General features: G+C 37.8%; 1 protein-coding gene across 1 annotated transcript; it reads right to left on the reverse strand.

The window, feature by feature from the left end:
• Nucleotides 1-45,831: 45,831 nt before the first annotated feature.
• On the reverse strand, nucleotides 45,832-46,266 carry LOC126144186 (uncharacterized). The gene has a single exon (XM_049915476.1). The coding sequence runs from the start codon at nucleotides 46,264-46,266 to the stop codon at nucleotides 45,832-45,834; it is 435 nt and encodes a 144-aa protein (XP_049771433.1).
• Nucleotides 46,267-72,089: the final 25,823 nt, after the last annotated feature.

Here is a 72,089-nt window from a genome sequence, read left to right on the forward strand (position 1 = left end):
CTTACCTTTTGTTTCCTTAGCAGGTTGACAAGAGATATGTGGTAGCGGCGACATATTAGAGAAGAAAATCGCTAGTGCTGTGCCCATAGCACTCTTCCCACCGAATGTATCTACGTAGAGAGGATGACTGCGTGAATAATTAGTTTTTTGGTAAGTAACAGGTCGATGTTTAAATTATTTTCATTATGCTTTAAGAATACAGATCAAATTACACATTCTGGCGACTTTGGAGTGCGCTAATGTTTACCTTTCGTTTCCTTAACAGGTTGACAAGAGATATAGGGGAGCGGCGACATACTAGAGAAGAAAATCGCTAGTGCTGCGCACATATCATTCTTTACACCGAATGTCTCTAGGTACAGTGGATGACTGCGTGAATTATTGGGTTATTGGGAAGTAACTGCTGGATGTTAAAATTTTTTTCATATGCTTTAAGAATACAGATAAATTTACACATTCTGGTGACTTTGGAGTGCGCTAATGTTTACCTTTTGTTTCCTTAGCAGGTTGACAAGAGATGTGGGGAACGGCGACATATTAGATAAGAAAATCGCTAGTGCTGTGCACATAGCATTCTTCCCACCGAATGTATCTACGTAGAGAGGATGACTGCGTTAATAATTAGTTTTTTGGTAAGTTACAGCTCGATGTTTAAATTTTTTTCATTATGCTTTAAGAACACAGATAAAATTACACATTCTGGCTACTTTGGAGTGCGCTAATGATTACCTTTCGTTTCCGTAACACGTTGACAAGAGATGCGTTGGAGCGGCGACACTTTCTAGAAGAAAATCGCTAGTGCTGAGCGAATACGAAGTACGAATGTATCTACGTAGAGAAGATGACTGCGTGAAAAATTAGTTTTTTGGTAAGTAACAGCTCGATGTTAAAAGATTTTTTCATTATGCTTTAAGAATACAGATAAAATTACTCATTCTGGTAACTTTGGAGTGTTCTAATGTTTACCTTTCGTTTCCTTGACAGGTTGACAAGAGATGTGGGGGAGCGGCGACATATTAGAGAAAAAATCGCTAGTGCTGGGCACATAGCATTCTTGACACCGAATGTATCTATGTACAGTGGACGACTGTGTGAATTATTAGGTTTTTGGGAAGTAACTGCTTCATGTTAAAATTTTTTTCATTATGCTTTAAGAAAACAGGTAAAGTTACAAATTCTGGTGAGTTTGGAGTGCGCTAATGTTTACGTTTTGTTTCCTTAGCAGGTTGACAAGCGACGTGTGGTAGCGGCGACATATTAGAGAAGAAAATCGCTAGTGCTGTGCACATAGCATTCTTCACACCGAATGTATCTATGTACAGTGGATGACTGCGTGAATTATTAGGTTTTTGGGAAGTAATTGCTTGATCTTAAAATTTTTTTCATTTTGCTTTAAGAATACAGATAAAATTACACATTCTGGTGACTTTGGAATGCTCTAATATTTACCTTTCGTTTCCTTGACAGGTTGTCAAGAGATGTGGGGGAGCGGCGACATATTAGAGAAGAAAATCGCTAGTGCTGTGCACATAGCATTCTTCACTCCGAATGTATCTACGTACAGTGCATGACTGCGTGAATTATTAGGTTTTTGGGAAGTAACTGCTTCATGTTAAAATTTTTTTCAGTATGCTTTAAGAATACAGGTAACATTACACATTCTGGAGACTTTGGAGTGCGCTAATATTTACCTTTTGTTTCCTTAGAGGTTGACAAGAGATGTGGGGAAGCGGCGACATTTTCTAGAAGAAAATCGCTAGTGCTGTGCTAATAGCATTCTTCCCACCGAATGTATCTACGTAGAGAGGATGACTGAGTGAATAATTAGTTTTTTGGTAAGTAACAGGTCGATGTTTAAATTTTTTTCATTATGCCTTAAGAATGCAGATCAAATTACACATTCTGGTGACTTTGGAGTGCGCTAATGTTTACCTTTCGTTTCCTTAACAGGTTGACAAGAGATGTGGGGGAGCGGCGACATATTAGAGAAGAAAATCGCTAGTCCTGTGCACATAGCATTCTTCCCACCGAATGTATCTTCGTACAGTGGATGACTATGTGAATTATTAAGGTTTTGTCAAGAAACTGCTTGATGTTAAAATTTTTTTCATTATGCTTTAAGAATACAGATAAAATTACACATTCTGGTGACTTTGGTGTGCGCTAATGTTTACCTTTCGTTTCCGTAACAGGTTGACAAGAGATGTGTGGTAGCGGCGACATTTTCTAGAAGAAAATCACTAGTGCTGTGCACATAGCATTCTTCCCACCGAATGTATCTACGTAGAGGAGATGACTGCGTGAATAATTAGTTTTTTGGTAAGTAACAGCTCCATGTTTAAATTCTTTTCATTAAGCTTTAAGAATACAAATAAAATTACACATTCTGGTAACTTTGGAGTGCTCTAATGTTTACCTTTCATTTCCTTAACAGGTTGACAAGAGATGTGGGGGATCGGCGACATATTAGAGAAGAAAATCGCTAGTGCTCTGCACATAGAATTCTTCACACCGAATGTATCTACGTACAGTGGATGACTGTGTGAATTATTAGGGTTTTGGGAAGTAACTGCTTGATGTTAAAATTTTTTTCATTAAGCTTTAAGAATTCAGATAAATTACACATTCTGGTGACTTTGGAGTGCGCTAATGTTTACCTTTCGTTTCCTTAGCAGGTTGACAAGAGATGAGTTGTAGCGGCAAAATTTTCTAGAAGAAAATCGCTAGTGCTGTGCACAAGGCATTTTCTCACCGAATGTATCTACGTAGAGAGGATGACTGCGTGAATAATTAGTTTTTTGGTAAGTAACAGCTCGATGTTTAAATTTTTTTCATTATCCTTTAAGAATACAGATAAAATTACACATTCTGGTGACTTTGGAGTGCGATAATGCTTACTTTTTGTTTCCTTAGCAGGTTGACACGAGATGTGTGGTAGCGGCGACATTTTCTAGAAGAAAATCGCTAAAGCTGTGCACATAGCATTCTTCCCACCGAATGAATCTACGTAGAGAGGATGACTGCGTGAATAATTATTTTTTGGTAAGTAACAGGTCGATGTTTAAATTTTTTTTATTATGCATTAAGAATACAGATCAAATTACACATTCTGGTGACTTTGGAGTGCGATAATGCTTACTTTTTGTTTCCTTAGCAGGTTGACACGAGATGTGTGGTAGCGGCGACATTTTCTAGAAGAAAATCGCTAAAGCTGTGCACATAGCATTCTTCCCACCGAATGTATCTACGTAGAGAGGATGACTGCGTGAATAATTATTTTTTGGTAAGTAACAGGTCGATGTTTAAATTTTTTTATTATGCATTAAGAATACAGATCAAATTACACATTCTGGTGACTTTGGAGTGCGCTAATGTTTACCTTTCGATTTCCTTAACAGGTTGACAAGAGATGTGGGGGAGCGGCGACATATTAGAGAAGAAAATCGCTAGTGCTGTGCACATAGCATTCTTCACACCGAATGTCTCTACGTACAGTGGATGACTGCGTGAATTAGTAGGTTATTTGGAAGTAAATGCTTGATGTTAAAATTTATTTCATTATGCTTTAAGAATACAGATAAATTTACACATTCTTGTGGCTTTGGAGTGCGCTAATGTTTACCATTGGTTCCTTAACAGGTTGACAAGAAATGTGGGGGAGCGGCGACATATTAGAGAAGAAAATCGCTAGTGCTGTGCACATAGCATTCTTCCCACCGAATGTATCTACGTAGAGAGGATGACTGCGTGAATAATTAGTTTTTTGGTAAGTTACAGCTCGATGTTTAAAATTTTTCATTATGGTTTAAGAACACAGATAAAATTACACATTTTGGTGAGTTTGGAGTGCGACAATGTTTACCTTTCGTTTCCTTAACAGGTTGACAAGAGATGTGGGGCAGCGGCGACATATTAGACAAGAAAATCGCTAGTGCTGTGCACATAGCATTCTTTACACCGAATGTATCTACGTACAGTGGATGACTGCGTGAATTATTAGGGTTTTCGGAAGTAACTGCTTGATGCTAAAATTTTTTTCATTATGCTTTAAGAATACAGATATATCTACACATTCTGGCGACTTTGGAGTGCGCTAATGTTTACCTTTCGTTTCCGTAACAGGTCGACAAGAGATTTGTGGTAGCGGCGACATTTTCTAGAAGAAAATCGCTAGTGCTGTGCACATAGCGTTCTTCCCACTGAATGTATCTACGTAGAGAGGATGACTGCGTGAAAAATTAGTTTTTTGGTAAGTAACAGCTCGATGTTTAAATTTTTTTCATTATGCTTTAAGAAGACAGATGAAATTACACATTCTGGTGACTTTGGAGTGCGATAATGTTTACCTTTTGTTTCCTTAGCAGGTTGACACGAGGTGTGTGGTAGCGGCGACATTTTCTAGAAGAAAATCGCTATAGCTGTGCACATAGCATTCTTCCCACCGAATGTATCTACATAGAGAGGATGACTGCGTGAATAATTAGTACTTTGGTAAGTAACAGGTCGATGTTTAAATTTTTTCATTATGCTTTAAGATTACAGATCAAATTACACATTCTGGTGACTTTGGAGTGCGCTGATGTTTACCTTTCGTTTCCTTAACAGGTTGACAGGAGATGTGGGGGAGCGGCGACATATTAGAGAAGAAAATCGCTAGTGCTGTGCACATAGCATTCTTCACACCGAATGTCTCTACGGAGAGTGGATTACTGCGTGAATTATTAGGTTTTTGGGATGTAACTGCTTGATGTTAAAATTTTTTTCATTATGCTTTAAGAATACAGATAAATTTACACATTCTGGTGACTTTGGAGTGCGCTAATGTTTACCTTCCGTTTCCTTAACAGGTTGACAAGAGATGTGGGGAAGCGGCGACATATTAGAGAAGAAAATCGCTAGTGCTGTGCACATAGCATTCTTCACACCGAATGTCTCTACGTACAGTGGATGACTCCGTGATTTATTAGGTTTTTGGAAAGTAACTGCTAGATGTAAAAATTTTTTTCATTATGCTAAAAGAATACAGATAAATTTACACATTCTGGTGACTTTGGAGTGCGCTAATGGTTACCTTTTGTTTACTTAGCAGGTTGACAAGAGATGTGTGGTAGCGGCGACATATTAGAGAAGAAAATCGCTGGTGCTGTGCACATAGCATTCTTCCCACAGAATGTATCTACGTAGAGAGGATGACTGCGTGAATAATTAGTTTTTTGGTAAGTAACAGGTCGAATTTTAAATTTTTTTCATTATACTTTAAGAACCCAGATAAAATTACACGTTTATGGTGACTTTGGAGTGCGATAATGTTTACCTTTCGTTTCCTTAACAGGTTGACAAGAGATGTGGGGGAGCGGCGAAATTTTAGAGAAGAATAACGCTAGTGCTGTGCACATAGCATTCTTCACACCGAATGTATCTACGTATGTGGATGACTGCTTCAATTATTAGGGTTTTGGGAAGTAACTGCTTGATGTTAAAATTTTTTTCATTATGCTTTAAGAATACAGAAGAAATTACACATTCTGGGGACTTTTGAGTGTGCTAATGTTTACCTTTGGTTTCCGTAACAAGTTGACAAGAGATGTGGGGGAGCGAAGACATATTACAGAAGTAAATCGCAAGTGCTGTGCACATAGCATTCTTCACACCGAATGTATCTACGTACAGTGGATGACTGCGTAAATTATTAGGTTTTTGGTAAGTAACTGCTTGATGTTAAAATTTTTTTCATTATGCTTTAAGAATACAGCTAAAATTACACATTATGGCGACTTTGGAGTGCGCTAATATTTACCTTTCGTTTCCGTAACAGGTTGACAATAGCTGTGTGGTAGCCGCGACATTTTCTAGAAGAAAATCGCTAGTGCTGTGCACATAGCATTCTTCCCACCGAATGTATCTACGTAGAGAGGATGACTGCGTGAATAATTAGTTTTTTTTTAAGTAACAGGTCGATGTTTAAATTTTTTTCATTATGCTTTAAGAATACAGATCAAATTACACATTCTGGTGACTTTGGAGTGCGCTAATGTTTACCTTTCGTTTCCTTAACGGGTTGACAAGAGATGTGGGGGAGCGGCGACATATTAGAGAAGAAAACCGCTAGTGCTGTGCACATAGCATTCTTCACACCGAATGTCTCTACGTAGAGAGGATGACTGCGTGAATAATTAGTTCTTTGGTAAGTAACAGATCGATGTTTGAATTTTTTCCATTATCCTTTAAGAATACAGATCAAATTTCAAATTCTGGTGACTTTGGAGTGCGCTAATGTTTACTTTCCGTTTCCTTAACAGGTTGACAAGAGATGTGGGGGAGCGGCGACATATTAGAGAAAAAATCGTTAGTTCTGTGCACATAGCACTCTTTAAACCGCATGTCTCAACGTACAGTGGATGACTGCGTGAATTATTAGGTTTTTGGGAAGTAATTGCTTGATGTTAAAATTTTTTACATTATGCTTTAAGAATACAGATTAATTTACACATTCTGGTGACTCTGGAGTGCGCTAATGTTTACCTTTTGTTTCCTTTGCGGGTTGACAGGAGATGTGTGGTAGCTGCGACATATTAGAAAAGAAAATCGCTGGTGCTGTGCGCATAGCATTCTTCAAACCAAATATATCAACGTACAGTGGATGACTGCGTGAATTATTAATTTTGGGAAGTAATGCTTGATATTCAAATTTTTTTCATTATGCTTTAAGAATACAGATAAAATTACACATTCTGGTCACTTTGGAGTGCTCTAATGTTTACCTTTTGTTTCCTTAGCAGGTTGACAAGAGATGTGTGGTAGCGGCGACATTTTCTAGATGAAAATCGTTAGTGCTGTGCGCATAGCATTATTCCCACCGAATGTATCTACGTAGAGAGGATGACTGCGTGAATAATTAGTTTTTTGGTAAGTAACAGCTCGATGTTTAATTTTTTTCATTATCCTTTAAGAATACAGATAAAATTACACATTCTGGTGACTTTGGAGTGCGCTAATGCTTACCTTTTGTTTCCTTAGCAGGTTGACAACAGATGTGTGGTAGCGGCGACATTTTCTAGAAGAAAATCGCTAGTGCTGTGCACATAGCATTCTTCCCACCGAATGTATCTACGTAGGGAGGATGACTGCGTGAATAATTAGTTTTTTTTTAAGTAACAGGTCGATGTTTAAATTTTTTTCATTATGCTTTAAGAATACAGATCAAATTACACATTCTGGTGACTTTGGAGTGTGCTCATGTTTACCTTTCGTTTCCTTAACGGGTTGACAAGAGATGTGGGGGAGCGGCGACATATTAGAGAAGAAAATCGCTAGTGCTGTGCACATAGCATTCTTCACACCGAATATCTCTACGTACATTGGATGACTGCGTGAATTAATAGGTTATTTGGAAGTAACTGCTTGATGTTAAAATTGTTTTCATTATGCTTTAAGAATACAGAAAAAATTACACATTCTGGCGACTTGGGAGTGCGCTAATGTTTACCTTTCGTTTCCTTAGCAGGTTGACAAGAAATGTGGGGGAGCGGCGACATTTTCTAGAAGAAAATCGCTAGTGCTGTGCACATAGCGTTCTTCCCACCGAATGTATCTACGTAGAGAGGATGACTGCGTGAAAAATTAGTTTTTTGGTAAGTAACAACTCGCTGTTAAAATTTTTTTGATTATGCTATAAGAACACAGATAAAATTATACATTCTGGTGACTTTGGAGTGCGCTAATGTTTACCTTTCGTTTCCTTAACAGGTTGACAAGAGATGTGTGGTAGCGGCGACATTTTCTAGAAGAAAATCGCTAGTGCTGTGCACATAGCATACTTCACACCGAATGTATGTACGTAGAGAGGATGACTGCGTGAATAATTAGTTTTTTGGTAGGTAACAGCTCGATGTTTAAATTTTTTCATTATGCTGTAAGAACATAGATAAAATTACACATTCTGGTGAGTTTGGAGTGCGATAAAGTTAACATTTCGTTTCCTTAACAAGTTGAAAAGAGATGTGGGGGAGCGGCGGCATATTAGAAAAGAAAATCGCTAGTGCTGTGCACATAGCATTCTTCACACCGAATGTATCTACGTACAGTGGATGACCGCGTGAATTATTAGGGTTTTGGGAAGTAACTGCTTGATGTTAAAATTTTTTTCATTATGCTTTAAGAATACAGATAAAATTAGACATTCTGGCGACTTTGGAGTGCGCTAATGTTTACCTTTCGTTTCTGTAACAGTATGACAAGTGATGTGTGGTAGCGGCGACATTTTCTAGAAGAAAATCGCTAGTGCCGTGCACATAGCGTTCTTCCCACCGAATGTATCTACGTAGAGAGGATGACTGCGTGAATAATTAGTTTTTTGGTAAGTAACAACTCGATGTTTAAATTTTTTTCATTATGCTTTAAGAACACAGATAATATTACACATTCTGGTGACTTTGGAGTGCGATAATGTTTACCTTTCGATTCCTTAACAGGTTGACAAGAGATGTGGCGGAGTGGCGACATATTAGAGAAGAAAATCGCTAGTGCTGTGCACATAGCATTCTTCACATGGAATGTATCTACGTACAGTGGATGACTGCGTGAATTATTAGGGTTTTGGAAAGTAACTGCTTGATGTTAAAATTTTTTTCATTATGCTTTAAGAATACAGAAAAAATTACACATTCTGGCGACTTGGGAGTGCGCTAATGTTTACCTTTCGTTTCCGTAACAGGTTGACAAGAGATGTGTGGTAGCGGCGACATTTTCTAGAAGAAAATCGCTAGTGCCGTGCACATATCATTCTTCCCCTCCAAAAGTATCTACGTAGAGAGGATGACTGCGTGAATAATTAGTTTTTTGGTAAGTAACAGCTTGATGTATAAATTTTTTTCATTATGCTTTAAGAACACAGATAAAATTACACGTTCTGGGGACTTTGGAGTGCGATAATGTTTACCTTTCGTTTCCTTAACAGGTTGACAAGAGATGTGGGGAGCGGCGACATATTAGAGATGAAAATCGCTAGTGCTGTGCACGTAGCATTCTTCACAGCGAATGTATCTACGTACAGTGGATGTCTGCGTGAATTATTAGGGTTTTGGGAAATAACTGCTTGATGTTAAAATTTTTTTCATTATGCTTTAAGAATACAGAAAAAATTACACATTCTGGCGACCTTGGAGTGCGCTAATGTTTACCTTTTGTTTCCGTAACAGGTTGACAAGAGATGTGGGGGAGCGGCGACATATTAGAGAAGTAAATCGTAAGTGCTGTGCTCGTAGCATTCTTCACACTGAATGTATCTACGTACAGTGGATGACTGCGTAAATTATTAGGTTTTTGGGAAGTAACTGCTTGATGTTAAAATTTTTTTCATTATGTTTTAAGAATACAGATAAATTTACACATTCTGGTGACTTTGGAGTACGCTAATGTTTACCTTTTTTTTCCTTAGCATTTTGACAAAAGATGTGGGGGAGCAGCGACATATTAGAGAAGGAACTCGCTAGTGCTGTGCACATAGCATTCTTCACACCGAATGTATCTACGTACAGTGGATGACTGCGTGAATTATTAGGGTTTTGGGAAGTTACTGCTTGATGTTAAAATTTTTTTCACTATGCTTTAAGAATACATAAGAAATTACACATTCTGGCGACTTTGGCGTGCGCTAATGTTTAGCTTTCTTTTCCTCAACAGGTTGACAAGAGATGTGGGGGAGTGGCGAGATATTAGAGAAGATAATCGCTAGTGCTGTGCACATAGCATACTTCACACCGAATGTATCTATGTAGAGAGGATGACTACGTGAAAAATTAGTTTTTTGGTAAGTAACAGCTCGATGTTTAAATTTTTTTACTGATGGTTTAAGATTATAGATAAAATTAGACATTCTGGCGATTTTGGGGTGCGCTAATGTTTACCTTTCGTTTCCTTAACAGGTTGACAAGAGATGTGGGGAAACGGCGACATATTAGAGAAGAAAATCGCTAGTGCTGTGCACATAGCGTTCTTCACACCGAATGTATCTACGTGGAGAGGATGACTGCGTGAATAATTAGTTTTTTGGTAAGTAACAGCTCGATGTTTAAATTTTTTCATTATGCTTTAAGAATACAGATAAAATTATACATTCTGGTGACTTTGGAGTGCGCTAATGTTTACCTTTTGTTTCCTTAGCAGGTTGACAAGCGATGTGTGGTAGCGGCGACATATTAGAGAAGAAAATCACTAGTGCTGTGCACATAGCATTCTTCACACCGAATGTATCTACGTATAGTGGATGACTGCGTGAATTATTAGGTTATTGGGAAGTAACTGTTTAATGTTAATATTTTTTTCATTATGCTTTAAGTATACAGATAAAATTACACATTCTGGAGACTTTGGAGTGCGTTAATGTTTACCTTTAGTTTCCTTAACAGGTTGACAAGAGACATGGGGGAGCGGCGACATATTAGAGATGAAAATCGCTAGTGCTGTGCACATAGCATTCTTCACACCGAATGTATCTACGTAGAGAGGATGACTACGTGAAAAATTAGTTTTTTGGTAAGTAACAGCTCGATGTTTAAATTTTTTTACTGATGGTTTAAGAATATAGATAAAATTAGACATTCTGGCGATTTTGGAGTGCGCTAATGTTTACCTTTCGTTTCCGTAACAGGTTGACAAGAGATGTGTGGTAGCGGCGACATTTTCTAGAAGAAAATCGCTAGTGCCGTGCACATAGCATTCTTCCCACTGAATGTATCTACGTAGAGAGGATGACTGCGTGAATAATTAGTTTTTTGCTAAGTAGCAACTCGATGTTTAAATTTTTTCATTATGCTTTAAGAACACAGATAATATTACACATTCTGGTGACTTTGGAGTGCGATAATGTTTACCTTTCGTTTCTTTAACAGGTTGACAAGAGATGTGGGGGAGCGGCGAGATATTAGAGAAGAAAATCGCTAGTGCTGTGCACTTAGCATTCTTCACATCGAATGTATCTACGTACATTGGATGACTGCGTGAATTATTAGGGTTTTGGAAAGTAACTGCTTGATGTTAAAATTTTTTTCATTATGCTTTAAGAATACAGAAAAAATTACACATTCTCGCGACTTTGGAGTGCGCTAATGTTTACCTTTCGATTCCGTAACAAGTTGACAAGAGATGTGGGGGTGCGGCGACATATTAGAGAAATAAATCGCAAGTGCTGTGTTCATAGCATTCTTCACACCGAATGTATCTACGTTCAGTGGATGACTTCGTAAATTATTAGGTTTTTGGGAAGTAACTGTTTGATGTTAAAATTTTTTTCATTATGCTTTAAGAATACAGATAAATTTACACAATCTGGTGACTTTGGAGTGCGCTAATGTTTACCTTTTGTTTCCTTAGCATTTTGACAAAAGGTGTGGGAGAGCGGCGACATATTAGAGAAGAAAATCGCTAGTGCTGTGCACATAGCAATCTTACCACCGAATGTACCTTCGTAGAGAGGATGACTGCGTGAATAATTAGTTTTTTGGTAAGTAACAGCTCGATGTTTAAAATTTTTTCATTATGCTTTAAGAGTACTGATAAAACTACACATTCTGGTAACTTTGGAGTGCGCTAATGTTTACCTTTCGTTTCCTTAACAGGTTGACAAGAGATGTGGAGAGCGGCGACAAATTAGAGAAGAAAATCGGTAGTGCTGTGCACATAGCATTCTTCACACCGAATGTATCTACGTGGAGAGGATGAACGCGTGAATAATTAGTTTTTTAGTAAGTAACAGCTCGATGTTTAAATTTTTTTCATTATGCTTTAAGAATACAGATAAAATTACACATTCTGGTAACTTTGGAGTGCGCTAATGTTTACCTTTCGTTTCCTTAACAGGTTGACAAGAGATGTGGGGGAGCGGCGACATATTAGAGAAGAAAATCGCTAGTGCCGTGCAAATAGCATTCTTCCCACCGAATGTATCTACGTAGAGAGGATGACTGCGTGAAAAATTAGTTTTTTGGTAAGTAACAGCTGGATGTTTAAATTTTTTTCATTATGCTTTAAGAACACAGATACAATTACACATTCTGGTGACTTTGGAGTGCGAAAATGTTTACCTTTCGTTTCCTTAACTGGTTGACAAGAGACGTGGGGGAGCGGATATATTAGAGATGAAAATCGCTAGTGCTGTGCACATAGCACTCTTCACACCGAATGTATCTACGTACAGTGGATGACTGCGTGAATTATTAGGGTTTTGGGAAGTAACTGCTTGATGTTAAAATTTTTTTCATTATGCTTTAAGAATACAGAAAAAATTACACATTCTGGCGACTTTGGAGTGCGCTAATGTTTACCTTTCGTTTCCTCAACAGGTTGACAAGAGATGTGGGGGAGCGGCGACATATTAGAGAAGATAATCGCTAGTGTTGTGCACATAGCATACTTCACACCGAATGTATCTACGTAGAGAGGATGACTGCGTGAAAAATTAGTTTTTTGGTAAGTAACAGCTCGTTGTTTAAATTTTTTTCCTGATGGTTTAAGAATGCAGATAAAATTAGACATTCTGGCAATTTTGGAGTGCGCTAATGTTTACCTTTCGTTTCCGTAACAGGTTGACAAGAGATGTGTGGTAGCGGCGACATTTTCTAGAGGAAAATCGCTAGTGCCGTGCACATAGCATTCTACCCACCGAATGTATCTACGTAGAGAGGATGACTGCGTGAATAATTAGTTTTTTGGTAAGTAACAGCTCGATGTTTAAATTTTTTTCATTATGCTTTAAGAATACAGATAAAATTACACATTCTGCTAACTTTGGAGTGCGCTAATGTTTACCTATCGTTTCCTTATCAGGTTGACAAGAGATGTGGGGGAGCGGCGACATATTAGAGAAGAAAATCGCTAGTGCTGTGCACATAGCATTCTTCACACCGAATGTGTCTACGTACAGTGGATGACTGCGTGAATTATTAGGGTTTTGGGAAGTAACTGCTTGATGTTAAAATTTTTTTCATTATGCTTTAAGAATACAGGTAAAATTACACATTCTGGTGACTTTGGAGTGCGCTAATGTTTACATTTTGTTTCCTTAGCAGGTTGAGAAGCGATGTGTGGTAGCGGCGACATATTAGAGAAGAAATTCACTAGTGCTGTGCACATAGCATTCTTCATATCGAATGTATCTACGTATAGTGGAAGACTGCGTGAATTATTAGATTATTGGGAAGTAACTGCTTGATGTTAAAACTTTTTTCATTATGCTTTAAGAATACAGATGAATTTACATATTCTGGTGACATTGGAGTACGCTAACGTTTACCTTTTGTTTCCTTAGCAGGTTGACAAGAGATGTGGGAGAGCGGCGATATATTAGAAATGAAAATCGCTAGTGCTGTGCACATAGCATTCTTCACACCGAATGTATCTACGTACAGTGGATGACTGCGTGAATTATTAGGGTTTTGGGAAGTAACTGCTTGATGTTAAAATTTTTTTCATTATGCTTTAAGAATTCAGAAAAAATTACACATTCTGGCGACTTTGGAGTGCGCTAATGTTTACCTTTCGTTTCCTCAACAGGTTGACAAGAGATGTGGGGGAGCGGCGACATATTAGGGAAGATAATCGCTAGTGCTGTGCACATAGCATACTTCACACCGAATGTATCTACGTAGAGAAGATGACTGCGTGAAAAATTATTTTTTTGGTAACTAACAGCTCGATTTTTAAATTTTTTTCCTGATGGTTTAAGAATACAGATAAAATTAGACATTCTGGCAATTTTGGAGTGCGCTAATGTTTACCTTTCGTTTCTGTAACAGGTTGACAAGAGATGTGTGGTAGCGGCGACATTTTCTAGAAGAAAATCGCTAGTGCCGTGCACATAGCATTCTTCCCACAGAATGTATCTACGTAGAGAGGATGACTGCGTGAATAATTAGTTTTTTGGTAAGTAACAGCTCGATGTTTAAATTTTTTTCATTATGATTTAAGAATACAGATGAAATTACACATTCTGGTAACTTTGGAGTGCGCTAATGTTTACCTTTCGTTTCCTTAACAGGTTGACAAGAGATGTGGGGGAGCGGCGTCATATTAGAGAAGAAAATCGCTAGTGCTCTGCACATAGCATTCTTCACACCGAATGTATCTACGTACAGTGGATGACTGCGTGAATTATTAGGGTTTTTGGACGTAACTGCTTGATGTTAAAATTTTTTTCATTATGCTTTAAGAATACAGATATAATTACACATTCTGGTGACTTTGGAGTGCGCTAATTTTTACCTTTTGTTTCCTTAGCAGGTTGACAAGAGATGTGGGAGAGCGGAGACATATTAGAGAAGAAAATCGCTAGTGCTGTGCACATAGCATTCTTCACCCCGAATGTATCTACGTAGAGAGGATGACTGCGTGAATAATTAGTTTTTTGGTAAGTAACAGCTCGATGTTTAAATTTTTTTATTATGCTTTAAGAATACAGATGAAATTACACATTCTGGTAACTTTGGAGTGCGCTAATGTTTACCTTTCGTTTCCTTAACAGGTTGACAAGAGATGTGGGGGAGCGGCGTCATATTAGAGAAGAAAATCGCTAGTGCTCTGCACATAGCATTCTTCACACCGAATGTATCTACGTACAGTGGATGACTGCGTGAATTATTAGGGTTTTTGGACGTAACTGCTTGATGTTAAAATTTTTTTCATTATGCTTTAAGAATACAGATATAATTACACATTCTGGTGACTTTGGAGTGCGCTAATTTTTACCTTTTGTTTCCTTAGCAGGTTGACAAGAGATGTGGGAGAGCGGAGACATATTAGAGAAGAAAATCGCTAGTGCTGTGCACATAGCATTCTTCACCCCGAATGTATCTACGTAGAGAGGATGACTGCGTGAATAATTAGTTTTTTGGTAAGTAACAGCTCGATGTTTAAATTTTTTTATTATGCTTTAAGAATACAGATCAAATTACACATTCTGGTGACTTTGGAGTGCGCTAATTTTTACCTTTTGTTTCCTTAGCAGGTTGACAAGAGATGTGGGAGAGCGGAGACATATTAGAGAAGAAAATCGCTAGTGCTGTGCACATAGCATTCTTCCCACCAAATGTCTCTACGTACAGTGGATGACCGCGTGAATTATTAGGTTTTTGGGAAGTAACTGCTTGATGTTAAAATCTTTTTCATTATGCTTTAAGAATACAAATAAAATTACACATTCTGGCGACTTTGCAGTGCGCTTATGTTTACCTTTTGTTTCCGTAACAGGTTGACAAGAGCTGTGTTGTAGCGGCGACATTTTCTAAAAGGAAATCGCTAGTGCCGTGCACATAGCATTCTTCCCACCGAATGTATCTACGTAGAGAGAATGACTGCGAGAATAATTAGTTTTTTGGTAAGTAACAGCTCGATGTTTAAATTTTTTTCATTATGCTTTAAGAATACAGATCAAATTACACATTCTGGTGACTTTGGAGAGCGCTAATGTTTACCTTTCGTTTCCGTAACAGGTTGACAAGAGATGTGTGGTAGCGGCGACATATTAGAGAAGAAAATCGCTAGTGCTGTGCACATAGCATTCTTCCCACCGAATGTTTCACGTACAGTGGATGACCGCGTGAATTATTAATGTTTTGGGAAGTAACTGCTTGATGTTAAAATTTTTTTCATTATGCTTTAAGAATACAGATAAATTTACATATTCTGGTGACTTTGGAGTGCGTTAATGTTTACCTTTAGTTTCCTTAGCTGGTTGACAGGAGATGTGTGGTAGCGGCGACATATTAGAGAAGAAAATCGCTAGTGCCGTGCACATAGCATTCTTCCCACCGAATGTATCTAGGTAGAGAGGATGACTGCGAGAATAATTAGTTTTTTGGTAAGTAACAGCTCGATGTTTAAATTTTTTTCATTATGCTTTAAGAATACAGGTAAATTTACACATTCTGGTGACTTTGGAGAGCGCTAATGTTTACCTTTCGTTTCCGTAACAGGTTGACAAGAGATGTGTGGTAGCGGCGACATTTTCTAGAAGAAAATCGCTAGTGCTGTGCACATAGCATTCTTCTCACCGAATGTTTCTACGTACAGTGGATGACCGCGTGAATTATTAGGGTTTTGGGAAGTAACTGCTTGATGTTAAAATTTTTTTCATTATGCTTTAAGAATACAAATAAAATTACACATTATGGCGATTTTGGAGTGCGCTTATGTTTACCTTTTGTTTCCGTAACAGGTTGACAAGAGCTGTGTTGTAGCGGCGACATTTTCTATAAGAAAATCGCTAGTGCCGTGCACATAGCATTCTTCCCACCGAATGTATCTACGAAGAGAGGATGACTGCGAGAATAATTAGTTTTTTGGTAAGTAACAGCTCGATGTTTAAATTTTTTTCATTATGCTTTAAGAATACAGATCAAATTACGCATTCTGGTGACTTTGGAGAGCGCTAATGTTTACCTTTCGTTTCCGTAACAGGTTGACAAGAGATGTGTGGTAGCGGCGACATTTTCTAGAAGAAAATCGCTGGTGCTGTGCACATAGCATTCTTCCCACCAAATGTCTCTACGTACAGTGGATGACCGCTTGAATTATTAGGTTTTTGGGAAGTAACTGCTTGATGTTAAAATTTTTTTCATTATGCTTTAAGAATACAAATAAAATTACACATTCTGGTGACTTTGGAGTGCGCTAATGTTTACCTTTCGTTTCCGTAACAGGTTGACAAGAGATGTGTGGTAGCGGCGACATTTTCTAGAAGAAAATCGCTAGTGCTGTGCACATAGCATTCTTCCCACCGAATGTATCTACGTAGAGAGGATGACTGCGAGAATAATTAGTTTTTTGGTAAGTAACAGCTCGATGTTTAAATTTTTTTCATTATGCTTTAAGAATACAGATCAAATTACACATTCTGTTGACTTTGGAGAGCGCTAATGTTTACCTTTCGTTTCCGTAACAGGTTGACAAGAGATGTGTGGTAGCGGCGACATTTTCTAGAAGAAAATCGCTAGTGCTGTGCACATAGCATTCGTCTCACCGAATGTTCTACGTAGAGAGGATGACAGCGTGAATAATGTGTTTTTTGATAAGTAACAGCTCGATGTTTAAATCTTTTTCAATATCCATTAAGAATGCAGATAAAATTACATATTCTGGTGACTTTGGAGTGCGCTAATGCTTACCTTTTGTTTCCTTAGCAGGTTGACAAGAGATGTGGGGGAGCGCCGCCATATTAGAGAATAAAATCGCTAGTGCTGTGCACATAGCATTCTTCCCACCGAATGTCTCTACGTACAGTGGATGACTGCGTGAATTATAAGGTTTTTGGGAAGTAACTGCTTGATGTTAAAATTTTTTTCATTATGCTTTAAGAATACAGATAAATTTACACATTCTGGTGACTTTGGAGTGCGCTAATGTTTACCTTTTGTTTCCTTAGCATTTTGACAAAAGGTGTGGGAGAGCGGCGACATATTAGAGAAGAAAATCGCTAGTGCTGTGCACATAGCAATCTTACCACCGAATGTATCTTCGTAGAGAGGATGACTGCGTGAATAATTAGTTTTTTGGTAAGTAACAGCTCGATGTTTAAAATTTTTTCATTATGCTTTAAGAGTACTGATAAAACCACACATTCTGGTAACTTTGGAGTGCGCTAATGTTTACCTTTCGTTTCCTTAACAGGTTGACAAGAGATGTGGCGAGCGGCGACATATTAGAGAAGAAAATCGGTAGTGCTGTGCACATAGCATTCTTCACACCGAATGTATCTACGTGGAGAGGATGTATACGTGAATAATTAGTTTTTTAGTAAGTAACAGCTCGATGTTTAAATTTTTTTCATTATGCTTTAAGAATACAGATAAAATTACACATTCTGGTAACTTTGGAGTGCGCTAATGTTTACCTTTCGTTTCCTTAACAGGTTGACAAGAGATGTGGGGGAGCGGCGACATATTAGAGAAGAAAATCGCTAGTGCCGTGCAAATAGCATTCTTCCCACCGAATGTATCTACGTAGAGAGGATGACTGCGTGAAAAATTAGTTTTTTGGTAAGTAACAGCTCGATGTTTAAATTTTTTTCATTATGCTTTAAGAACACAGATACAATTACACATTCTGGTGACTTTGGAGTGCGAAAATGTTTACCTTTCGTTTCCTTAACTGGTTGACAAGAGACGTGGGGGAGCGGATATATTAGAGATGAAAATCGCTAGTGCTGTGCACATAGCACTCTTCACACCGAATGTATCTACGTACAGTGGATGACTGCGTGAAGTATTAGGGTTTTGGGAAGTAACTGCTTGATGTTAAAATTTTTTTCATTATGCTTTAAGAATACAGAAAAAATTACACATTCTGGCGACTTTGGAGTGCGCTAATGTTTACCTTTCGTTTCCTCAACAGGTTGACAAGAGATGTGGGGGAGCGGCGACATATTAGAGAAGATAATCGCTAGTGTTGTGCACATAGCATACTTCACTCCGAATGTATCTACGTAGAGAGGATGACTGCGTGAAAAATTAGTTTTTTGGTAAGTAACAGCTCGTTGTTTAAATTTTTTTCCTGATGGTTTAAGAATGCAGATAAAATTAGACATTCTGGCAATTTTGGAGTGCGCTAATGTTTACCTTTCGTTTCCGTAACAGGTTGACAAGAGATGTGTGGTAGCGGCGACATTTTCTAGAAGAAAATCGCTAGTGCCGTGCACATAGCATTCTACCCACCGAATGTATCTACGTAGAAGGGATGACTGCGTGAATAATTAGTTTTTTGGTAAGTAACAGCTCGATGTTTAAATTTTTTTCATTATGCTTTAAGAATACAGATAAAATTACACATTCTGCTAACTTTGGAGTGCGCTAATGTTTACCTATCGTTTCCTTATCAGGTTGACAAGAGATGTGGGGGAGCGGCGACATATTAGAGAAGAAAATCGCTAGTGCTGTGCACATAGCATTCTTCCCACCGAATTTCTCTACGTACATTTGATGACTGCGTGAATTATTAGGTTTTTGGGAAGTAACTGCTTGATGTTAAAATTTTTTTCATTATGCTTTAAGAATACAGATAAATTTACACATTCTGGTGACTTTGGTGTACGTTAATGTTTACCTTTAGTTTCCTTAGCAGGTTGACTGGAGATGTGTGGTAGCGGCGACATATTAGAGTGAAAATCGCTAGTGCTGTGCACATAGCATTCTTCTCACCGAATGTTCTACGTAGAGAGGATGACTGCGTGAATAATGAGTTTTATGATAAGTAACAGCTCGATGTTTAAATTTTTTTCAATATCCTTTAAGAATGCAGATAAAATTGCACATTCTGGTGACTTTGGAGAGCGCTAATGTTTACCTTTCGTTTCCTTAACAGGTAGACAAGAGTTGTGGGGGAGCGGCGACATATTAGAGAAGAAAATCGCTTGTACCTTGCACATAGCATTCTTCACACCGAATGTATCTACGTACAGTGGATGACTGCGTGAATTATTAGGGTTTTGGGAAGTAACTGCTTGATGTTAAAATTTTTTTCAATAAGCTTTAAGAATACAGAAAAAATTACACATTCTGGCGACTTTGGAGTGTGCTAATGTTTACCTTTTGTTTCCTTAGCAGGTTGACAAGAGATGTGTGGTAGCGGCGACATATTAGAGAAGAAAATCGCTAGTGCTGTGCACATAGCATTCATCCCACCGAATGTATCTCCTTAGAGAGGATGACTGCGTGAATAATTAGTTTTTTGGTAAGTAACAGCTCGATGTTTACCTTTTTTTTTCATTACGCTTTAAGAACACAGATAAAATTATACATTCTGGTGACTTTGGAGTGCGTTAATGCTTACCTTTTGTTTCCTTAGCTGGTTGACAAGAGATGTGTGGTAGCGGACACATTTTCTAGAAGAAAATCGCTAGGGCTGTGCACATAGCATTCTTCCCACCGAATGTACCTACGTAGAGAGGATGATTGCGTGAATGATTAGTTTTTTGGTAAGTAACAGGTCGATGTTTACATTTTTTTCATTATGCTTTAGGAATACAGATCAAATAACACATTCTGGTGTCTTTGGAGTGCGCTAATGTTTACCTTTCGTTTCCTTCACAGTTTGACAAGAGATGTGTGGGAGCGGCGAAATATTAGAGAAGAAAATCGCTAGTGCTGTGCACAGAGCATTCTTCACACCGAATGTCTCTACGTACAGTGGATGACTGCGTGAATTATTAGGTTATTGGGAAGTAACTGCTTGATGTTAAAATTTTTTTATTTATGCTTTAAGAAACAGATATTTTACACATTCTGGTGACTTTGGAGTGCGCTAATGTTTACCTTTTGTTTCCTTAGCAGGTTGACAAGAGATGTGGGGGAGCGGCGACATATTAGAGACGATAATCGCTAGTGCTGTGCACATAGCATTCTTCCCACCGAATGTTCTACGTAGAGAGGATGACTGCGTGAATTATTAGTTTTTTGGTAAGTAACAGCCCGATGTTTAAATTTTTTTCATTATGCTTTAAGAACACAGATAAAATTACACATTCTGGTGAATTTGGAGTACGATAATGTTTACCTTTCGTTTCCTTAACGGGTTGACAAGAGATGTGGGGCAGCGGCGACATTTTCTAGAAGATAATCGCTAGTGCTGTGCACATAGCATTCTTCACACCGAATGAATCTACGTACAGTGGATGACTGCGTGAATTATTAGGGTTTTGGGAAGTAACTGCTAGATGTTAATATTTTTTTCATGATGCTTTAAGAATACAGATAAAATTACACATTCTGGCGACTTTGGAGTGCGCTAATGTTTACCTTTCGTTTCCATAACAGGTTGACAAGAGATGTGGGGGAGCGGCGACATTTTCTAGAAGAAAATCGCTTGTGCTGTGCACATAGCATACTTCACACCGTATGTATCTACGTAGAGAGGATGACTGCGTGAAAAAATAGTTTTTTGGTAAGTAACAGCTCGATGTTAAACTTTTTTCATTATCCTTAAAGAATACAGATAAAATTACACAGTCTGGTGACTTTGGAGTGCGTTAACGCTTACCTTTTGTTTCCTTAGCAGGTTGACAAGAGATGTGTGGTAGCGGCGACATTTTGTAGAAGAAAATCGCTAGTGCTGTGCACATAGCATTCTTCACACCGAATGTATCTACGTACAGTGGATGACTGCGTGAATTATTAGGGTTTTGGGAAGTAACTGCTTGATGTTAAAATTTTTTTCATTATGCTTTAAGAATACAGAAAAAATTACACATTCTGGCAACTTTGGAGTGCGCTAATGTTTACCTTTCGTTTCCGTAACAGGTTGACAAGAGATGTGTGGTAGCGGCGACATTTTCTAGAAGAAAATCGCTAGTGCTGTGCACATAGCATTCTTCCCACCGAATGTTTCTACGTACAGTGGATGACCGCGTGAATTATTAGGGTTTTGGGAAGTAACTGCTTGATGTTAAAATTTTTTTCATTATGCTTTAAGAATACAAATAAAATTACACATTATGGCGACTTTGGTGAGCGCTTATGTTTACCTTTTGTTTCCGTAACAGTTTGACAAGAGCTGTGTTGTAGCGGCGACATTTTCTAGAAGAAAATCGCTAGTGCCGTGCACATAGCATTCTTCCCACCGAATGTATCTACGTAGAGAGGAAGACTGCGAGAATAATTAGTTTTTTGGTAAGTAAGAGCTCGATGTTTAAATTTTTTTCATTATGCTTTAAGAATACAGATCAAATTACACATTCTGGTGACTTTGGAGAGCGCTAATGTTTACCTTTCGTTTCCGTAACAGGTTGACAAGAGATGTATGGTAGCGGCGACATTTTCTAGAAGAAAATCGCTAGTGCTGTGCACATAGCATTCGTCTCACCGAATGTTCTACGTAGAGAGGATGACAGCGTGAATAATGAGTTTTTTGGTAAGTAACAGCTCGATGTTTAAATCTTTTTCAATATCCTTTAAGAATGCAGATAAAATTACATAATCTGGTGACTTTGGAGTGCGCTAATGCTTACCTTTTGTTTCCTTAGCAGGTTGACAAGAGATGTGGGGGAGCGCCGCCATATTAGAGAAGAAAATCGCTAGTGCTGTGCACATAGCATTCTTCCCACCGAATGTTTCTACGTACAGTGGATGACCGCGTGAATTATTAGGGTTTTGGGAAGTAACTGCTTAATGTTAAAATTTTTTTCATAATGCTTTAAGAATACGAATAAAATTACACATTATGGCGACTTTGGAGTGCGCTTATGTTTACCTTTCCTTTCCGTAACAGGTTGACAAGAGCTGTGTTGTAGCGGCGACATTTTCTAGAAGAAAATCGCTAGTGCTGTGCACATAGCATTCTTCCCACCGAATGTCTCTACGTACAGTGGATGACTGCGTGAATTATTAGGTTTTTGGGAAGTAACTGCTTGATGTTAAAATTTTTTTCATTATGCTTTAAGAATACAGATAAATTTATACATTCTGGTGACTTTGGAGTGCGTTAATGTTTACCTTTCGTTTCCTTAACAGGTAGACAAGAGTTGTGGGGGAGCGGCGAAATATTAGAGAAGAAAATCGCTTGTACCTTGCACATAGCATTCTTCACACCGAATGTATCTACGTACAGTGGATGACTGCGTGAATTATTAGAGTTTTGGGAAGTAACTGCTTGATGTTAAAATTTTTTTCAATATGCTTTAAGAATACAGAAAAAATTACACATTCTGGCGACTTTGGAGTGTGCTAATATTTACCTTTTGTTTCCTTAGCAGGTTGACAAGAGATGTGTGGTAGCGGCGACATATTAGAAAAGAAAATCGCTAGTGCTGTGCACATAGCATTCTTCCCACCGATTGTATCTACGTAGAGAGGATGACTGCGTGCATAATTAGTTTTTTGGTAAGTAACAGCTCGATGTTTAAATTTTTTTCATTATCCTTTAAGAATACAGATAGAATTACACATTCTGGTGACTTGAGAGTGCGTTGATGCTTACCTTTTGTTTCCTTAGCAGGTTGACAAGAGATGTGTGGTAGCGGACACATTTTCTAGAAGAAAATCGCTAGGGCTGTGCACATAGCATTCTTCCCACCGAATGTATCTACGTAGAGAGGATGATTGCGTGAATGATTAGTTTTTTGGTAAGTAACAGGTCGATGTTTACATTTTTTTCATTATGCTTTAAGAATACAGATCAAATAACACATTCTGGTGTCTTTGGAGTGCGCTAATGTTTACATTTCGTTTCCTTCACAGTTTGACAAGAGATGTGTGGGAGCGGCGAAATGTTAGAGAAGAAAATCGCTAGTGCTGTGCACATAGCATTCTTCACAACGAATGTCTCTACGTACAGTGGATGACTGCGTGAATTATTAGGTTATTGGGAAGTAACTGCTTGATGTTAAAATTTTTTTATTTATGCTTTAAGAAACAGATAATTTACACATTTTGGTGACTTTGGAGTGCGCTAATGTTTACCTTTTGTTTCCTTAGCAGGTTGACATGAGATGTGGGGGAGCGGCGACATATTAGAGACGAAAATCGGTAGTGCTGTGCACATAGCATTCTTCCCACCGAATGTATCTACCTAGAGAGGATGAATGCGTGAATAATTATTTTTTTGGTAAGTAACAGCTCGATGTTTATATTTTTTTCATTATGCTTTAAGAACACAGATAAAATTACACATTCTGGTGAATTTGGAGTGCGATAATGTTTACCTTTCGTTTCCTTAACAGGTTGACAAGAGATGTAGGGAAGCGGCGACATTTTCTAGAAGATAATCGCTAGTGCTGTGCACATAGCATTCTTCACACCGAATGAATCTACGTACAGTGGATGACTGCGTGAATTATTAGGGTTTTGGGAAGTAACTGCTTGATGTTAACATTTTTTTCATGATGCTTTAAGAATACAGATAAAATTACACATTCTGGCGACTTTGGAGTGCGCTAATGTTTACCTTTCGTTTCCATAACAGGTTGACAAGAGATGTGGGGGAGCGGCGACATTTTCTCGAAGAAAATCGCTTGTGCTGTGCACATAGCATACTTCACACCGTATGTATCTACGTAGAGAGGATGACTGCGTGAAAAATTAGTTTTTTGGTAAGTAACAGCTCGATGTTTAAACTTTTTTCAATATCCTTAAAGAATACAGATAAAATTACACAGTCTGGTGACTTTGGAGTGCGTTAATGCTTACCTTTTGTTTCCTTAGCAGGTTGACAAGAGATGTGTGGTAGCGGTGACATTTTCTAGAAGAAAATCGCTAGTGCTGTGCACATAGCATTCTTCACACCGAATGTATCTACGTACAGTGGATCAGCGCGTGAATTATTAGGATTTTGGGAAGTAACTACTTGATGTTAAAATTTTTTTCATTATGCTTTAAGAATACAGATCAAATTACACATACGAGTGACTCTGGAGTGCGCTAATGTTTACCTTTAGTCTTCTTAGCAGGTTGACAGGAGATGTGTGGTAGCGGCGACATTTTCTTGATGAAAATCGCTAGTGCTGTGCACATAGCATTCTTCCCACCGAATGTATCTACGTAGAGAGGATGACTGCGTCAATAATTAGTCTTTTGGTAAGTAACAGTTCGATGTTTACCTTTTTTTTTCATTATGCTTTAAGAACACAGATAAAATTACACATTCTGGTGACTTTTGAGTGCGATAATGTTTACCTTTCGTTTCCTTAACAGGTTGACACGACATGTGGGGAGGCGGCGACATATTAGAGAAGAAAATCGCTAGTGCTGTGCACATAGCATTTTTCACACCGAATGTATCTACGTACAGTGGATGACTGCGTGAATTATTAGGGTTTTGGGAAGTAACTGCTTGATGTTAAAATTTTTTTCATTATGCTTTAAGAATACAGAAAAAATTACACATTCTGGCGACTTTGGAGTGCGCTAATGTTTACCTTTCGTTTCCTTAACAGGTTGACAAGAGATGTGGGGGAGCGGCGACATATTAGAGAAGTAAATCGCAAGTGCTGTGCACATAGCATTCTTCACACCGAATGTAGCTACGTACAGTGGATGACTGCGTAAATTATTAAGTTTTTGGGAAGTAACTGCTTGATGTTAAAATTTTTTTCATTATGCTTTAAGTTTACAGATGAAATTACACATTCTAGAGACTTTGGAGTGCGCTAATGTTTACCTTTCGTTTCCGTAACAGGTTGACAAGAGATGTGTAGTAGCGGCGAAATTTTCTAGAAGAAAATCGCTAGTGCTGTGCACATAGCATTCTTCCCACCGAATGTATCTACGTGGAGAGGATGACTGCGTGAATAATTAGTTTTTTGGTAAGTAACAGCTCGGTATTTAAATTTTTTTCATTATCCTTTAAGCATACAGATAAAATTACTCATTCTGGTGACTTTGGAGTGCGTTAATGTTTACCTTTTGCTTCCTTAGCAGGTTGACAAGAGATGTGTGGTAGCGGCAACATTTTCTAGAAGAAAATCGCTAGTGCTGTGCACATAGCATTTTTCCCACCGAATGTATCTACGTGGAGAGGATGACTGCGTGAATAATTAGTTTTTTGGTAAGTAACAGCTCGATGTTTAAATTTTTTCATTATGCTTTAAGAACACAGATAAAATTACACATTCTGGTGACTTTGGAGTGCGCTAATGTTTATCTTTCGTTTCCTTAACAGGTTGACAAGAGATGTGGTGGAGCGGCGACTTATTAGAGAAGAAAATCGCTAGTGCTGTGCACTTAGCATTCTTCCCACCGAATGTATCTACGTGGAGAGGATGACTGCCTGAATAATTAGTTTTTTGGTAAGTAACAGGTCGATGTTTAGATTTTTTTCATTATGCTTTAAGAACACAGATAAAATTACACATTCTGGTGACTTTGGAGTGCGATAATGTTTACCTTTCGATTCCTTAACAGGTTGACAAGAGATGTGGTGGAGCGGCGACATATTAGAGAAGAAAATCGCTAGTGCTGTGCACTTAGCATTCTTCCCACCGAATGTATCTACGTAGAGAGGATGTCTGCGGGAAAAATTAGTTATTTGGTAAGTAACTGCTCGATGTTTAAATTTTTTTTATTATACCTTGAGAATACAAATAAAATTACACATTCTGGTGACTTTGGAGTGCGCTAATGTTTACCTTTCGTTTCCTTGACAGGTTGACAAGAGATGTGGGGGAGCGGCGACATATTAGAGAAGTAAATCGCTTGTGCTGTGCACATAGCATTCTTCACACCGAATGTATCTACGTACAGTGGATGACTACGTGAATTATTAGGTTTTTGGGAAGTAACTGCTTGATGTTAAAATTTTTATCATTATGTTTTAAGAATACAGATAAAATTACTCATTCTGGTGGGTTTGGAGTGCGCTAATGTTTACCTTTCGTTTCCGTAACAGGCTGACAAGAGATGTGGGGGAGCGGCGACATATTAGAGAAGAAAATCGCTAGTGCTGTGCACATAGCATTCTTCACCCCGAATGTATCTACGTGGAGAGGATGACTGCGTGATTAATTATTTTTTTGTTAAGGAACAGCTCGATATTTAAATTTTTTTCATTTTCCTTTAGGCATACAGATAAAATTACACATTCTGGTGACTTTGGAGTGCGTTAATGTTTACCTTTGGCTTCCTTTGCAGGTTGACAAGAGATGTGTGGTATCGGCGACATTTTCTAGAAGAAAATCGCTAGTGCTGTGCACATAGCATTCGTCCTGCCGAATGTATCTACTTAGAGAGGATGACTGCGTGAATAATTAGTTTTTTGGTAAGTAACAGCTCGAAGTTTAAATTTTTTTCATGATGCTTTAAAAATACAGATAAAATTACACATTCTGACGACTTTGGAGTACGCTAATGTTTACCTTTCGTTTCCGTAACAGGTTGACAAGAGATGTGGGGGAGCGGCGACATATTAGAGAAGAAAATCGCTAGTGCTGTGCACATAGCATTCTTCACACCGAATGTCTCTACGTGGAGAGAATGACTGCATGAATAATTAGTTTTTTGGTAAGTAACAGGTCGATGTTTAAATTTTTTTCATTATGTTTTAAGAATACAGATAAAATTACACATTCTGGTGACTTTGGAGTGCGCTATTGTATACCTTTTATTTCCTTAGAAGGTTGACAAGAGATGTGTGGTAGCGGCGACATGTTCAAGAAGAAAATCGCTAGTGCTTTGCACATAGCATTCTTCCCACCGAATGTATCTACGTAGAGAGGATGACTGCGTGAATAATTAGTTTTTTGGTAAGCAACAGGTCGATGTTTAAATTTTTTTCATTATGCTTTAAGAATACAGATCAAATTACGCATTCTGGTGACTTTGGAGTGCGAAAATGTTTACCTTTCGTTTCCTTAACAGGTTGACAAGAGATGTGGGGGAGCGGCGACATATTAGACAAGAAAATCGCTAGAGCTGTGCACATAGCATACTTCACACCGAATGTCTCTACGTACAGTGGATGACTGCGTGAATTATTAGGTTATTGGGAAGTAACTGATTGATGTTAAAATTTTTTTCATTATGCTTTAAGAATACAGATAAATTTACACATTCTGCTGGCTTTGGAGTGCGCTAATGTTTACCTTTTGTTTCCTTAGCAGGTTGAGAAGAGATGTGGGGGAGCGGCGACATATTAGAGAAGAAAATCGCTAGTGCTGTGCACATAGCATTCTTCCCACCTAATGTATCTACGTAGAGAGGATGACTGCGGGAAAAATTAGTTATTTGGTAAGTAACTGCTCGATGTTTAAATTTTTTTTATTATACCTTAAGAATACAAATAAAATTACACATTCTGGTGACTTTGGAGTGCGCTAATGTTTACCTTTCGTTTCCTTGACAGGTTGACAGGAGATGTGGGGGAGCGGCGACATATTAGAGAAGTAAATCGCTTGTGCTGTGCACATAGCATTCTTCACACCGAATGTATCTACGTACAGTGGATGACTGCGTGAATTATTAGGTTTTTGGGAAGTAACTGCTTGATGTTAAAATTTTTTTCATTATGTTTTAAGAATACAGATAAAATTACTCATTCTGGTGGGTTTGGAGAGCGCTAATGTTTACCTTTCGTTTCCGTAACAGGCTGACAAGAGATGTGGGGGAGCGGCGACATATTAGAGAAGAAAATCGCTAGTGCTGTGCACATAGCATTCTTCACACCGAATGTATCTACGTGGAGAGGATGACTGCGTGAATAATTATTTTTTTGGTAAGGAACAGCTCGATATTTAAATTTTTTTCATTTTCCTTTAGGCATACAGATAAAATTACACATTCTGGTGACTTTGGAGTGCGTTAATGTTTACCTTTGGCTTCCTTTGCAGGTTGACAAGAGATGTGTGGTATCGGCGACATTTTCTAGAAGAAAATCGCTAGTGCTGTGCACATAGCATTCGTCCTGCCGAATGTATCTACTTAGAGAGGATGACTGCGTGAATAATTAGTTTTTTGGTAAGTAACAGCTCGAAGTTTAAATTTTTTTCATTATGCTTTAAGAACACAGATAAAATTACACATTCTGGTGACTTTGGAGTGTGATAATATTTACCTTTCGTTTCCTTAACAGGTTGACAAGTGATGTGGGGGAGCGGCGACATATTAGAGAAGAAAATCGCTAGTGCTGTGCACATGGCATTCTTCACACCGAATGAATCTACGTAAAGTGGATGACTGCGTGAATTATTAGGGTTTTGGGAAGTAACTGCTTCATGTTAATATTTTTTTCATGATGCTTTAAAAATACAGATAAAATTACACATTCTGGCGACTTTGGAGTACGCTAATGTTTACCTTTCGTTTCCGTAACAGGTTGACAAGGGATGTGGGGGAGCGGCGACATATTAGAGAAGAAAATCGCTAGTGCTGTGCACATAGCATTCTTCACACCGAATGTCTCTACGTGGAGAGAATGACTGCGTGAATAATTAGTTTTTTGGTAAGTAACAGGTCGATGTTTAAATTTTTTTCATTATGTTTTAAGAATACAGATAAAATTACACATTCGGGTGACTTTGGAGTGCGCTAATGTTTACCTTTTGTTTCCTTAGAAGGTTGACAAGAGATGTGTGGTAGCGGCGACATTTTCAAGAAGAAAATCACTAGTGCTTTGCACATAGCATTCTTCCCACCGAATGTATCTACGTAGAGAGGATGACTGCGTGAATAATTAGTTTTTTGGTAAGCAACAGGTCGATGTTTAAATTTTTTTCATTATGCTTTAAGAATACAGATCAAATTACTCATTCTGGTGACTTTGGAGTGCGAAAATGTTTACCTTTCGTTTCCTTAACAGGTTGACAAGAGATGTGGGGGAGCGGCGACATATTAGACAAGAAAATCGCTAGTGCTGTGCACATAGCATACTTCACACCGAATGTCTCTACGTACAGTGGATGACTGCGTGAATTATTAGGTTATTGGGAAGTAACTGCTTGATGTTAAAATTTTTTTCATTATGCTTTAAGAATACAGATAAATTTACACATTCTGCTGGCTTTGGAGTGCGCTAATGTTTACCTTTTGTTTCCTTAGCAGGTTGAGAAGAGATGTGGGGGAGCGGCGACATATTAGACAAGAAAATCGCTAGTGCTGTGCACATAGCATTCTTCCCACCTAATGTATCTACATAGAGGATGACTGCGTGAATAATTAGTTTTTTGGTAAGTAACAGCTCGATGTTTAAATTTTTTTCATTATGCTTTAAGAACACAGATAAAATTACACATTCTGGTGACTTTGGAGTGCGCTAATGTTTATCTTTCGTTTCCTTAACAGGTTGACAAGAGATGTGTGGTAGCGGCGACATTTTCTAGAAGAAAATCGCTAGTGCTGTGCACATAGCATTCTTCCCACCGAATGTATCTACGTGGAGAGGATGACTGCGTGAATAATTAGTTTTTTGGTAAGTAACAGCTCGAAGTTTAAATTTTTTCATTATGCTTTAAGAACACCGATAAAATTATACATTCTGGTGACTTTGAAGTGCGCTAATGTTTATCTTTCGTTTCCTTAACAGGTTGACAAGAGATGTGTGGTAGCGGCGACATTTTCTAGAAGAAAATCGCTAGTGCTGTGCACATAGCATTCTTCCCACCGAATGTATCTACGTGGAGAGGATGACTGCGTGAATAATTAGTTTTTTGGTAAGCAACAGGTCGATGTTTAAATTTTTTTCATTATGCTTTAAGAATACAGATAAAATTACACATTCTGTTGACTTTGGACTTCGCTAATGTTTACCTTTTGTTTCCTTAACAGGTTGACAAGTGATGTGTGGTAGCGGCGACATTTTCTAGAAGAAAATCGCTAGTGCTGCGCACATAGCATTCTTCACACCGAATTTATCTACGTACAGTGGATGACTGCGTGAATTATTAGGTTTTTGGGAAATAACTGCTTCATGATAAAATTTATTTCATTATGCTTTAAGAATACAGATAAAATTACACATTCTGGTGACTTTGGAGTGCGCTAATGATTACCTTTTGTTTCCTGAGCAGGTTGACAAGAGATGTGTGGTAGCGGCGACATTTTCTAGAAGAAAATCGCTTGTGCTATGCACATAGCATTCCTCCCACCGAATGTATGTACGAAGAGAGGATGACTGCGTGAATAATTAGTTTTTTGGTAAGTATCAGTTCGATGTGTAAATTTTTTTCATTTTGCTTTGAGAATACAGATAAAATTACACATTCTGGTGACTTTGGGGTGCGCTAATGTTTACCTTTCGTTTCCTTAACAGCTTGACAAGAGATGTGGGGGAGCGGCGACATATTAGAGAATAAAATCGCTGGTGCTGTGCACATAGCATTCTTCCCACCGAATGTATCTACGTAGAGAGAATGACTGCGTGAATAATTAGGTTTTTGGTAAGTAATAGCTCGATGTTTAAATTTTTGACTATGCTTTAAGAATACAGATAAAATTATATATTCTGGTGACTTTGGAGTGCGCTAATGTTTACCTTTCCTTTCCTTAACAGGTTGACAAGAAATGTGGGGGAGCGGCGACATATTAGAGAATAAAATCGCTAGTGCTGTGCACATAGCATTCTTCACACCGAATGTATCTACGTACATGGATGACTGCGTGAATTATTAAATTTTTGGAGAGTAACTGCTTGATGTTAAAATTATTTTCATTATGCTTTAAGAATACAGATAAAATTACACATTCTGGTGATTTTGGAGTGCGCTAATGTTTACCTTTTGTTTCCTTAACAGGTTGACAAGAGATGTGTGGTAGCAGCCACGTTTTCTAGAAGAAAATCGCTAGTGCTGTGCACATAGCATTCGTCACACCGAATTTATGTACGTAGAGAGGATGACTGCGTGAATAATTAGGTTTTTGGTAAGTAATAGCTCGATGTTAAAATTTTTGACTATGCTTTAAGAATACAGATAAAATTATACATTGTGGTAACTTTGGAGTGCGCTAATGTTTACCTTTTGTTTCCTTAGCAGGTTGACAAGAGATGTGTGGTAGCGGCGACATTTTCTAGAAGAAAATCGCTAGTGCTGTGCACATAGCATTCATCCCACCGAATGTATCTACGTAGAGAGGATGACTGCGTGAATAATTAGTTTTTTGGTAATTAACAGCTCGATGTTTAAATTTTTTTATTATGCTTTAAGAATACAGATAAAATTAGACATTCTGGTGACTTTGGAGAGCGCTAATGTTTACCTTTCGTTTCCCTAACAGGTTGACGAGAGATGTGGGGGAGCGGCGACATATTAGATAAGAAAATCGCTAGTGCTGTGCACATATCATTCTTCACACCGAATGTATCTACGATCAGTGGACGACTGCGTGAATTATTAGGTTTTTGGGAAGTACTGTTTGATGTAAAAATTTTTTTCATTATGCTTTAAGAATACAGATAAAATTACACATTCTGGTGACTTTGGAGTGCGCTAATGTGTACCTTTCGTTTCCTTAACAGGTTGACAAGAGATGTGTGGTAGCGGCGACATTTTCTAGAAGAAAATCGCTAGTGCTGTGCACATAGCATTCTTCCCACCGAATGTATCTACGTAGAGAGGATGACTGCGTGAATAATTAGTTTTTTGATAAGTAACAGCTCGATGTTTAAATCTTTTTCATTATGCTTTAAGAATACAGATAAAATTACAAATTCTGATGACTTTGGAGTGCGCTAATGCTTACCTTTTGTTTCCTTAGAAGGTTGACAAGAGATGTGTGGTAGCGGCGACATTTTCTGGAAGAAAATCGGAGCGCTGTGAACATAGCATTCTTCCCACAGAATATATCTACGTAGAGAGGATGACTGCGTGTATAATTATTTTTTTGGTAAGTAACAGCTCCATGTTTAAATTTTTTTCATTATGCTTTAAGAATACAGATCAAATTACTCATTCTGGTGACTTTGGAGTGCGAAAATGTTTACCTTTCGTTTCCTTAACAGGTTGACAAGAGATGTGGGGGAGCGGCGACATATTAGACAAGAAAATCGCTAGTGCTGTGCACATAGCATACTTCACACCGAATGTCTCTACGTACAGTGGATGACTGCGTGAATTATTAGGTTATTGGGAAGTAACTGCTTGATGTTAAAATTTTTTTCATTATGCTTTAAGAATACAGATAAATTTACACATTCTGCTGGCTTTGGAGTGCGCTAATGTTTACCTTTTGTTTCCTTAGCAGGTTGAGAAGAGATGTGGGGGAGCGGCGACATATTAGACAAGAAAATCGCTAGTGCTGTGCACATAGCATTCTTCCCACCTAATGTATCTACATAGAGGATGACTGCGTGAATAATTAGTTTTTTGGTAAGTAACAGCTCGATGTTTAAATTTTTTTCATTATGCTTTAAGAACACAGATAAAATTACACATTCTGGTGACTTTGGAGTGCGCTAATGTTTATCTTTCGTTTCCTTAACAGGTTGACAAGAGATGTGTGGTAGCGGCGACATTTTCTAGAAGAAAATCGCTAGTGCTGTGCACATAGCATTCTTCCCACCGAATGTATCTACGTGGAGAGGATGACTGCGTGAATAATTAGTTTTTTGGTAAGCAACAGGTCGATGTTTAAATTTTTTTCATTATGCTTTAAGAATACAGATCAAATTACACATTCTGGTGACTTTGGAGTGCGATAATGTTTACCTTTCGTTTCCTTGACAGGTTGACAAGAGATGTGGGGGAGCGGCGACATATTAGAGAAGTAAATCGCTTGTGCTGTGCACATAGGATTCTTCACACCGAATGTATCTACGTACAGTTGATGACTGCGTGAATTATTAGGTTTTTGGGAAGTAACTGCTTGATGTTAAAATTTTTTTCATTATGTTTTAAGAATACAGATAAAATTACTCATTCTGGTGGGTTTGGAGTGCGCTAATGTTTACCTTTCGTTTCCGTAACAGGCTGACAAGAGATGTGGGGGAGCGGCGACATATTAGAGAAGAAAATCGCTAGTGCTGTGCACATAGCATTCTTCACACCGAATGTATCTACGTGGAGAGGATGACTGCGTGAATAATTAGTTTTTTGGTAAGTAACAGCTCGATATTTAAATTTTTTTCATTTTCCTTTAAGCATACAGATAAAATTACACATTCTGGTGACTTTGGAGTGCGTTAATGTTTACCTTTGGCTTCCTTTGCAGGTTGACAAGAGATGTGTGGTATCGGCGACATTTTCTAGAAGAAAATCGCTAGTGCTGTGCACATAGCATTCGTCCTACCGAATGTATCTACTTAGAGAGGATGACTGCGTGAATAATTAGTTTTTTGGTAAGTAACAGCTCGATGTTTAAATTTTTTTCATTATGCTTTAAGATCACAGATAAAATTACACATTCTGGTGACTTTGGAGTGTGATAATGTTTACCTTTCGTTTCCTTAACAGGTTGACAAGTGATGTGGGGGAGCGGCGACATATTAGAGAAGAAAATCGCTAGTGCTGTGCACATAGCATTCTTCACACCGAATGAATCTACGTACAGTGGATGACTGCGTGAATTATTAGGGTTTTGGGAAGTAACTGCTTCATGTTAATATTTTTTTCATGATGCTTTAAGAATACAGATAAAATTGCACATTCTGGCGACTTTGGAGTACGCTAATGTTTACCTTTCGTTTCCGTAACAGGTTGACAAGAGATGTGGGGGAGCGGCGACATATTAGAGAAGAAAATCGCTAGTGCTGTGCACATAGCATTCTTCACACCGAATGTCTCTACGTGGAGTGAATGACTGCGTGAATAAGTAGTTATTTGGTAAGTAACAGCTCGATGTTTAAATTTTTTTCATTATGTTTTAAGAATACAGATAAAATTACACATTCTGGTGACTTTGGAGTGCGCTAATGTTTACCTTTTGTTTCCTTAGAAGGTTGACAAGAGATGTGTGGTAGCGGCGACATTTTCAAGAAGAAAATCGCTAGTGCTTTGCACATAGCATTCTTCCCACCGAATGTATCTACGTAGAGAGGATGACTGCGTGAATAATTAGTTTTTTGGTAAGCAACAGGTCGATGTTTAAATTTTTTTCATTATGCTTTAAGAATACAGATCAAATTACACATTCTGGTGACTTTGGAGTGCGAAAATGTTTACCTTTCATTTCCTTAACAGGTTGACAAGAGATGTGGGGGAGCGGCGACATATTAGACAAGAAAATCGCTAGTGCTGTGCACATAGCATACTTCACACCGAATGTCTCTACATACAGTGGATGACTGCGTGAATTAATAGGTTTTTGGGAAGTAATTGCTTGACGTTAAAATTTTTTTCATTATATTTTAAGAATACAGATAAAATTGCACATTCTGGTGACTTTGGAGTGCGCTAATGTTTACCTTTTGTTTCCTTAGAAGGTTGACAAGAGATGTGTGGTAGCGGCGACATTTTCTAGAAGACAATCGGAGCGCTGTGAACATAGCATTCTTCCCACCGAATATAACTACGTAGAGAGGATGACTGCGTGAATAAATAGTTTTTTGGTAAATAACTGCTCGAAGTTTAAATTTTTTTCATTATCCTTTAAGAATACAGATAAAATTACACATTCTGGCGACTTTGGAGTGCGCTAATGTTTACCTTTCGTTTCCGTAACAGGTTGACAAGAAATGTGTGGTAGCGGCGACATTTTCTATAAGAAAATCGCTAGTGCTGTGCACATAGCATTCTTCCCACCGAATGTATCTACGTAGAAAGGATAACTGCGTGGTGAATTAGTTTTTTGGTAGGTAACATGTCGATGTTTAAATTTTTTTCATTATGCTTTAAGAATAAAGATCAGATTACACATTCTGGTGACTTTGGAGTGCGCTAATGTTTACCTTTCGTTTCCTTAACAGGTTGATTAGAGATGTGGGAGAGCGGCGACATATTAGAGAAGAAAATCGCTACTGTTGTGCACATAGCATTCTTCACGCCGAATGTCTCTACGTACAGTGGATGACTGCATGAATTATTAGGTTATTGGGAAGTAACTGCTTGATGTTAAAATTTTTTTCATTATAATTTAAGAATACAGATAAATTTACACATTCTGGTGGCTTTGGAGTGCGCTAATGTTTACCTTTTGTTTCCAGAGCAGGTTGATAAGAGATGTGGGGGAGCGGCGACATATTAGAGAAGAAAATCGCTAGTGCTGTGCATATAGCATTCTTCCCACCGAATGTATCTACGTAGAGAGGATGACTGCGTAAATAATTAGCTTTTTGGTAAGTAACAGCTCGATGTTAAAATTTTTTTCATTATGCTTTAAGAACACAGATAAAATTACACATTCTGGTGACTTTGGAGTGCGCTAATGTTTACCTTTTGTTTCCATAGCAGGTTGATAAGAGATGTCGGGGAGCGGCAACATATTAGAGAAGAAAATCGCTAGTTCTGTGCACATAGCATTCTTCACACCGAATGTATCTACGTAGAGGGGATGACTGCGTGAATAATTAGTTTTTTGGTAAGTAACAGCTCGATGTTAAAACTTTTTTCATTATGCTTTAAGAATACAGATAAAATTACACATTCTGGTGATTTTGGAGTGCGCTAATGTTTACCTTTCGTTTCCTTTACAGGTTGACAAGAGATGTGGGGGAGCGGCGACATATTAGAGAAGTAAATCACTTGTGCTGTGCACATAGCATTCTTCACACCGGATGTATCTAAGTACAGTGGATGACTGCGTGAATTATTAGGTTTTTGGGAAGAAACTGCATGATGTTAAAATTTTTTTCATTATGTTTTAAGAATACAGATAAAATTACACATTCTGGTGACTTTGGAATGCGCTAATGTTTACCTTTCGTTTCCTTAACAGGTTGACAAGAGATGTGGGGGTGCGGCGACATATTAGAGAAGAAAGTCGCCAGTGCTGTGCACATAGCTTTCTTCGAACCGAATGTAACCATGTAGAGAGAATGACTGCGTGAATAATTAGTTTTTTTGTGAGTATCAACTCGATGTTTAAATCTTTTTCATTATGCTTTAAGAATACTGTTAAAATTACACATTCTGATGAAATTGGAGTGTGCTAATGTTTACCTTTCGTTTCCTTAACAGGTTGACAAGAGATGTGGGGGAGCGGCGACATATTAGAGAAGAAAATCGCTAGTGCTGTGCACATAGCATTTTTGACACTGAATGTCTCTACGTACAGTGGATGACAGCGTGAATTGTAAGGTCTTTGGGAAATAACTGCTTGATATTAAAATTTTTTTCATTATACTTTAAGAAACAGATATTTTACACATTCTGGTGACTTTGGAGTGCGCTAATGTTTACCTTTTGTTTCCAGAGCACGTTGATAAGAGATGTGGGGGAGCGGCGACATATTAGAGAAGAAAATCGCTAGTGCTGTGCATATAGCATTCTTCCCACCGAATGTATCTACGTAGAGAGGATGACTGCGTAAATAATTAGCTTTTTGGTAAGAAACAGCTCGATGTTTAAATTTTTTTCATTATCCTTTAAGCATACAGATAAAATTACACATTCTGTTGACTTTGGAGTTCGCTAATGTTTACCTTTTGTTTCCTTAACAGGTTGACAAGTGATGTGTGGTAGCGGCGACATTTTCTAGAAGAAAATCGCTAGTGCTGCGCACATAGCATTCTTCACACCGAATTTATCTACGTACAGTGGATGACTGCGTGAATTATTAGGTTTTTGGGAAATAACTGCTTCATGATAAAATTTATTTCATTATGCTTTAAGAATACAGATAAAATTACACATTCTGGTGACTTTGGAGTGCGCTAATGATTACCTTTTGTTTCCTGAGCAGGTTGACAAGAGATGTGTGGTAGCGGCGACATTTTCTAGAAGAAAATCGCTTGTGCTATGCACATAGCATTCCTCCCACCGAATGTATGTACGAAGAGAGGATGACTGCGTGAATAATTAGTTTTTTGGTAAGTATCAGTTCGATGTGTAAATTTTTTTCATTTTGCTTTGAGAATACAGATAAAATTACACATTCTGGTGACTTTGGGGTGCGCTAATGTTTACCTTTCGTTTCCTTAACAGCTTGACAAGAGATGTGGGGGAGCGGCGACATATTAGAGAATAAAATCGCTGGTGCTGTGCACATAGCATTCTTCCCACCGAATGTATCTACGTAGAGAGAATGACTGCGTGAATAATTAGGTTTTTGGTAAGTAATAGCTCGATGTTTAAATTTTTGACTATGCTTTAAGAATACAGATAAAATTATATATTCTGGTGACTTTGGAGTGCGCTAATGTTTACCTTTCCTTTCCTTAACAGGTTGACAAGAAATGTGGGGGAGCGGCGACATATTAGAGAATAAAATCGCTAGTGCTGTGCACATAGCATTCTTCACACCGAATGTATCTACGTACATGGATGACTGCGTGAATTATTAAATTTTTGGAGAGTAACTGCTTGATGTTAAAATTATTTTCATTATGCTTTAAGAATGCAGATAAAATTACACATTCTGGTGACTTTGGAGTGCGCTAATGTTTACATATTGTTTCCTTAGAAGGTTGAGAAGAGATGTGTGGTATCGGCGACATTTTCTAGAAGAAAATCGCTAGTGCTGTGCACATAGCATTCAACCCACCGAATGTATCTACGTAGACTGGATGACTGCATGAATAATTAGTTTTTTGGTAAGTTACAGCTCGATGTATAAGTTTTTTTCATTATGCTTTAAGAATACAGATAAAATTACACATTCTGGTGATTTTGGAGTGCGCTAATGTTTACCTTTTGTTTCCTTAACAGGTTGACAAGAGATGTGTGGTAGCAGCGACGTTTTCTAGAAGAAAATCGCTAGTGCTGTGCACATAGCATTCGTCACACCGAATTTATGTACGTAGAGAGGATGACTGCGTGAATAATTAGGTTTTTGGTAAGTAATAGCTCGATGTTATAATTTTTGACTATGCTTTAAGAATACAGATAAAATTATACATTGTGGTAACTTTGGAGTGCGCTAATGTTTACCTTTTGTTTCCTTAGCAGGTTGACAAGAGATGTGTGGTAGCGGCGACATTTTCTAGAAGAAAATCGCTAGTGCTGTGCACATAGCATTCATCCCACCGAATGTATCTACGTAGAGAGGATGACTGCGTGAATAATTAGTTTTTTGGTAATTAACAGCTCGATGTTTAAATTTTTTTATTATGCTTTAAGAATACAGATAAAATTAGACATTCTGGTGACTTTGGAGAGCGCTAATGTTTACCTTTCGTTTCCCTAACAGGTTGACGAGAGATGTGGGGGAGCGGCGACATATTAGATAAGAAAATCGCTAGTGCTGTGCACATAGCATTCTTCACACCGAATGTATCTACGATCAGTGGACGACTGCGTGAATTATTAGGTTTTTGGGAAGTACTGTTTGATGTAAAAATTTTTTTCATTATGCTTTAAGAATACAGATAAAATTACACATTCTGGTGACTTTGGAGTGCGCTAATGTGTACCTTTCGTTTCCTTAACAGGTTGACAAGAGATGTGTGGTAGTGGCGACATTTTCTAGAAGAAAATCGCTAGTGCTGTGCACATAGCATTCTTCCCACCGAATGTATCTACGTAGAGAGGATGACTGCGTGAATAATTAGTTTTTTGATAAGTAACAGCTCGATGTTTAAATCTTTTTCATTATGCTTTAAGAATACAGATAAAATTACAAATTCTGATGACTTTGGAGTGCGCTAATGCTTACCTTTTGTTTCCTTAGAAGGTTGACAAGAGATGTGTGGTAGCGGCGACATTTTCTGGAAGAAAATCGGAGCGCTGTGAACATAGCAATCTTCCCACGGAATATATCTACGTAGAGAGGATGACTGCGTGTATAATTATTTTTTTGGTAAGTAACAGCTCCATGTTTAAATTTTTTTCATTATGCTTTAAGAATACAGATAAAATTACACATTCTGATGACTTGGGAGTGCGCTAATGTTTACGTTTTGTTTCCTTAGCAGGTTGAGAAGAGATGTGTGGTAGCGGCGACATTTTCTAGAAGAAAATCGCTAGTGCTGCGCACATAGCATTCTTCCCACCGAATGTATCTACGTAGAGAGGATAACTGCGTGCATAATTAGTTTTTTGGTAGTAACAGCTCGACGTTAAAAATGTTTTCATTATGCTTTAAGAATACAGATGAAATTACACATTCTGGTGACTTTGGAGTGCGCTAATGTTTACCTTTCGTTTCCTTGACAGGTTGACAAGAGATGTGGATGAGCGGCGACTTATTAGAGAAGAAAATCGCTAGTGCTGTGCACATAGCATTCTTCACTCCGAATTTATCTACGTACAGTGGATGACTGCGTGAATTATTAGGTTTTTGGGAAATAACTGCTTCATGATAAAATTTATTTCATTATGCTTTAAGAATACAGATAAAATTACACATTCTGGTGACTTTGGAGTGCGCTAATGTTAACCTTTTGTTTCCTCAGCAGGTTGACAAGAGATGTGTGGTAGCGGCGACATTTTCTAGAAGAAAATCGCTAGTGCTGTGCACATAGCATTCCTCCCACCGAATGTATGTACAAAGAGAGGATGACTGCGTGAATAATTAGTTTTTTGGTAAGTATCAGTCCGATGTGTAAATTTTTTTCATATTGCTTTGAGAATACAGATAAAATTACACATTCTGGTGACTTTGGGGTGCGCTAATGTTTACCTTTCGTTTCCTTAACAGCTTGACAAGAGATGTGGGAGAGCGGCGACATATTAGAGAATAAAATCGCTAGTGCTGTGCACATAGCGTTCTTCCCACCGAATGTATCTACGTAGAGAGAATGACTGCGTGAATAATTAGGTTTTTGGTAAGTAATAGCTCGATGTTTAAATTTTTGACTATGCTTTAAGAATACAGATAAAATTATATATTCTGGTGACTTTGGAGTGCGCTAATGTTTACCTTTCCTTTCCTTAACAGGTTGACAAGAAATGTGGGGGAGCGGCGACATATTAGAGAATAAAATCGCTAGTGCTGTGCACATAGCATTCTTCACACCGAATGTATCTACGTACATGGATGACTGCGTGAATTATTAAATTTTTGGGAAGTAACTGCTTGATGTTAAAATTATTTTCATTATGCTTTATGAATGCAGATAAAATTACACATTCTGGTGACTTTGGAGTGCGCTAATGTTTACCTATTGTTTCCTTAGCAGGTTGAGAAGAGATGTGTGGTAGCGGCGACATTTTCTAGAAGAAAATCGCTAGTGCTGTGCACATAGCATTCGTCACACCGAATTTATGTACGTAGAGAGGATGACTGCGTGAACAATTAGGTTTTTGGTAAGTAATAGCTCGATGTTAAAATTTTTGACTATGCTTTAAGAATACAGATAAAATTATACATTGTGGTAACTTTGGAGTGCGCTAATGTTTACCTTTTCTTTCCTTAGCACGTTGACAAGAGATGTGTGGTAGCGGCGACATTTTCTAGAAGAAAATCGCTAGTGCTGTGCACATAGCGTTCTTCCCACCGAATGTATCTCTACGTAGAGAGGATGACTTCATGAATAATTAGTTTTTTGGTAAGTAACAGCTCGATGTTTAAATTTTTTTTATGCTTTAAGAATACAGGTAAAATTACACATTCTGGTGATTTTGGAGTGCGCTAATGTTTACATTTTGTTTCCTTAGCAGGTTGACAAGAGATGTGTGGTAGCGGCGACATTTTCTAGAAGAAAATCGCTAGTGCTGTGCACATAGCATTCATCCCACCGAATGTATCTACGTAGAGAGGATGACTGCGTGAATAATTAGTTTTTTGGTAAGTAACAGCTCGATGTTTAAATTTTTTTATTATGCTTTAAGAATACAGATAAAATTAGACATTCTGGTGACTTTGGAGAGCGCTAATGTTTACCTTTCGTTTCCCTAACAGGTTGACGAGAGATGTGGGGGAGCGGCGACATATTAGATAAAAAAATCGCTAGTGCTGTGCACATAGCATTCTTCACACCGAATGTATCTACGATCAGTGGACGACTGCGTGAATTATTAGGTTTTTGGGAAGTACTGTTTGATGTAAAAAATTTTTTCATTATGCTTTAAGAATACAGATAAAATTACACATTTTGGTGACTTTGGAGTGCGCTAATGTTTACCTTTCGTTTGCTTAACAGGTTGACAAGAGATGTGTGGTAGCGGCGACATTTTCTAGAAGAAAATCGCTAGTGCTGTGCACATAGCATTCTTCCCACCGAATGTATCTACGTAGAGAGGATGACTGCGTGAATAATTAGGTTTTTGGTAAGTAGTAGCTCGATGTTTAAATTTTTACTATGCTTTAAGAATACAGATAAAATTATACATTCTGGTGACTTTGGAGTGCGCTAAATTTTACCTTTCGTTTCCTTAACAGGTTGACAAGAGATGTGGGGGAGCGGCGACATATTAGAGAATAAATTCGCTAGTGCTGTGCACATAGCATTCTTCACACCGAATGTATTTACGTACAGTGGATGACTGCGTGAATTATTAGATTTTTGGGAAGTAACTGCTTGATGTTAAAATTTTTTTCAATATGCTTTAAGAATGCAGATAAAATTACACATTCTGGTGACTTTGGAGTGCGCTAATGTTTACCTTTTGCTTCCTTAGCAGGTTGAGAAGAGATGTGTGGTAGCGGCGACATTTTCTAGAAGAAAATCGCTAGTGCTGTGCACATAGCATTCTTCCCACCGAATGTATCTACGTAGACAGGATGACTGCGTGAATAATTAGTTTTTTGGTAAGTAACAGCGTGAAGTTAAAATTTTTTTTGATTATCCTTTAAGAATACAGATCAAATTACACATTCTGGTGACTTTGGAGTGCGCTAATGTTTACCTTTTGTTTCCTTAGCATGTTGACAAGAGATGTGTGGTAGGGGCGACATTTTCTAGAAGAAAATCGCTAGTGCTGTGCACATAGCACTCTTCCCACCGAATGTATCTATGTAGAGAGGATGACTGCGTGAATAATTATTTTTTTGGTACGTAACAGCACGATGTGTAAATTTTTTTCTATATGCTTTAAGAATACAGATAAAATTACACATTCTGGTGACTTTGGAGTGCGTAACGTTTACCTTTTGTTTCCTTTGCAGGTTGACAAGAGATGTGTGGTAGCGGCGACGTTTTCTAGAAGAAAATCGCTAGTGCTGCGCACATAGCTTTCTTCCCACCGAATGTATCTACGTAGAGAGGATGACTGCGTGAATAATTCGTTTTTTGGTATGTAACAGCTCGATGTGTAAATTTTTTCATTATGCTTTAAGAATACAGATAAAATTACACATTCTGGTGACTTTGGAGTGCGCTAATGTTTACCTTTTGTTTCCTTAACAGGTTGACAAGAGATGTGTGGTAGCGGCGTCATTTTCTAGAAGAAAATAGCTAGTGCTGTGCACATAGCATCCTTCGCACAGAATATATCTACGTGCAGTGGATGACTGCGTGAATTATTAGGCTTTTGGGAAGTAACTGCTTGATGTTAAAATTTTTTTCATTATGCTTTAAGAATACAGATAAATTTACACATTCTGTTGACTTTGGAGTGCGCTAATATTTACCTTTTGTTTTCTTAGCAGGTTGACAAGAGATTTGTGGTAGCGGCGACATTTTCTAGAAGAAAATCGCTAGTGCTGTGCACATAGCATTCTTCCCACCGAATGTATCTACGTAGTCAGGATGACTGCGTGAATAATTAGTTTTTTGGTAAGTAACAGCTCGATGTGTAAATTTTCTTCATTATGATTTAAGAATACAGATAGAATTACACATTCTGGTGACTTAAGAGTGCGCTAAAGTTTACCTCTTGTTTCCTTAACAGGTTGACAAGAGATGTGTGGTAGCGGCGACATTTTCTAGAAGAAAATCGCTAGTGTTGTGCACATAGCACTCTTCACATCGAATGTATCTACGCAGAGAGGATGACTGCGTGAATAATTAGGTTTTTGGTGAGAAATAGCTCGATGTTTAAATTTTTGACAATGCTTTAAGAATACAGATAAAATTATACATTCTGGTGACTTTGGAGTGCGCCAATGTTTATCATTTGTTTCCTTAGCAGGTTGTCAAGAGATGTGTGGTAGCGGCGACATTTTCTAGAAGAAAATCGCTAGTGCTGTGCACATAGCATTCTTCCCACCGAATGTATGTACGTAGAGAGGATGACTGCGTGAATAATTTGTTTTTTGGTAAGTCACAGCTCGATGTGTAAATTTTTTTCATTATGCTTTAAAAATACAGAAAAAATTACACATTCTGGTGACTTTGGAGTGCGCTAATGTTTACCTTTTTTTTCCTTAACAGGTTGACAAGAGATGTGTGGTAGCGGCGACATTTTCTAGAAGAAAATCGCTAGTGCTGTGCACATAGCATTCTTCCCACCGAATGTATCTACGTAGAGAGGATGACTGCGTGAATAATTAGTTGTTTGTTAAGTAACAGCTCGATGTTTAAATTGTTTTCATTATCCTTTAAGAATACAGATAAAATTACACATTCTGGTGACTTTGGAGTGCGCTAATGTTTACCTTTTGTTTCCTTAACCGGTTGACAAGAGATGTGTGGTAGCGGCGACATTTTCTAGAAGAAAATCACTAGTTCTGTGCACATAGCATTCTTCACACCTAATGTATCTACGTAGAGAGTTTGACCGCGTGAATAATTAGTTTTTTGGTAAGTAATAGCTCGATGTTTAAATTTTTTTCATTATGCTTTAAGAATACAGATAAAATTACGCATTGTGGTGTATTTGGAGTGCGCTGATGTTTACCTTTCGTTTCCTTAACAGGTTGACAAGAGATGTGTGGTAGCGGCGACATTTTCTAGAAGAAAATCGCTAGTGCTGTGCACATAGCATTCTTCCCACCGAATGTATCTTCGTAGAGAGGATGACTGCTTGAATAATTAGGTTTTCGGGAAGTAACAACTCGATGTTTAAATTTTTTCCATTATCCTTTAAGAATACAGATAAAATTACACATTCTGGTGACTTTGGAGTGCGCTAATGTTTACCTTTTGTTTCCTTAGCAATTTGACGAGAGATGTGTGGTAGCGGCGACATTTTGTAGGAGAAAATCGCTTGTGCTGTGCACATAGCGTTCTTCCCACCGAATGTATCAACGTAGTGAGGATGACTGCGTGAATGATTAGTTTTTTGGTAAGTAAGAGTTCGATGTTTAATTTTTTTTCATTATCCTTTAAGAATACAAATAAAATTACACATTCTGGTGACTTTGGAGTGCGCTAATGTTTACCTTTTGTTTCCTTAACAGGTTGACAAGAGATGTGTGGTAGCGGCGACATTTTCTAGAAGAAAATCGCTAGTGCTGTGCACATAGCATTCTTCACACCGAATGTATCTACGTAGAGAGATGACTGCGTGAATAATTAGGTTTTTGAGAAATAACAATTCGATGTTTAAATTTTTTTCATTGTCTTTTAAGAATACCGATAAAATTACACATTCTGGTGACTTTGGAGTGCGCTAATGTTTACCTTTCGTTTCCTTAGCAGGTTGACGAGAGATGTGTGGTAGCGGCCACATTTTCTATAGTCTATTCACCGAGAGCTGGGACGAAACATAAACAGTGTCACGTGAGCGACTACCCTCGTTTCCAGAGAAAGCATTCGGTGTTCACGTGATACGTAGGGGTGTGGAAAATCCTTGGCGCACGCTTTGCAGCTGGCGGCGTTCGGCTGGCTGCCGAGCTGTCACAGCAGACCGTGAGAAACCTGAGCAACAATGTACGAAATAAATTTAAAAATAATGTTAAACTGAGTTCATTATGTCGAAGCAGTTTTGTTGTCATTCAGGTTGCTAACAAAACGCTCCATTCAAACACAATTAATTGTTAATTTTAATAACAATACCAGTAATAATAATGATAAAGGACGAAACAAGGTTCACTCTGTCGAACTGTTTTCATTGAGGTTTATAACAAACCGCTCCTCTCTCTTCTCTATAATGCAGTCTAATTTCCACATTTGAGTTTCCACTTTTTCTACGACATGGAGGACGCACTTGCTCCAATTCTCTGCAGTCACTGTTCTTACTGCTTCTTCTAGCAGTACTTTAACTTCCGGCATTTTCTATGTTTTGTTTTTCGCTGCAACATAGCCTTTGATTCTGTCCACACTAACTCGATGGCGTTTAATTCACAGTGGTATGGAGGAATTCTGAGAACAGTTTTCCCTGCATTCTTCGCCATTTCATCTATTGCATATTCGTTGTACGCTGTTCTGTGATTTTTAACTATATCTAAAAGTTCTTTCTTCAACATACCGTCTTCGAAATCGGTGGTTTTAGATATTAGCCACTCTGATATTTCGTGGTTATTGGAATTCGCACTGGGAACTTTTTCTTTTCTCCGAGAATGGTACGGCGCATTATCAAGAACAATAACCGCATTTTACCTGAAGCCGAGGAAGAACATCTTGAAACCACTTCTCGAAGGTTTCGGCGCACATCTTCTCGTGATAATCTCCACTTTTCTTGGATTCGAAAGTCCACACACATACTTCAACGAACCCTGCTTTGCTGCCAATGTGTGCGATAATCAGACATTTCCCTTTACATGATGGGCCCTTGCTTCCGGTGGATAATGCGGACAGAAACGCTTGTTTTGAGGAATTTATAATGTCATCTACCCAGACATAACTTCGGGTATGTCCTGCGCTCACCCACGTGTCGTCCAAATAGTAAATGGGTCTGCCTTCATCTCTCAACCGTTTAATGGTTCGAAGATAACGTCGCCTCCATAGAATCATGTCATCCCTGTCTATAAGCATGCTATCGCGCCCACGCCGGAAATATTTGAAATTCATTTCTCTCAATAACTTACAAAATGTAGTTCTCCGAAAATTGCCCAGATCTGCATCTACATTCACGACTGTAAGCACTTTGTCAATTCTTGGCAATTCCTTACGAAAAAAAAATCGTGTACTTTCCTTCGTATCGCATTTCTATCGAAGTCATCAACACTTTCAGAAAGTTTCTGTCGTAATTTTCCTTTCTTGGGAGACTTCAAAGATTGTGTGGCCTTGTACTGACTCATCACACGATATACTGAAGAATGTCGAACACCAGTAGCTGCAGCTGTTTTCGAAACAATGTCACTCATCGACTGCTCTGGATGTAACAGTTCCGTTTTATACACATTAAGCACCATGTGCTTCTCAGGAGAACTTAATGATTTCTTCTTTGCTCGCTTCTTTGGTAGACTCAGAACTGACACGTCGACCTCGCTCGCTGAATCCGTGGATGACTTAATGAGGACAGCCGTATGTGATGCTAATGAAATAAGTGAATATATAAAATAAGAAACCATGCTATTGGATTCACACATAAACAGTGAATGCTCAGCGTCACTACAAACAGATATACTTACTCTAATAATCAACAACTAGTCTTTCAAGCGTCTTTACAGATGAATTTAAGATATCCTGAAACCGCCACTGCACAACACCCACTAACGAGCTCACACATGCAACTGAGACGGCCACATTGACTGAGCGCCGCGCCTGCGAACCGCACAATGCGTCGCTCGTAAAGGACAAACGGTTGCACCCATCGCATTCGAACAAACTACAAAATTAAATTCAAACCTTTATGAAACTTTTCTCGCTTACACCCCCACAAAAAAATTCAAAGGGGAAAAGTTTGTCGCTTACTATATTTCGGATGATGATTTGGTAAAAGATCTGCATCAGACGTGAGATTTTAATTTATTACTTCACTATTACTGACTCTATTGGGCAGAAAATTTGCAGACGTCATCAACATATAGTACTGAAGGCAATTATAAAATTATTTTGCTGTGCAACACACAGTTTATGAGATATGGCGTGATAAATATAGAGTAACGCGAGAAAACAACTTTTCCTGATAGCTTAAATATTTCTCTTTTTCAGTGACAATAAATTTTAATGTAATGTAAAAAAAGGTGTCGGAAGGTAGTTCTCGGATAACTTTATCAAGTTCAGGCGCCAAATTATAAAAAACACAACTTTAATATTTTAATTTCTGACGCCCCTGCCTTGTACACCCCTCGACGGCACCGCTGTGGTCACGCGCCTTGCCGTGTTTACAGTACGTCTCTTGTTTCGGTGAATGGAGTATAGAAGAAAATCGCTAGTGCTGTGCACATAGCATTCTTCCCACCGAATGTATCTTCGTAGAGAGGATGAGTGCGTGAATAATTAGGTTTTTGGGAAGTAACAACTCGATGTTTAAATTTTTCCCATTATCCTTTAAGAATACAGATAAAATTACAGATTCTGGTGACTTTGGAGTGCGCTAATGTTTACCTTTTGTTTCCTTAGCAATATGACAAGAGATGTGTGGTAGCGGCGACATTTTCTAGGAGAAAATCGCTTGTGCTGTGCACATAGCGTTCTTCCCACCGAATGTATCAACGTAGTGAGAATGACTGCGTGAATGATTAGTTTTTTGGTAAGTAACAGCTCGATGTTTAAATTTTTTTGATTATCGTTTCAGAATGCAGATAAAATTACACATTCTGGTGAATTTGGAGTGCGCTAATGTTTACCTTTCGTTTCCTTAACAGGTTGACAAGGAATGTGGGGGAGCGGCGACATATTAGAAAAGAAAATCGCTAGTGCTGTGCACATAGCATTCTTCACACCGAATGTATCTACGTACAGTGGATGTCTCCGTGAATTATTAGGTTTTTGGGAAGTAACTGATTGATGTTAAATTTTTTTTCATTATGCTTTAAGAATACAGATAAAATTACACATTCTGGTGACTTTGGAGTGCGCTATAGTTTACCTTTTGTTTCCTTAACAGGTTGACAAGAGATGTGAGGTAGCGGCGACATTTTCTAGAAGAAAATCGCTAGTGCTGTGCACATAGCATTCTTCACACCGAATGTATCTACGTAGAGAGGCTGACTGCGTGAATAATTAGGTTTCTGGTAAGTAATAGCTCGATGTTTAAATTTTTGACTATACTTTAAGAATACAGATAAAATTATACATTCTGGTGACTTTGGAGTGCCCTAATGTTTACCTTTTTTTTTCTTTAGCAGGTTGTCAAGAGATGTGTGGTAGTGGCGATATTTTCTAGAAGAAAATCGCTAGTGCTTTGCACATAGCATTCTTCCCACCGAATGTATCTACGTAGACAGGATGACTGCGTGAATAATTAGTTTTTTGGTAAGTAACAGCTCGATGTGTAAATTTTTTTCATTATGCTTTAAGAATACAGATAAAATTACACATTCTGGTGACTTTGGAGTGCGCGAATGTTTACCTTTTGTTTCCTTAACAGGTTGACGAGAGATGTGTGATAGCGGCGACATTTTCTAGAAGAAAATCGCTAGTGCTTTGCACATGGCATTCTTCATACCGAATGTATCTACCTAGAGAGGATGACTGCGTGAATAATTAGTTTTTTGGTAAGTAATAGCTTGATGTTTAAATTTTTGACCATGCTTTAAGAATACAGATAAAATTTTACATTCTGGTGACTTTGGAGTGCGCTAATGTTTACCTTTCGTTTCCTTAACAGGTTGACAAGAGATGTGTGGGAGCGGCGACATATTAGAGAAGAAAATCGCTATTGCTGTGCACATAGCATTCTTCACACCGAATGTGTCTACGTACAGTGGATGACTGCGTTAATTATTAGGTTTTTTCGAAGTAACAGCTCGGTGTTTAAATTTTTTTCATTATGCTTTAAGAATACAGATAAAATTACACATTCTGGTGACTTTGGAGTGCGCTAATGTTTACCTTTTGTTTCCTTAGCAGGTTGACAATAAAAGTGTGGTAGCGGCGACATTTTGTAGAAGAAAATCGCTAGTGCTGTGCACATAGCATTCTTCCCACCGAATGTATCTATGTAGAGAGGATGACTGCGTGAATAATTAGTTTTTTGGTAGGTAACAACTCGATGTCTAAATTTTTTTCATTATGCTTTAAGAATACAGATGAAATTACACATTCTGGTGACTTTGGAGTGCGCTAATGTTTCCCTTTCGTTTCCTTAACAGGTTGAAAAGAGATGTGTGGTAGTCACGACATTTTCTAGTAGAAAATCGCTAGTGCTGTGCACATAGCATGCTTCCCACCGAATGTATCTACGTAGAGAGGATGACTGCGTGAATAATTAGTCTTTTGGTAAGTAACAGCTCGACGGTTAAATTTTTTTCATTATGCTTTAAGAATACATATAAAATTACACATTCTGGCGACTTTGGAGTGCGCTAATGTTTACCTTTTGTTTCCTCAGCAGGTTGACAAGAGATGTGTGGTTGCGGCGACATTTTCTAGAAGAAAATCGCTAGTGCTGTGCACATAGCATTCTTCCCACCGAATGTATCTACGTAGAGAGGATGACTGCGTGAATTATTAGTTTTTTGGTAAGTAACAGCTCGATGTTTAAATTTTTTTCATTATGCTTTAAGAATACAGATAAAATTACACATTCTGGTGACTTTGGAGTGCGCTAATGTTTACCTTTTGTTTCCTTAGCAGGTTGATAAGAGATTTGTGGTTGCGGCGACATTTTCTAGAAGAAAATCGCTAGTGCTGTGCACATAGCATTCTTCCCACCGAATGTATCTACGTAGAGAGGATGACTGCGTGAATTATTAGTTTTTTGGTAAGTAACAGCACGATGTTTAAATTTTTTTCATTATGCTTTAAGAATACAGATAAAATTACACATTCTGGTGACTTTGGAGTGCGTTAATGTTTACCTTTTATTTCCTTAGTAGATTGTTTAGATATGTGTGGTAGCGGCGACATTTTCTAGAAGAAAGTAGCTAGTGCTGTGCACATAACATTCTTCCCATCGAATGTATCTACATAGAGAGGATGACTGCGTGAATTATTAGTTTTTTGGTAAGTAGCAGCTCGGTGTTTAAATTTTTTTCATTATGCTTTAAGAATATAGATAAAATTACACATTCTGGTGACTTTGGAGTGCGCTAATGTTTACCGATTGTTTCCTCAGGAGGTTGACAAGAGATGTGTGGTAGCGGCGAAATTTTCTAGAAGAAAATCGCTAGTGCTGTGCACATAGCATTCTTCCCAAGGAATGTATCTACGTAGAGAGGATGACTGCGTGAATAATTAGTTTTTTGGTAAGTAACAGCTCGATGTTTATATTTTTTTCATTATGCTTTAAGAATACATATAAAATTACACATTCTGGTGACTTTGGAGTGCGCTAATGTTTACCTTTTGTTTCCTTAGCAGGTTGACAAGAGATGTGTGGTAGCGGCGACATTTTCTAGAAGAAAATCGCTAGTGCTGTGCACATAGCATTCTTCCCACCGAATGTATCTACGTAGAGAGGATGACTGCGTGAATAGTTAGTTTTTTGGTAAGTAACAGCTCGTTGTTTAAATTTTTTTCATTATGCTTCAAGAATACAGATAGAATTACACATTCTGGTGGCTTTGGAGTGCGCTAATGTTTACCTTTTGTTTCCTTAGCAGGTTGACACGAGATGTGTGGTAACGGCGACATTTTCTAGAAGAAAATCGCTAGTGCTGTGCACATAGCATTCTTCCCACCGAATGTATCTACGTACAGCGGATGACTGCGTGAATTATTAGGTTTTTGGGATAGTAACTGCTTGATGTTAAAATTTTTTTCATTATGCTTTAAGAATACAGATAAAATTACACATTCTGGTTACTTTGGAGTGCGCTAATGTTTACCTTTTCTTTCCTTAGCAGTTTGACAAGAGATGTGTGGTTGCGGCGACATTTTCTAGAAGAAAATCGCTAGTGCTGCGCACATAGCATTCTTTCCACCGAATGAATCTACGTAGAGAGGATGACTGCGTGAATAATTAGTTTTTTGGTAAGTAACAGCTCGATGTATAAATTTTTTCTTTATGCTTTAAGAATACAGATAAAATTACACATTCTGGTGACTTTGGAGTGCGCTGATGTTTACCTTTCGTTTCGTTAGCAGGTTGACAAGAGATTTGTGGTTGCGGCGACATTTTCTAGAAGAAAATCGCTAGTGCTGTGCACGTAGCATTCTTCACACCGAATGTATCTACGTAGAGAGGATGACTGCGTGAATAATTAGTTTTTTCGTAAGTAACAGCTCGATGTTTTAAATTTTTCACTATGCTTTAAGAATACAGATAAAATTACACATTCTGGTGACTTTGGAGTGCGCTAATGTTTACCTTTTGTTTCGTTAGCAAGTGGACAAGAGATTTGTGGTTGCGGCGACATTTTCTAGAAGAAAATCGCTAGTGCTGTGCACATAGCATCCTTGACACCGAATGTATCTACGTAGAGAGGATGACTCCGTGAATAATTAGTTTTTTGGTAAGTAACAGCTCGATGTTTAAATTTTTTTCATTATGCTTTAAGAATACAGATAATATTACACATTCTGGTGACTTTGGAGTGCGCTAATGTTTACGTTTTGTTTCGTTAGCAGTTTGACAACAGATTTGTGGTTGCGGCGACATTTTCTAGAAGAAAATCTCTAGTGCTGTGCACATAGCATCCTTCACACCGAATGTATCTACGTAGAGAGGATGACTCCGTGAATAATTAGTATTTTGGTAAGTAACAGCTCGATGTTTAAATTTTTTTCATTATGCTTCAAGAATACAGATAAAATTACACATTCTGTTGACTTTGGAGTGCGCTAATGTTTACCGTTTGTTTCCTCAGGAGGTTGACAAGAGATGTGTGTTAGAGGCGACATTTTCTAGAAGAAAATCGCTAGTGCTGTGCACATAGCGTTCTTCCCACCGAATGTATCTACGTAGAGAGGATGACTGCGTGAATAATTAGTTTTTTGGTAAGTAACAGCTCGATGTTTATATTTTTTCATTATGCTTTAAGAATACATATAATATTACACATTCTGGTGACTTTGGAGTGCGATAATGTTTACCTTTTGTTTCCGTAGCAGGTTGACAAAAGATGTGTGGTAGCGGCGACATTTTCTAGAAGAAAATCGCTAGTGCTGTGCACATAGCATTCTTCCCACTAATGTATCTACGTACAGCGGATGACTGCGTGAATTATTAGGTTTTTGGGAAGTAACTACTTGATGTTAAAATTTTTTTCATTATGCTTTAAGAATACAGATAAAATTACACATTCTGGTTACTTTGGAGTGCGCTAAAGTTTACCTTTTGTTTCCTTAGCAGGTTGACAAGAGATGTGTGGGTGCGGCGACATTTTCTAGAAGAAAATCGCTAGTGCTGTGCACATAGCATTCTTCCCACCGAATGTATCTACGTAGAGAGGATGACTGCGTGAATTATTAGTTTTCTGGTAAGTAACAGCTCGATGTTTAAATTTTTTTCATTATGCTTTAAGAATACAGATAAAATTACACATTCTGGTGACTTTGGAGTGCGCTAATGTTTACCTTTTGTTTCCTTAGCAGGTTGACAAGAGATGTTGGTTGCGGCGACATTTTCTAGAAGAAAATCACTAGTGCTGTGCACATAGCATTCTTCCCGCCGAATTTATCTACGTAGAGAGGATGACTGCGTGAATAATTAGTTTTTTGGTAAGTAACAGCTCGATGTTTAAATTTTTTTCATTATGCTTTAAGAATACAGATAAAATTACACATTCTGGTGACTTTGGAGTGCGTTAATGTTTACCTTTTATTTCTTTAGCAGGTTGTCAAGAGATGTGTGGTTGCGGCGCATTTTCTAGAAGAAAATCGCTAGTGCTGTGCACATAGCTTTCTTCCCACCGAATGTATCTACGTAGAGAGGATGACTGCGTGAATAATTAGTTTTCTGGTAAGTAACAGCTCGATGTTTAAATTTTTTTCATAATGCTTTAAGAATACAGATAAAATTACACATTCTGGTGACTTTGGAGTGCGCTAATGTTTACCTTTTGTTTCCTTAGCAGGTTGATAAGAGATTTGTGGTTGCGGCGACATTTTCTAGAAGAAAATCGCTAGTGCTGTGCACATAGCATTCTTCCCACCGAATGTATCTACGTAGAGAGGATGACTGCGTGAATTATTAATTTTTTGATAAGTAACAGCTCGATGTTTAAATTTTTTTCATTATGCTTTAAGAATACAGATAAAATTACACATTCTGGTGACTTTGGAGTGCGTTAATGTTTACCTTTTATTTCCTTAGCAGATTATCAAGATATGTGTGGTAGCGGCGACATTTTCTAGAAGAAAGTAGCTAGTGCTGTGCACATAGCATTCCTCCCATCGAATGTATCTACATAGAGAGGATGACTGCGTGAATTATTAGTTTTTTGGTAAGTAGCAGCTCGGTGTTTAATTTTTTTTCATTATGCTTTAAGAATATAGATAAAATTACACATTCTGGTGACTTTGGAGTGCGCTAATGTTTACCGTTTGTTTCCTCAGGAGGTTGACAAGAGATGTGTGGTAGCGGCGACATTTTCTAGAAGAAAATCGCTAGTGCTGTGCACATAGCATTCTTCCCACGGGATGTATCTACGTAGAGAGGATGACTGCGTGAATAATTAGTTTTTTGGTAAGTAACAGCTCGATGTTTATATTTTTTTCATTATGCTTTAAGAATACATATAAAATTACACTTTCTGGTGACTTTGGAGTGCGCTAATGTTTACCTTTTGTTTCCTTAGCAGGTTGACAAGAGATGTGTGGTAGCGGCGACATTTTCTAGAAGAAAATCGCTAGTGCTGTGCACATAGCATTCTTCCCACCGAATGTATCTACGTAGAGAGGATGACTGCGTGAATAATGAGTTTTTTGGTAAGTAACAGATCGTTGTTTAAATTTTTTTCATTATGCTTTAAGAATACAGATAAAATTACACATTCTGGTGACTTTGGAGTGCGCTAATGTTTACCTTTTGTTTCCTTAGCAGGTTGACAAGAGATGTTGGTTGCGGCGACATTTTCTAGAAGAAAATCACTAGTGCTGTGCACATAGCATTCTTCCCACCGAATTTATCTACGTAGAGAGGATGACTGCGTGAATAATTAGTTTTTTGGTAAGTAACAGCTCGATGTTTAAATTTTTTTCATTATGCTTTAAGGATACAGATAAAATTACACATTCTGGTGACTTTGGAGTGTGTTAATGTTTACCTTTTATTTCCTTAGTAGGTTGACAAGAGATGTGTGGTAGCGGCGACATTTTCTAGAAGAAAATAGTTAGTGCCGTGCACATAGCATTCTTCCCATCGATTGTTTCTACATAGAGAGCATGAATGCGTGAATTATTAGTTATTTGGTAAGTAGCAGCTCAATGTTTAAATTTTTTTGATTATGCTTTAAGAATACAGATAAAATTACACATTCTGGTGACTTTGGAATGCGCTAATGTTTACCTTTTGTTTCCTTAGCAGGTTGACAAGAGATGTGAGGTTGCGGCAACATTTTCTAGAAAAAAATCGCTTGTACTGTGCACATAATATTCTTCCCACCGAATGTATCTACGTAGAGACGATGACTGCGTGAATAATTAGTTTTTTGGTAAGTAACAGCTCGATGTTTAAATTTTTTTCATTATGCTTTAAGAATACAGATAAAATTACACATTCTGGTGACTTTGGAGTGCGCTAATGTTTACCTTTTGTTTCCTTAGCAGGTTGACAAGAGATGTGTGGTTGCGGCGACATTTTCTAGAAGAAAATCGCTAGTGCTGTGCACGTAGCATTCTTCCCACCGAAAGGATCTACGTAGAGAGGATGACTGCGTGAATAATTAGTTTTTGGTAAGTAACAGCTCGATGTTTAAATTTTTTTCATTATGCTTTAAGAATACAGATAAAATTACAAACTCTGGTGACTTTGGAGTGCGTTAATGTTTACCTTTTATTTCCTTAGCAGATTGTCAAGATATGTGTGGTAGCGGCGACATTTTCTTGAAGAAACTAGCTAGTGCTGTGCACATAGCATTCTTCCCATCCAATGTATCTACATAGAGAGGATGACTGCGTGAATTATTAGTTTTTTGTAAGTAGCAGCTCGGTGTTTCAATTTTCTTCATTATGCTTTAAGAATATAGATAAAATTACACATTCTGGTGACTTTGAAGTGCGCTAATGTTTACCTTTTGTTTCCTTAGAAGGTTGACAAGAGATGTGTGGTTGCGGCGACATTTTCTAGAAGAAAATCGCTAGTGCTGTGCACATAGCATTCTTCCCACCGAATGTATCTACGTAGAGAGGATGACTGCGTGAATAATTAGTTTTCTGGTAAGTAACAGCTCGATGTTTAAATTTTTTTCATTATGCTTTAAGAATACGGATAAAATTACAGATTCTGGTGACTTTGGAGTGCGCTAATGTTTACCTTTTGTTTCCTTAGCAGGTTGACAAGAGATGTGTGGTTGCGGCGACATTTTCTAGAAGAAAATCGCTAGTGCTGTGCACATAGCATTCTTCCCACCAAATGTATCTACGTAGAGAGGATGACTGCGTGAATAATTAGCTTTTTGGTAAGTAACAGCTCGATGTTTAAATTTTTTTTATTATGCTTTAAGAATACAGATAAAATTACACATTCTGGTTACTTTGGAGTGTGTTAATGTTTACCTTTTATTTCTTTAGCAGGTTGTCAAGAGATGTGTGGTAGCGGCGACATTTTCTAGAAGAAAATAGCTAGTGTCGTGCACATAGCATTCTTCCCATCGAATGTATCTACATGGAGAGCATGAATGCGTGAATTATTAGTTATTTGGTAAGTAGCAGCTCGATGTTTAAATTTTTTTGATTATGCTTTAAGAATACAAATAAAATTACACATTCTGGAGACTTTGGAGTGCGCTAATGTTTACCTTTTGTTTCCTTAGCAGGTTGACAAGAGATGTGTGGTTGCTGCGACATTTTCTAGAAGAAAATCGCTAGTGCTGTGCACATAGCATTCTTCCCACCGAATGTATCTACGTAGAGAGGATGACTGCGTGAATAATTAGTTTTCTGGTAAGTAACAGCTCGATGTTTAAATTTTATTCATTATGCTTTAAGAATACAGATAAAATTACACATTCTGGTGACTTTGGAGTGCGCTAATGTTTACCCTTTGTTTCCTTAGCAGGTTGACAAGAGATGTGTGGTTGCGGCGACATTTTCTAGAAGAAAATCGCTAGTGCTGTGCACATAGCATTCTTCCCACCGAATGTATCTACGTAGAGAGGATGACTGCGTGAATAATTAGTTTTCTGGTAAGTAACAGCTCGATGTTTAAATTTTTTTCATTATGCTTTAAGAATACAGATAAAATTACACATTCTGGTGACTTTGGAGTGCGCCAATGTTTACCTTTTGTTTCCTTAGCAGGTTGACAAGAGATGTGTGGTTGCGGCGACATTTTCTAGAAGAAAATCGCTAGTGCTGTGCACATAGCATTCGTCCCACCGAATGTATCTTTGTAGAGAGGATGACTGCGCGAATAATTAGCTTTTTGGTAAGTAACAGCTCGATGTTTAAATTTTTTTTATTATGCTTTAAGAATACAGATAAAATTACACATTCTGGTGACTTTGGAGTGCGTTAATGTTTACCTTTTATTTCTTTAGCAGGTTGTCAAGAGATGTGTGGTAGCGGCGACATTTTCAAGAAGAAAATAGCTAGTGTCGTGCACATAGCATTCTTCCCATCGAATGTATGTACATAGAGAGCACGAATGCGTGAATTATTAGTTATTTGGTAAGTAGCAGCTCGATGTTTAAATTTTTTTGATTATGCTTTAAGAATACAGATAAAATTACACATTCTGGTGACTTTGGAGTGCGCTAATGTTTACCTTTTGTTTCCTTAGCAGGTTGACAAGAGATGTGTGGTTGCGGCGCATTTTCTAGAAGAAAATCGCTAGTGCTGTGCACATAGCATTCTTCCCACCGAATGTATCTACGTAGAGAGGATGACTGGGTGAATAATTAGTTTTCTGGTAAGTAACAGCTCGATGTTTAAATTTTGTTCATTATGCTTTAAGAATACAGATAAAATTACACATTCTGGTGACTTTGGAGTGCGCTAATGTTTACCTTTTGTTTCCTGAGCAGGTTGATAAGAGATTTGTGGTTGCGGCGACATTTTCTAGAAGAAAATCGCTAGTGCTGTGCACATAGCATTCTTCCCACCGAATGTATCTACGTAGAGAGGATGACTGCGTGAATTATTAATTTTTTGGTAAGTAACAGCTCGATGTTTAAATTTTTTTCATTATGCTTTAAGAATACAGATAAAATTACACATTCTGGTGACTTTGGAGTGCGTTAATGTTTACCTTTTATTTCCTTAGCAGATTATCAAGATATGTGTGGTAGCGGCGACATTTTCTAGAAGAAAGTAGCTAGTGCTGTGCACATAGCATTCTTCCCATCGAATGTATCTACATAGAGAGGATGACTGCGTGAATTATTAGTTTTTTGGTAAGTAGCAGCTCGGTGTTTTAATTTTTTTCATTATGCTTTAAGAATATAGATAAAATTACACATTCTGGTGACTTTGAAGTGCGCTAATGTTTACCGTTTGTTTCCTCAGGAGGTTGACAAGAGATGTGTGGTAGCGGCGACATTTTCTAGCAGAAAATCGCTAGTGCTGTGCACATAGCATTCTTCCCACGGGATGTATCTACGTAGAGAGGATGACTGCGTGAATAATTAGTTTTTTGGTAAGTAACAGCTCGATGTTTATATTTCTTTCATTATGCTTTAAGAATACATATAAAATTACACTTTCTGGTGACTTTGGAGTGCGCTAATGTTTACCTTTTGTTTCCTTAGCAGGTTGACAAGAGATGTGTGGTAGCGGCGACATTTTCTAGAAGAAAATCGCTAGTGCTGTGCACATAGCATTCTTCCCACCGAATGTATCTACGTAGAGAGGATGACTGCGTGAATAGTTAGTTTTTTGGTAAGTAACAGATCGTTGTTTAAATTTTTTTCATTATGCTTTAACCCTGCTGTTCTGTTCGGGTCTATATGACCCGAAACGAATATGAACGTTATTTTACATTATGTAAATACCAATATATATTTATGAAACTTTGTGACTTTGTCTGAAAATGGATGAGCAGCATGTGTTTTAAAAGGTTTTAAAAAAGTTTAAGAAGTTTGGGCTTCAACTGTAATAGTTGCATATGTAATGTTCGGGTCATAATGACCCGACACAAATATGTTTAGTGTAACTCGTATTTATTTCTAAAATCTGGAAATGGCGAAAATTATTTTTGTTGTGTTGTGTGGGAATAGTGACTGCATCATTCCAACTTACTCTCAACAATCACCTAAAGCTCCATGCGTTCACAACAATGGGCTTGTTTGTTGCTTTCCCCAGGAAATAATAATTGGCAGTTCTCAATAATTGGAATGCTTTGTTTCTGCCCAGTTTGACTTGTGACACCATGGCGATGAGACCATTGAATGATCGTGAGTTGGAAGAAATAGTAAATGCCTCACCAGATGAAGGATCACTTTCTGAGTTTGAAGATCACATCAGCAATGCATCTGAAAGCGAGTGTTCCGATGACAGTTACGACAGTCCACAGCCCATACAAAATAGTGTAGAGACTTTTCTTTCTAAAAATGGGAATATAGAATGGCAGTTGCATCCACCAGCACAACATGGTCGCCTACCAGCTTCGAACATCATCAAGAGTACCCCAGGAGTTACCAGGTATGCAGTCAGCAGAATATCTGATGTAAAATGTTCATTTGAAGCAGTATTTCACACAGCGCTTCAAAATGAAATAATAGAGATGACAAATATTGAAGGGCAGCGAGTTTATGGTGAACAGTGGACAGATATTGATGGTTCTGTTTTCCATGCATACTTAGGACTCTTACTCCTAGCGGGTGTATATCGATCTCATGGGGAGTCTACAAAAAGTTTGTGGGATAAAGATACTGGGCGAAACATATTTCGAGCAACCATGTCTCATGAAACATTCTGTAAGATATCACGTGTCCTGCGATTTGACAAGAAATCTACTAGAGAGGAAAGACGACGTACTGACAAACTTGCCGCAATTCGTAGTATTTGGGAGAAGTGGGTAGAGGTCCTTCCTCAACTGTATAATCCAGGAGAAAATGTTACTGTTGACGAGCAGTTAGTAGCATTTAGAGGTCGCTGTCCATTCAAGCAGTATATCCCAAGTAAACCGGCAAAATATGGGATCAAAATATGGACCATGTGTGACAGCAAAACTTCATACGTACTGAAAGCCCAAATTTATACAGGAAAGGTGAGTGGAGCGGCACCAGAAAGAAATCAGGGAATGAGGGTGGTATCTGATCTCACTTCTGAGTTACGTGGTCAGAATATCACGTGTGACAACTTTTTTACGTCGTACAATTTGGGGCAGCTGCTTCTGAAAAGGAAATTGACTATGTTGGGAACTATACGGAAAAATAAGCCGGAGCTTCCACACAAAATGACCAACAAGGAGGTACACAGCTCTTCATTTTACTTCACAAATGACACTACTGTGGTTAATTATATTCCTAAGAGACACAAGAATGTTGTACTTATGAGCACTCTCCACCATGATGCGGAAATCAGTGACAGGGCTGATAAGAAGCCAAAAATGATTTTGGACTATAATTCAACCAAAGGTGCTGTAGACACGCTTGATCAGTTATTAGGTACATATACATGCAAACGAAAAAGTAATAGGTGGCCAATGATAGTTTTCTACAATATTCTTGATGTTTCTGCTTATAATGCATACGTTTTGTGGATTTCGGTTGACCCTAATTGGAATGCAAGCAAATTGACTAGAAGGAGAATATTCTTGGAGGAACTTGGAAAGTCACTGATAAAAGAACATATTGCATCAAGAACGCATTTCCCAAGAACAGAAGATTCTTTGAGAATGGTCACAAGCATCCAAAACCCGAATGATGTGGGTGGTGTGTCAGAATCGGTAACAACAAGAAAATCTACAAAACGTGCACGCTGTAAGTTCTGTCCATCAAGTAATGACAATAAAACAAACATGGTGTGTGGAAAATGTAGTAAACATATTTGCAAGAAACATGTAACCTACTTGTGTCCACAGTGCAAGCAGTAAGAAAAGAACTGTAGTATTTTATAAGATGATTGTATTGAAAATTCTGTTGTTTCAAATTTATGTGAATACTTGTGCCTAAACTACAATCAGTAAGAAGAGAGGATTCTAAAGTTGTAGTGCTTTCTATGTTGGAATGTAATAAAAAAACTGTAGTGTGTTCTGTACTGTAGTGTGCTCTAAGATGAATATCTGTAATGACAACTGTCTGTTGTTAGAAAATGTCAATACTTACGTCTAAACTGTCAACAATAAGAATAGAAGTATGGAAAAACTGTAGTGCTTTCTAAGTTGAATGCCTGTAATGGAAACTGTCTGTTGTTTCAAATTTATGTGCATATTTAAATGAAAAATATCCCTCAATAAAGTTGTATGCATTGTTATTATTATTATTATTACCATTATTATTATTATTATTATTATTATTATTATTACTAACAAGGTACTGGAATAGAACAACAATGTCGATAGCTAAAACTGTACCAAAATTTATGTTTCTAAAGCATTTTGATATGTCGGGTCATATTGACCCGAACAGTATATATGTCAAGTAAAAGTGAACAGAACAGCAGGGTTAAGAATACAGATAAAATTACACATTCTGGTGACTTTGGAGTGCGCTAATGTTTACCTTTTGTTTCCTTAGCAGGTTGACAAGAAATGTTGGTTGCGGCGACATTTTCTAGAAGAAAATCACTAGTGCTGTGCACATAGCATTCTTCCCACCGAATTTATCTACGTAGAGAGGATGACTGCGTGAATAATTAGTTTTTTGGTAAGTAACAGCTCGATGTTTAAATTTTTTTCATTATGCTTTAAGAATACAGATAAAATTACACATTCTGGTGACTTTGGAGTGTGTTAATGTTTACCTTTTATTTCCTTAGTAGGTTGACAAGAGATGTGTGGTAGCGGCGACATTTTCTAGAAGAAAATAGTTAGTGCCGTGCACATAGCATTCTTCCCATCTATTGTTTCTACATAGAGAGCATGAATGCGTGAATTATTAGTTATTTGGTAAGTAGCAGCTCGATGTTTAAATTTTTTTGATTATGCTTTAAGAATACAGATAAAATTACACATTCTGGTGACTTTGGAATGCGCTAATGTTTACCTTTTGTTTCCTTAGCAGGTTGACAAGAGATGTGAGGTTGCGGCAACATTTTCTAGAAGAAAATCGCTTGTGCTGTGCACATAATATTCTTCCCACCGAATGTATCTACGTAGAGACGATGACTGCGTGAATAATTAGTTTTTTGGTAAGTAACAGCTCGATGTTTAAATTTTTTTCATTATGCTTTAAGAATACAAATAAAATTACACATTCTGGTGACTTTGGAGTGCGCTAATGTTTACCTTTTGTTTCCTTAGCAGGTTGACAAGAGATGTGTGGTTGCGGCGACATTTTCTAGAAGAAAATCGCTAGTGCTGTGCACGTAGCATTCTTCCCACCGAATGTATCTACGTAGAGAGGATGACTGCGTGAATAATTACTTTTTGGTAAGTAACAGCTCGATGTTTAAATTTTTTTCATTATGCTTTAAGAATACAGATAAAATTACACACTCTGGTGACTTTGGGGTGCGTTAATGTTTACCTTTTATTTCCTTAGCAGATTGTCAAGATATGTGTGGTAGCAGCGACATTTTCTTGAAGAAACTAGCTAGTGCTGTGCACATAGCATTCTTCCCATCGAATGTACTTACATAGAGAGGATGACTGCGTGAATTATTAGTTTTTTGTAAGTAGCAGCTCGGTGTTTCAATTTTCTTCATTATGCTTTAAGAATATAGATAAAATTACACATTCTGGTGACTTTGAAGTGCGCTAATGTTTACCTTTTGTTTCCTTAGCAGGTTGACAAGAGATGTGTGGTTGCGGCGACATTTTCTAGAAGAAAATCGCTAGTGCTGTGCACATAGCATTCTTCCCACCGAATGTATCTACGTAGAGAGGATGACTGCGTGAATAATTAGTTTTCTGGTAAGTAACAGCTCGATGTTTAAATTTTTTTCATTATGCTTTAAGAATACAGATAAAATTACACATTCTGGTGACTTTGGAGTGCGCTAATGTTTACCTTTTGTTTCCTTAGCAGGTTGACAAGAGATGTGTGGTTGCGGCGACATTTTCTAGAAGAAAATCGCTAGTGCTGTGCACATATTATTTTTCCCACCAAATGTATCTACGTAGAGAGGATGACTGCGTGAATAATTAGGTTTTTGGTAAGTAACAGCTCGATGTTTAAATTTTTTTTATTATGCTTTAAGAATACAGATAAAATTACACATTCTGGTGACTTTGGAGTGCGCTAATGTTTACCTTTTGTTTCCTTAGCAGGTTGACATGAGATGTGTGGTAACGGCGACATTTTCTACAAGAAAATCGCTAGTGCTGTGCACATAGCATTCTTCCCACCGAATGTATCTACGTACAGCGGATGACTGCGAGAATTATTAGGTTTTTGGGATAGTAACTTCTTGATGTTAAAATCTTTTTCATTATGCTTTAAGAATACAGATAAAAATATACATTCTGGTTACTTTGGAGTGCGCTAATGTTTACCTTTTGTTTCCTTAGCAGTTTGGCAAGAGATGTGTGGTTGCGGCGACATTTTCTAGAAGAAAATCGCTAGTGCTGTGCACATAGCATTCTTCCCACTGAATGAATCTACGTAGATAGGATGACTGCGTGAATAATTAGTTTTTTGGTAAGTAACAGCTCGATGTATAAATTTTTTCTTTATGCTTTAAGAATACAGATATAATTACACATTCTGGTGACTTAGGAGTGCGCTAATGTTTACCTTTTGCTTCGATAGCAGGTTGACAAGAGATTTGTGGTTGCGGCGACATTTTCTAGAAGAAAATCGCTAGTGCTGTGCACATAGCATTCTTCACACCGAATGTATCTACGTAGAGAGGATGACTCCGTGAATAATTAGTTTTTTGGTAAGTAACAGCTCGATGTTTATATTTTTTGATTATGCTTTAAGAATACATATAAAATTACACATTCTGGTGACTTTGGAGTGCGCTAATGTTTCCCTTTCGTTTCCTTAACAGGTTGAAAAGAGATGTGTGGTAGTCACGACATTTTCTAGTAGAAAATCGCTAGTCCTGTGCACATAGCATGCTTCCCACCGAATGTATCTACGTAGAGAGGATGACTGCGTGAATAATTAGTCTTTTGGTAAGTAACAGCTCGATGGTTAACTTTTTTTCATTATGCTTTAAGAATACATATAAAATTACACATTCTGGTGACTTTGGAGTGCGCTAATGTTTACCTTTTGTTTCCTCAGCAGGTTGACAAGAGATGTGTGATTGCGGCGACATTTTCTAGAAGAAAATCGCTAGTGCTGTGCACATAGCATTCTTCCCACCGAATGTATCTACGTAGAGAGGATGACTGCGTGAATTATTAGTTTTTTGGTAAGTAACAGCTCGATGTTTAAATTTTTTTGATTATGCTTTAAGAATACAGATAAAATTACACATTCTGGTGACTTTGGAATGCGCTAATGTTTACCTTTTGTTTCCTTAGCAGGTTGACAAGAGATGTGTGGATGCGGCGACATTTTCTAGAAGAAAATCGCTAGTGCTGTGCACGTAGCATTCTTCCCACCGAATGTATCTACGTAGAGAGGATGACTGCGTGAATAATTAGTTTTTGGTAAGTAACAGCTCGATGTTTAAATTTTTTTCATTATGCTTTAAGAATACAGATAAAATTACACATTCTGGTGACTTTGGAGTGGGTTAATGTTTACCTTTTGTTTCCTTAGCAGATTGTCAAGATATGTGTGGTAGCGGCGACATTTTCTAGAAGAAACTAGCTAGTGCTGTGCACATAGCATTCTTCCCATCGAATGTATCTACATAGAGAGGATGACTGCGTGAATTATTAGTTTTTTTAAGGAGCAGCTCGGTGTTTCAATTTTCTTCATTATGCTTTAAGAATATAGATAAAATTACACATTCTGGTGACTTTGGAGTGCGCTAATGTTTACCTTTTGTTTCCTTAGCAGGTTGACAAGAGATGTGTGGTTGCGGCGACATTTTCTAGAAGAAAATCGCTAGTGCTGTGCACATAGCATTCTTCCCACCGAATGTATCTACGTAGAGAGGATGACTGCGTGAATAATTAGTTTTCTGGTAAGTAACAGCTCGATGTTTAAATTTTTTTCATTATGCTTTAAGAATACAGATAAAATTACACATTCTGGTGACTTTGGAGTGCGCTAATGTTTACCTTTTGTTTCCTTAGCAGGTTGACAAGAGATGTGTGGTTGCGGCGACATTTTCTAGAAGAAAATCGCTAGTGCTGTGCACATAGCATTCTTCCCACCGAATGTATCTACGTAGAGAGGATGACTGCGTGAATAATTAGTTTTTTGGTAAGTAACAGCTCGATGTTTAAATTTTTTTTATTATGCTTTAAGAATACAAATAAAATTACACATTCTGGTGACTTTGGAGTGCGTTAATGTTTACCTTTTATTTCTTTAGCAGGTTGTCAAGAGATGTGTGGTAGCGGCGACATTTTCTAGAAGAAAATAGCTAGTGTCGTGCACATAGCATTCTTCCCATCGAATGTATCTACATAGAGAGCATGAATGCGTGAATTATTAGTTATTTGGTAAGTAGCAGCTCGATGTTTAAATTTTTTTGATTATGCTTTAAGAATACAGATAAAATTACACATTTTGGTGAATTTGGAGTGCGCTAATGTTTAGCTTTTGTTTCCTTAGCAGGTTGACAAGAGATGTGTGGTTGCGGCGACATTTTCTAGAAGAAAATCGCTAGTGCTGTGCACATAGCATTCTTCCCACCGAATGTGTCTATGTAGAGAGGATGACTGCGTGAATAATTAGTTTTCTGGTAAGTAACAGCTCGATGTTTAAATTTTTTTCATTATGCTTTAAGAATACAGATAAAATTACACATTCTGACGACTTTGGAGTGCGCTAATGTTTACCTTTTGTTTCCTTAGCAGGTTGACAAGAGATGTGTGGTTGCGGCGACATTTTCTAGAAGAAAATCGCTAGTGCTGTGCACATAGCATTCTTCCCACCGAATGTATCTACGTAGAGAGGATGACTGCGTGAATAATTAGTTTTTTGGTAAGTAACAGCTCGATGTTTAAATTTTTTTTATTATGCTTTAAGAATACAAATAAAATTACACATTCTGGTGACTTTGGAGTGCGTTAATGTTTACCTTTTATTTCTTTAGCAGGTTGTCAAGAGATGTGTGGTAGCGGCGACATTTTCTAGAAGAAAATAGCTAGTGTCGTGCACATAGCATTCTTCCCATCGAATGTATCTACATAGAGAGCATGAATGCGTGAATTATTAGTTATTTGGTAAGTAGCAGCTCGATGTTTAAATTTTTTTGATTATGCTTTAAGAATACAGATAAAATTACACATTCTGGTGACTTTGGAGTGCGCTAATGTTTACCATTTGTTTGCTTAGCAGGTTGACAAGAGATGTGTGGTTGCGGCAACATTTTCTAGAAGAAAATCGCTTGGGCTGTGCACATAGTATTCTTCCCACCGAATGTATCTACGTAGAGACGATGACTGCGTGAATAATTAGTTTTTTGGTAAGTAACAGCTCGATGTTTAAATTTTTTTCATTATGCTTTAAGAATACAGATAAAATTACACATTCTGGTGACTTTGGAGTGCGCTAATGTTTACCTTTTGTTTCCTTAGCAGGTTGATAAGAGATTTGTGGTTGCGGCGACATTTTCTAGAAGAAAATCGCTAGTGCTGTGCACATAGCATTCTTCCCAACGAATGTATCTACGTAGAGAGGATGACTGCGTGAATTTTTATTTTTTTGGTAAGTAACAGCTCGATGTTTAAATTTTTCTCATTATGCTTTAAGAATACAGATAAAATTACACATTCTGGTGACTTTGGAGTGCGTTAATGTTTACCTTTTATTTCCTTAGCAGATTGTCAAGATATGTGTGGTAGCGGCGACATTTTCTAGAAGAAAGTAGCTAGTGCTGTGCACATAGCATTCTTCCCATCGAATGTATCTACATAGAGAGGATGACTGCATGAATTATTAATTTTTTGGTAAGTAGCAGCTCGGTGTTTAAATTTTTTTCATTATGCTTTAAGAATATAGATAAAATTACACATTCTGGTGAATTTGGAGTGCGCTAATGTTTACCGTTTGTTTCCTCAGGAGGTTGACAAGAGATGTGTGGTAGCGGCGACATTTTCTAGAAGAAAATCGCTAGTGCTGTGCACATAGCATTCTTCCCACGGAATGTATCTACGTAGAGAGGATGACTGCGTGAATAATTAGTTTTTTGGTAAGTAACAGCTCGATGTTTATATTTTTTTCATTATGCTTTAAGAATACATATAAAATTACACATTCTGGTGACTTTGGAGTGCGCTAATGTTTACCTTTTGTTTCCTTAGCAGGTTGACAAGAGATGTGTGGTAGCGGCGACATTTTCTAGAAGAAAATCGCTAGTGCTGTGCACATAGCATTCTTCCCACCGAATGTATCTACGTACAGCGGATGACTGCGTGAATTATTAGGTTTTAGGGATAGTAACTTCTTGATGTTAAAATTGTTTTCATTATGCTTTAAGAATACAGATAAAATTACACATTCTGGTTACTTTGGAGTGCGCTAATGTTTATCTTTTGTTTCCTTAGCAGTTTGACAAGAGATGTGTGGTTGCGGCGACATTTTCTAGAAGAAAATCGCTAGTGCTGTGCACATAGCATTCTTCCCACCGAATGAATCTACGTAGAGAGGATGACTGCGTGAATAATTAGTTTTTTGGTAAGTAACAGCTCGATGTATAAATTTTTTCTTTATGCTTTAAGAATACAGATAAAATTACACATTTTGGTGACTTTGGAGTGCGCTAATGTTTACCTTTTGTTTCGTTAGCAGGTTGACAAGAGATTTGTGGTTGCGGCGACATTTTCTAGAAGAAAATTGCTAGTGCTGTGCACATAGCATTCTTCACACCGAATGTATCTACGTAGAGAGGATGACTGCGTGAATAATTAGTTTTTTCGTAAGTAACAGCTCGATGTTTTAATTTTTTCATTATGCTTTAAGAATACAGATAAAATTACAGATTCTGGTGACTTTGGAGTGCGCTAATGTTTACCTTTTGTTTCGTTAGCAAGTTGACAAGAGATTTGTGGTTGCGGCGACATTTTCTAGAAGAAAATCGCTAGTGCTGTGCACATAGCATTTTTCACACCGAATGTTTCTACGTAGAGAGGATGACTGCGTGAATAATTAGTTTTTTGGTAAGTAACAGCTCGACGTTTAAATTTTTTTCATTATGCTCCAAGAATACACGTATAATTACACATTCTGGTGACTATGGAGTGCGCTAATGTTTACCTTTTGTTTCGTTAGCAAGTTGACGAGAGATTTGTGGTTGCGATGACATTTTCTAGATGAAAATCGCTAGTGCTGTGCACATGGCATTCTTCACACCGAATGTATCTACGTAGAGAGGATGACTGCGTGAATAATTAGTTTCTTGGTAAGTAACAGCTCGATGTTTATATTTTTTTCATTATGCTTTAAGAATACAGATAAAATTACACATTCTGGTGACTTTGGAGTGCGCTAATGTTTACCTTTTGTTTCCTCAGCAGGTTGACAAGAGGTGTGTGGTAGCGGCGACATTTTCTAGAAGAAAATCGCTAGTGCTGTGCACATAGCATTTTTCCCACCGAATGTATCTACGTAGAGGGGATGACTGCGTGAATAGTTAGTTTTTTGGTAAGTAACAGCTCGTTGTTTAAATTTTTTTCATTATGCTTTTAGAATACAGATAAAATTACACATTCTGGTGGCTTTGGAGTGCGCTAATGTTTACCTTTTGTTTCCTTAGCAGGTTGACATGAGATGTGTGGTAACGGCGACATTTTCTAGAAGAAAATCGCTAGTGCTGTGCACATAGCATTCTTCCCACCGAATGTATCTACGTACAGCGGATGACTGCGTGAATTATTAGGTTTTTGGGAAGTAACTTCTTGATATTAAAAATTTTTTCATTTTGCTTTAAGAATACAGATAAAATTTCACATTCTGGTTACTTTGGAGTGCGCTAATGTTTACCTTTTGTTTCCTTATCAGGTTGACAAGAGATGTGTGGTTGCGGCGACATTTTCTAGAAGAAAATCGCTAGTGCTGTGCACAATGCATTCTTCCCATCTACGTAGAGAGGATGACTGCGTGAATAATTAGATTTTTGGTAAGTAACAGCTCGATGTTTTAATTTTTTCATTATGCTTTAAGAATACAGATAAAATTACACATTCTGGTGACTTTGGAGTGCGCTAATGTTTACCTTTTGTTTCGTTAGCAAGTTGACATGAGATTTGTGGTTGCGGCGACATTTTCTAGAAGAAAATCGCTAGTGCTGTGCACATAGCATTCTTCACACCGAATGTATCTACGTAGAGAGGATGACTCCGTGAATAATTAGTTTTTTGGTAAGTAACAGCTCGATGTTTAAATTTTTTTCATTATGCTTTAAGAATACAGATAAAATTACACATTCTGGTGACTTAGGAGTGCGCTAATGTTTACCGTTTGTTTCCTCAGGAGGTTAACAAGAGATGTGTGTTAGCGGCGACATTTTCTAAAAAAAAATCGCTAGTGCTGTGCACATAGCATTCTTCCCACCGAATGTATCTACGTAGAAAGGATGACTGCGTGAATAATTAGTTTTTTGGTAAGTAACAGCTCGATGTTTATATTTTTTCATTATGCTTTAAGAATACATATAAACTTACACATTCTGGAGACTTTGGAGTGCGATAATGTTTACCTTTTGTTTCCGTAGCAGGTTGACAAAAGATGTGTGGTAGCGGCGACATTTTCTAGAAGAAAATCGCTAGTGCTGTGCACATAGCATTCTTCACACCGAACGTTTCTACGTAGAGAGGATGACTGCGTGAATAATTAGTTTTTTGTTAAGTAACAGCTCGACGTTTAAATTTTTTTCATTATGCTCCAAGAATACACGTATAATTACACATTCTGGTGACTATGGAGTGCGCTAATGTTTACCTTTTGTTTCGTTAGCAAGTTGACGAGAGATTTGTGGTTGCGATGACATTTTCTAGATGAAAATCGCTAGTGCTGTGCACATGGCATTCTTCACACCGAATGTATCTACGTAGAGAGGATGACTGCGTGAATAATTAGTTTCTTGGTAGGTAACAGCTCGATGTTTATATTTTTTTCATTATGCTTTAAGAATACAGATAAAATTACACATTCTGGTGACTTTGGAGTGCGCTAATGTTTACCTTTTGTTTCCTCAGCAGGTTGACAAGAGATGTGTGGTAGCGGCGACATTTTCTAGAAGAAAATCGCTAGTGCTGTGCACATAGCATTTTTCCCACCGAATGTATCTACGTAGAGGGGATGACTGCGTGAATAGTTAGTTTTTTGGTAAGTAACAGCTCGTTGTTTAAATTTTTTTCATTATGCTTTTAGAATACAGATAAAATTACACATTCTGGTGGCTTTGGAGTGCGCTAATGTTTACTTTTTGTTTCCTTAGCAGTTTGACATGAGATGTGTGGTAACGGCGACATTTTCTAGAAGAAAATCGCTAGTGCTGTGCACATAGCATTCTTCCCACCGAATGTATCTACGTACAGCGGATGACTGCATGAATTATTAGGTTTTTGGGAAGTAACTTCTTGATATTAAAATTTTTTTCATTATGCTTTAAGAATACAGATAAAATTTCACATTCTGGTTAGTTTGGAGTGCGCTAATGTTTACCTTTTGTTTCCTTATCAGGTTGACAAGAGATGTGTGGTTGCGGCGACATTTTCTAGAAGAAAATCGCTAGTGCTGTGCACAATGCATTCTTCCCATCTACGTAGAGAGGATGACTGCGTGAATAATTAGTTTTTTGGTAAGTAACAGCTCGATGTTTAAATTTTTTTCATTATGCTTTAAGAATACAGATAAAATTACACATTCTGGTGACTTTGGAGTGCGTTAATGTTTACCTTTTCTTTCCTTAGCAGGTTGTCAAGAGATGTGTGGTAGCGGCGACATTTTCTAGAAGAAAATAGTTAGTGCCGTGCACATAGCATTCTTCCCATCGATTGTTTCTACATAGAGAGCATGAATGCGTGAATTATTAGTTATTTGGTAAGTAGCAGCTCGATGTTTAAATTTTTTTCATTATGCTTTAAGAATACAGATAAAATTACACATTCTGGTGACTTTGGAGTGCGCTAATGTTTACCTTTTGTTTCCTTTGCAGGTTGTCAAGAGATGCGTGGTAGCGGCGACATTTTCTAGAAGAAAATCGCTAGTGCTATGCACATAGCATTCTTCCCACCGAATGTATCTACGTAGAGAGGATGACTGCGTGAATTATTAGTTTTTTGGTAAGTAACAGCTCGATGTTTAAATTTTTTTCATTATGCTTTAAGAATACAGATAAAATTACACATTCAGGTGACTTTGGAGTGCGCTAATGTTTACCTTTTGTTTCCTTAGCAGGTTGACAAGAGATGTGTTGTTGCGGCGACATTTTCTAGAAGAAAGTCGCTAGTGCTGTGCACGTAGCATTCTTCCCACCGAATGTATCTACGTAGAGAGGATGACTGCGTAAATAATTAGTTTTTGGTAAGTAACAGCTCGATGTTTAAATTTTTTTCATTATGCTTTAAGAATACAGATAAAATTACACATTCTGGTGACTTTGGAGTGCGTTAATGTTTACCTTTTATTTCCTTAGCAGATTCTCAAGATATGTGTGGTAGCAGCGACATTTTCTAGAAGAAAGTAGCTAGTGCTGTGCACATAGCATTCTTCCCGTCGAATGTATCTACATAGAGAGGATGACTGCGTGAATTATTAGTTTTTTGGTAAGTAGCAGCTCGGTGTTTAAATTTTTTTCATTATGCTTTAAGAATATAGATAAAATTACACATTCTGGTGACTTCGGAGTGCGCTAATGTTTAACTTATGTTTCCTTAGCAGGTTGACAAGAGATGTGTGGTTGCGGCGACATTTTCTAGAAGAAAATCGCTAGTGCTGTGCACATAGCATTCTTCCCACCGAATGTATCTACGTAGAGAGGATGACTGCGTGAATAATTAGTTTTCTGGTAAGTAACAGCTCGATGTTTCAATTTTCTTCATTATGCTTTAAGAATACAGATAAAATTACACATTCTGATGACTTTGGAGTGCGCTAATGTTTACCTTTTGTTTCCTTAGCAGGTTGACAAGAGATGTGTGGTTGCGGCAACATTTTCTAGAAGAAAATCGCTTGTGCTGTGCACATAATATTCTTCCCACCGAATGTATCTACGTAGAGACGATGACTGCGTGAATAATTAGTTTTTTGGTAAGTAACAGCTCGATGTTTAAATTTTTTTCATTATGCTTTAAGAATACAGATAAAATTACACATTCTGGTGACTTTGGAGTGCGCTAATGTTTACCTTTTGTTTCCTTAGCAGGTTGACAAGAGATTTGTGGTTGCGGCGACATTTTCTAGAAGAAAATCGCTAGTGCTGTGCACATAGCATTCTTCCCACCGAATGTATCTACATAGAGAGGATGACTGCGTGAATTATTAGTTTTTTGGTAAGTAACT

This window comes from Schistocerca cancellata, chromosome 2, assembly GCF_023864275.1.
Source record: "Schistocerca cancellata isolate TAMUIC-IGC-003103 chromosome 2, iqSchCanc2.1, whole genome shotgun sequence".
NCBI classification, from domain to species: Eukaryota; Metazoa; Arthropoda; class Insecta; order Orthoptera; family Acrididae; genus Schistocerca; species Schistocerca cancellata.

Coding starts and splice junctions, on each gene's coding strand:
- LOC126144186 (XM_049915476.1), bottom strand. CDS start 46,266: ATGAATTTCAAATATTTCCGGCGTGGGCGCGATAGCATGCTTATAGAC.